The sequence below is a fragment of the Dromiciops gliroides genome, chromosome 6 (assembly GCF_019393635.1).
Source record: "Dromiciops gliroides isolate mDroGli1 chromosome 6, mDroGli1.pri, whole genome shotgun sequence".
NCBI classification, from domain to species: Eukaryota; Metazoa; Chordata; class Mammalia; order Microbiotheria; family Microbiotheriidae; genus Dromiciops; species Dromiciops gliroides.
Window position 1 is genome coordinate 128,877,707 of NC_057866.1, and position 72,089 is coordinate 128,949,795.

Consider the following 72,089-nt stretch of genomic DNA (forward strand, 5'->3'; position numbering starts at 1 on the left):
ATTTTGTCATATAAATGAAGATCATGATAATTTTATTGCATATTCTATGTTATGGAAGTGCTTGTGTTATATCATAAATGCCTTACTTAATGATCATGTCTAGATAATTACATACACATAGTGGTGTATTTTTTAATTTATGATATAACACAAGCATTCTATAACATAGAATTAAAAGATTATTGCACATGAGACTGAATGTCCTATTATTTACATTTTCCTATTCCTTTTAAATATGCAATAAAATTATCATATAATTTCCCCCCTTTTTTCTTCCCCCCTCCCATCCTGGAGATTGCTATCATTAGACACAAATATGTATGTGTATATAAAATCATTCTATAAATACTTCTTCTTATCAGTTCTTTCTCTGGATATAGATGGCATCCTTGTTTGTAGGCTCTGTAGTTAAGGGAAAGAGCCTATGTGCTCTAAAATATTAATAGCACCTCTCTTTGTGGTGGCAAAGAACTGGAAATTGCAGGTATATCCATCATTTGGGGAATGGCTGAACAAGTTGTGGTATGTGATTGTGATGGAATACTACTGTGCTATAAGAAATGATGAGATTGTTGATTGATGAAAAACATGTATAGACATGCACAAAATAATGAAGAACAAAATGAGCAGAACCAAGAGAATGTTGTATACGATAACAGCAATATTTGTTTTTTAGCAATATTGTTTTAAAACAACTTTGAGTGACTAAGCCATTTTGACAATTATTTTCCTCAATTCCTCACTGTAAAATTGAGATACACTGGAAAAAATAACAAATAACGCCAGTATGTTTGCCAAGAAAACAAAGTCTGTGGGGTCATGAAGAATTGGACATGACTGAGTGACTAAACAACAATAACAACAATAGTGTAAGGGAGAACTATAACAGGTAACAGCTAGGACAAAATGACTTCTGAACTCCCCTTCAACTTGCACATTTTTGCTACTACTAGTTTGGTACTCTTGTTAAAGTCTCCTCAATATATGCTTCAGTTGAAATTCAGGAATCACATGGATGGAAAGGAAGATATTGGCAAAAGCAGGTTATTAATGGTCATGCTTAACACTCAAATACTCATAGATTCTCTACATATTGGAAGTTTTTATTGATTTCAAAACCAAAATTAGAGAACATCTAATTAGGAAATACTTTTAAGGTGAGTTCTGCTAAAATTAAAGTTTAATGTTTTGATATTGACTCATCTTTTTTGCAGGGATGTAAATATGTTTATAGAATAGTTCATTCTTTTTTTAACTTCAATTTATGCCTTTAAAAAAAACCACAGTAATTTCCTCTTATGTCCTCCACTCTAATTTGAAATGTCCTCTGTAACACAGGAAAAAAACCAACCAAACAAAACAATGACATAAAACCAATCAGCACAGTTACCATATCTAACAGTGACTATATAATTCTTTCCTCCCACATCACTCCCCTGGGAAGAAAAAAGTATATATGATTATTTATTCAGTGGGGACAGGATTGGTCATTACACTTAGTTTAAATTCTCCTTTAAGTGTCATTTTCCTTTATATTATTGAATGTAATGTGTTCTTGATTCTATTTAATTCTATATCAGTTGATAGAAAGTTTCTAAATTCTTCATTTCCTTTGGCACATTAGGTTTCCATTCGCATATTGTAATTTGTTCAGCCTTTGGCCAGTTGATAGACACTCACTTTCTCTCACCCCATAGAAAAAATGTTACAGTGAATATCTTCATATATGTATTGCACTTTATTTCTTTTTGCTCTTTTCACATGGAGGGAGAAGAGTGGAGGCGGTGGTGGATGGGGGAGGGCTTGATCATCATGGGTAGAGGTGGAGCAAATGGCATACCAGGTAATGCAGATGGGAGCAGCTGTGTGGGAGACAGAGGAGAGTAGGGAACAAACTGGATGGGGGCGGGGAATATGAAGACTTAAGCCCCTTCCAAGAGTTGGGTGAGCAGATCGGAAGGGAGGTGGAGGAGGTGGGGAGTAGGGAGTAAAGGGAAAACTGGGAGGAGAAGAGGGTGTTGTGGCCTGAGCAGTAGGAGCCGAAGACCAGTCCTCAGTAGGAGGCTGAGCACAATGGGCACAGATGGCACCTGAACTCCCTCAGACCAATCAGTCACCTCTGGTTGAGCAGCAGTGAATTCTGGGGCAGGGGCAGTCCACTACCCCGGCCTACATGCCTCTTCACTTCCTGGACCAGGCCCATACTGACTTTTACTGTACCCCTCGAAATCCATAACCAGCAGGAAGCAGTTACAGAAGATGAGACCACCACCCTTTTTCCCTAGATATAAGAAGGGGGGAATGTCATGGGAGGATTATGGGCCCCGGTTACCCCAACAGTTCTCTGGGGTTTTCCCTTGAAATCAAGTAGGCCTCTCCTTGAACTCAATCAAGGACACACACACACACACACACACACTCAAAAGAGATAAGTGGCACCAGATCGAACTGAGCATGCTCCAGGACCACCACCCTACATTCCAGTCCTCCTAAGCACCTGGATGCAGTAATCCAGGAGAAGACCACCTGGAACCACCTATCAGCAGACTGCTTAGACCTATCAGGACAAAGTTGACACCCACCACCAGATCTCTCACCAGGGATTCCTCCTACCCCAATGCTGGAAGACCACCATCCCCTCACCCAGTAAGAGACTCTTACCCACCCCATCTAAACCCTATAAAATGGCGCTCCCTGAGCTAGTCAGGGAGGAAAGCGTTTTGTCCATGCAAAACTTTCCTCCCAGCCAGTTTCTCTTGTACCCCAATAAACCTGTTCTTTTATTCCTAATTAGGTCTTGTGCGAGAGTGTAATTTTTTACAGAGGAATCCTAAGAACCCACGTGCTTTCTCCCCCATATCACTAAGTACCTTTTACTTCAGGAACTTCTACCTCACAAACATTCATCTAAGGAAGAGCAGACAGCTGAGTGGGGGAAACAAATTCATTTTTGGTGGAATTGTGAATAGATCCAACCATTTTGAAGGGTAATCTGAAATTATGCCCCAAAAGTTACTAAAATACTTATACATTTTGACTCAGAAATACCACTACTTGGTCTATTTCCAAAGATAATTAGGGAAAAAGGAAAAGAAACTATATGTTCTAAAATGTTCATAGCAACTTTCTTTGGGGTGGCAAAAAACTGGAAATTGCAGGTATGCCTGTCATCTGGGGAAATGGCTGAACAAGTTGTGGTGTATGATTGGAATGGAATATTACTATGCTATAACAAATGATGAGTTGGATCATTTTAGAAAAACATGGAAAGACTTGCATGGAATAAGGAGGAGTGAAATGAGAAGAATGAAAAGAACATTGTATGCAATAACCACAATATTGTTTCAAGAATGCCTTTGAGCAATTAAGTTATTTTGACTATTATAAATACCCAAATTAACTATAAAGTACCTATGAAGAAAGATGTTATCTGCATTGAGAGAAAGAATTGGTAAGGAGAAGTATGTACAGAGTGATTTTAAATATAAATTTTTGTCTAATGGTAATCTCTGGGGGGGAGGGAAGAAAAAAGGGAAAAGTAAATTTACATGTTAATTTTGTTCTATATTTAATAGAAATAGCAAGTTGTGTATTGTACATTTGCATTTTCATGTGTAATCATCTTTTTTATTGTACTATGTTATGGTAATGCTTGTTTTATTCCATGAATTAAAAATAAAGTAAATTATTTTTAAATGATTGAATAGATAAGTAATTTTGAGTATTATAAATACTTAAATTAACTATATAGGACATATGAAAAATGCTATCTGCATTCAGAGAAAGAAATGATAAATAGAAATATATATAGAATGTTTTATAGAATATATAGAATAATTTAACATATATATTTAAACAGGGAACAGATTTAAAATCTTGGACAACTAGGTGGTTCATTAGATATAACATTGGGTCTGGAGTTTGTAAAACATGGGTTCAAATCTGGCCTCAGATATTAACTAGCTAAGACAAGGCACTTAATGGCTGCCTAAGTTTCCTTATGTGTAAAATGAGGATGATAATAGAACCTACCTTTTAGGATTGTTGTGAGGATATATGAGATAACATTTGTAAAGTGCTTTGCAACCCCTAAAGCATCATATGAAGTCCAGCCATATTGTTGTTTTTGTTCTTGTTATTTCAATAAGCTTTGGCAACATAGAATCCTATTTTTATACTGCTAAATTCTGGAAGACTGTGACAACTAGGTTCATTACAAATCCTGTTACCTCATCTCAACAGAGCTTTCACTGCTGAATGATAATTTCTTAAATTTTTCTTGAGTGTCTCAGTATTCCACTCTTTTTATCAACTGTTCAAACTTTTCTTATCTTAAGCTTCTGATGCCACTCCCAACTCCAAGTAAATATCCTTGCTTTTTCCCATATTGAAAAAATCGAAAGTATTCAGACTGAGCTTCCTCATGTCTGATATTCTACAACTTAAAACTGTTGTTGTTGTTGTTAGATTGTTTCGTTCATATGTTATGGGCCCAGGTCACCCCAGAAGTTCTCTGGGGCACATCAAAGAACCTTCTCCTTGAGAAACTAAATTAAAGGACAGATACACCTAAAGAGATAAGTGGAACCAGATTAGACTGAGCTAGCTTCACGACCTCCACCCTTCATTCTAGTCTCCCTCAACTCTGGGGAGATAAGATTAGGTGTGGCTGATTCCTTTACGTCCCTAGGAGATGGCTTCAGAGATCTGCAGCCACCCCTCACCCAATTCCTCCAGCCACCACCAGTGGGGAATGGTCCTCCCTCACTAAAGGAATTTTCCACAGTCAAATGGTCACCCCCATCAGTCTTCTATAAAAGTACCTTCCAGTCTCCTGCTGAAGGAGATTGGTATCTCAGAGCCACATGCTTTGTGCCATGCCTCTCTCCCCATGAGAAGTCCAAGGACTTTCATTGTTTCCTCTCCCTTCCCTTGCCCCTAAATAAAGTATCATCTTATTCAAACTGCTTTTGTGTGCAAGAGGGTGTAATTCTTTTTTTTTTTTTTTTTGCAGGTCAATGAGGGTTAAGTGACTTTCCCAGGGTCACACAGCTAGTAAGTGTCAAGTGTATGAGGCTGGCTTTGAACTCAGGTCATCCTGAATCCAGGGTGAGTGCTTTATCCACTGCACCATGTAGCTGCCCCTGGGTGTAATCCTTTAAAGAGGAATTCCTAAGGACCCCAAACCCTACCCCTACCCAAACCCTTACCCTATTTTCCCCATGACACATATCAGTCTTCTCATGATCCCTGGAATTATCTTGGCAAAGATACTGAAGTGGTTTGCCATTTCCTTCTTCAACTCATTTTACAGATGAGGATACTGAGACAAACAGGTTTAAGTGACTTGCATGGGAGCACATAGCTAATAAGCATCTGAGACCAGATTTGAACTCAGGAAAATGAATCTTACTGATTCCAGGCTTGGCACTCTATCCATCGTGCCACCTGGCTGCCTAAAACTTCTCTAAATTTGACTCGTCTTTTCCTCTTTTAATCTCTGAGGAAGAGGTATCCTCTTTTCTTGAAAATGGTAGCTCCTATACTTGTTTCTTCAAACAGTCCTCTCCTGTCTCCCATAGGACCCATTTTGAACCTAGGTATAATACTTTCATTTTCCTGATTAAAGTTTATCTTATTAAATTGTGGCCCATAAATCCAACCTTTGAATTTTAGCATTAGAGCGGTTAAATACATCCCCTAACTTTGTATAATCTACAAATTTAATACAAATTCCATTAATTCCTTTCTCCAAATCATTTGTATATAGATATAGATATACATATATGTCTATATCTGTGTATGTATCAATTAATTGTATGCATAATATATGTGTATTGATTCATTATACATATAATGAATCAATACAATATATGTATAGGTATCTATCATCCATCCATCCATCCATCCATCCATCCATCCATCCATCCATCCATCCATTCATCTATCTATCTCTATATCTGTCTCTATGGTTAAGGTTGTCACAGGATAAATATGCAAGTAGCACTTTGGCTTTTTGATACAGGGTACACCAGAGCCAACATACACTTTGGAGAGATGATTTCTGTTAGACAAATGGTCAGTTTCTCTGATGTGCTTCCTTATCTTATCTCTTGATCTTACTGAGGCCTTGCTAATTGCATTAGTTTGTCTGATTTGGACTTCATCTTCTCACTCTGACCAGTGGTTGTCCTTTTCACATTTAAGAGTTTGTCTAAACAGCAATCTGAAATAAAATTTCATTGTGTGGAATATGACAATATTGCCTTAAGTCCTTAAACATAAGGCCACTAGTTGACAATGGCAAAGTTATGTGACATACCAAAAATGCCCAACAGGGGGCTACAACTCCTGCTGAGTTCCATCATTATTATTCTAGGAAACCTTGATTCTGAGGCTTACCTTCCCATATTGGTAACTCCTTCATAGGCTCTATTTTAAGCAGGATGTCCACCATGTTTCCTTTCATTCTGGCTTCTTTTCTCTCTCGACTATACCTCCTTCTTTTTTCCTGCTACCTTACCATCCAGAGAATCACACTCCCCTCTCTCTTTCCCCTTCCCTCTTTCTCATAATTGATTACTACCTCCCCAGGATCACCATTTTCTTTTCTTCTTCTTTTTTTTCAGGACAATGAGGGTTAAGTGACTTGCCCAGGGTCACACAGCTAGTGAGAGTCAAGTGTCTGAGGGCAGATTTGAACTCAGGTCCTCCTGAATCCAGGGCCGGTGCTTTATCCCCTGCTCCAACTAGCTGCCCCCCAGGATCACCATTTTCAAAAATATTCTTCCTCAATTTTGGCCTCACCTCACTCTCTAATTTTCTCCTCACAGTTAGCCCCTTAATCTCCTCAATCTCCTTCCTGCCTTATTTTTAAGTTGTCTTTCCTGATTTAAATATAAATTCCTTTAGAATAGGGACTAATTTGCTTGACTGTATTTGTATCACCAGCACTAAGCATGTTGCAAATGATTAATAAATCCTTTATCTGTTTTCTCTCTTGAGAGTGGCCCACAGTGACTGCTGCCATGGACCTTTTAAGGAACTAGATATTTGGCCACACCAGCAGTTCCCAGTATATGTGAAATCATGGGTCTGAACCAAATATATCACAGTTACAAAGAGTTTTAATGTTCACAAAGTGCTTTGCAGGCATTACATCATTTGGTCTTCTAGACAATCCTTTGACATAGGTACTCCAGCATCCTAAGCCTCCTTTTAAAGAAGAGGAAATCAAGACTCATAGAAGTTGTGACTTGAAAATGGCCACCTAACTAAGAAATGTCACCAGTCGAATTCTAGTCAGTTTTCCCTTCATTCAAAGTCCAGTACTCATTCCTAATGCCTTGAAATTCTGTCTTTCCTAACAGAAGGTATAAGACTGCTAAATGATTTAACTTTATAAGTAGTTCCATTAAAGGCTTAGCATATAAGGAGAGGGAAAATACTCAAAATGAATTTTAAAGATTATGTTGGGATTTCATTTAGTTATCTTTATCTCTTAACCATGTGCTACCCTTTCCTACTGATGCACTTTTCTGGTGACAATTACAGATAGAAATGCAGAGAAGCCATGATCCCACACTATTGTTTTTACCTTATCCTCTTGCCTTATAAAATTCTACCCGCGCCCATGAAGAAGAATTCAAACAGACTGGTTGGAAGTTTACTGCGCTTGTTGACAAATGGTGCTTTAGGCTCATCATTTCAACTTTGGTGTGGTGGATGGAGATGCAGTAAATCAAATATTTATATGCTGTTCACTTTTGACAATGCCTATTCAGGAGGGACAGAAAAAAACACATATTTTATGAGAGGAAAGAGCCTAGATAAAGTCCTAGTCAGATAATTTATTGCAGTTTAGAGTTTACTACTGGTGTTAATGGCTATCCTCTGCTAGATGGGATATTGAGATAGCATTGGACAGGTGACTTGAAGAGAAGGATTTATGAAATCAGCCACAGAGAGATATAATGGAGGTTACACAGAGACATATAAGTCAGAAAAGAGTATAGATGGAAATGATGCTATATAGAAGATAGATCAAGGTCAAACAACTAATATTGTAGGACTGAATGAATCAAGTCACCAGATTCATAACTGTCACAAGTCCTCCAAAGCCTAAAGAAGTGATAGAGCAGAACAAAATGCTCACAAATTATTTTTATTATTGTTACTACTGATGTCAATAAACATATTTATTTAAGGCTGGCTTTTTTGTAGTTGTTTTTGTCTTTTTTGCTGGACGTATGATTTTACCAGTTTAGGTTTTTCTGTGAAGAGATTTCTTATGTGAATGCATATTACATAGTAGCAACTTGCTTATACTTTGGGACACTGAGAAGTTGAATGACTTGCCTAAAGTCCCATAGATAGAAAGTATCACAGGCAAGACTTGTTATCAAATCTTCCTGACCCCCTTACCACTCTGCAAAGCTGTCTCTAAAATTACTCTTATGACCAATACAGTGTCTGATTGGAAGGACTGTTCAAATGGAAAGAGAATATGAGGAAGTAACTTGAAATTCACTTAGATCCATAAGCACTTAGTGAGTACTCACAAGGAGCTTGGGGAATTATTAAATATTTCTCCTCCCCTCCAGTTTATGATCTAATTGGAAGTGTTATATAAAAGCATTTACTTTCAATATTGAATCAAATATGGACAAGAGGAAAGGAATTCTTGGAGTTTGGATGATGATTGCTATTTATAGCAGAAAGTTTCGCTGAAAATATGGAGTGGTATGCATAGTCCATTGCACGTTGTATTACAAGTCTGAAGCATTCTAAAGAAGTTCACTATTTAGGCAAGTTAGTAGGAATTGAAGTTAAAACATCCCCTCATAATTTTTCTGGGTCTCATAAAAAAGTTGTTTTTGTTTTGATAGGACTGATGACTTCATCAGCATAGGTGAATAGCTTAAGGAGTTACTTCCTCTAACAATACACAACTTCTAGTCCCAGTAAGTTGCACAGGGCAATGGGGTCAAACTCAAATACAAAAGCATTCCTTTGCCAGCATGCTGACTTAGAAAATGACAAATTTACAGTGTCTACATTTTATTATATTTTAATTTACTTTGTAAAATGTTTTCCACTCACGTTTTAATCTGGTTTGGGTGGGAATTTTTGTGACTTATCCAGAGTTTCATAGTCAGTATGTGACAGAGGTGGTGCTTGAACCTTGGTCTTCATTACTCCACAATTCATTACTCCAAATTTCTCTCTATTTTGCCATGCTGTCTTTCATCATGAGATAATATGGTAGAATAATATATCATAGTTATATGGGGATTTAAAGTTTTCAAATATATACACACATACATACATACACATACATATATACATATATACATATATACACACATACTAATACATATTAGTGTATGCATATATATCATGTACACATATATGTGTATATATTCATTATTCAATTAACATTAGTTAAGAGCCTATTTTGTCCCTTTTTGTATTTATGTTTAAATCTCAAAATAAATCATTCAAGTAGGTGGTGGGATATTTATGAGATCGGTTTTCAGAAAAGAAAACTTAAGGTCAGAAAAATGTAGTAACTTTCACACATCCAGTCAGAAATGGGATTTGAATCCATGCCTTCCTGACTCAATGTTCAGTACTGTATCAACAAAATTCAGTGTTTATAAGAGAGAAATTCGGGGATTATTTTGGCAGTTCAGGGGAATGATTGATTTTTATAACATAATTACTCCCATTCTGCCTCTTGTTTGAGGAGGAAGATTCCTGGACCTGGAATCAGGAGAGTCTTTTGTTCAGATATTGTCTCTCATACTTAATAGTTTTGTGACCATGGGTAAGCTGCTTATTTTCTCCAAACCTCAGTTTCCTTATATAAAATGAAGATAAGAAGACCTGTCATCTCTAGCTCATATATTTGTTGTAAGGACAAAATGGGATGATATATGCAAAGTGCTTTGCAAACTTTAAAGTTCCATGCATCATTTCTACTTCTACTTTTCCATTGTCTTTGTGCTAGATCAGGGCCTAGTCCTCATTCCCCCAAAGCTGAATTATTGTAACGTCCTCTTATAAGTTGTGGCAACCTTCAGTTTTCCCACACAAATATATATCATATAATGCTATTCAATTAATCTCCCTGAAAATACTCATTATGTCATTTTCCTCCTCAAATTTTATGGTGCTTCCTATAGCATCCTGTGCTTTCTGAACTACTAAGACTAACATTCAAGGCCCCCCTTCAATATTAATTATTACTTTTTCATCATTATGTCTTATTGTTTACAACCTATTTTAAAATATTATTCTCTAGGGGGAAGCTAGATGGCACAGTGGTAAAGCACTGGCCCTGGATTCAGGAGGACCTGAGTTCAAATCTGGCCTCAGACACTTGACACTTACTAGCTATATGATGCTGGGCAAGTCACTTAACCCTCATTGCCCTGCAAAAAAAAAAAATGTTATTCTTTACAAATATAATGTTTATTCCCAGCAAGTAACCCACTTCCTCTCTTCCTTGGTACTATAAATGAGTGAAGTACTCACTGTGTAACTGAGGAACTGGCTTTAACCTGCTCTTCTTTAACATGCCTGTAGTTTGGATTTCTGCTGACCCTGTTAGCCACAAATGCCTCAAACATTAAGGATATCTTGGAGAGCGAATTAAGATACTACGTCATAAATTTAGAACTTGAAGGTTGTCTAGACCAATATAATTGTGCAGATGTGGAAACTGAGACCTAAAGAGGTTAGATAAATTGCTCAAGATAGAGATAAGTGGCAGATGTAGAACTTAGAAATGTGGCCAAACCAGTGCTCATTCTAGTACAGAGCAATCGGGAAGTTCCCTGAAGACCAAAGAACAATTTACCTTCTAAATAGAATATATTTTAAAAATGAACTTGTTTAGAATGTTGTATTAGAAAAAAAATTAAAATTCAGTATGAATACTGACAGATAAGGACTATTAAAATATTCATAGTAATGAAAGGTCTCAAGATAGATGGGCTGGAATGCTATTTCTTAAACTTTTAATTCCTTCTCATTTAGCATAGGTGTAATGACATTTATGAAGCTATCATATAAAAATGAATGAAAATAGTACCATGTACCTTATACTTCAAGAGCTGCACCTTTCCCTCACCCTGAATCATCTCCTGGTAATATATTCAGTCTTTGGGTGGAATGTTTTAAACCTTCTAAGGTAGTAATGGACCTTTTCATTTTTAAGGCATAAACTGATGTATTCCTCAAGGACTAAAAAGGATTTGTCAGTTTACGTGTTGTTAAAGCAAATGAAGTGAACATTAATTCATTTGTTAACACACTCTCCTGATCACACAACCTGTTGAAGGGAGGCTTTGAATGTTAGGTTAAGTGGTTCACATTAGAAAGTGAATCAGGCAATGAGGTTGACCCACCTATGAAATGATAAAAGGTGTAAACTATGATTCTCTTTTAAAAAATGTTTAATTTGAATATGCTAGTTTTTAATTTCACTTAATGGGAGTAGGATTTTTATAAAAAGCCAATTTTGTAGAACTACAGAATGTTCCAAAAGACTTAGGGCAGTTTTATTATTTAATAGCTTTAAGCTGTCCTAAAAGTTTTGGGACATCCTGAATTATTAATCCTATGATATTACATTCCCATTAAAATATTGTCAGCTGGAGAATATTGACAACAGAAACATATTTCCTCCCATTGTTTTTCCCTTTCTAGTATGAAGGATGAAAATGTTTTTAGATTGTAGTTTGTGAGACAATGTTGGCAAGTGTCCTGCATCCTGAGAGATGAGAAAAAATCTTTTGGGGAAGAAGTAACAACCAATGGAAATTTGGTCAGCTTGAAGTTTGTTGGCAAGTCATTTTTTTTATTTGCATGAACTTCTAACACAATGAATAAGCTAAGTACAGATAATGTCTGTTATATGGCCTTTGATTAGTGATATAAGAGAGGAAAAGAATTACTAAGGGACATTGTTTTTGCATTGACCTCTGGGAATGCTCTTTTCAGAATATGAAAAATTGCACTATCAGAATCTAGAAAGGAGAGGTAGAACAATGCTCTCATCAATATCATTAGAGGAGATGTAGTCACTTATTGCTTTCTCTTGTTTCAGGAAACATTAAACTCATAAATAATAGGTTGTATTGGCCTTAATATATGCTAGGCTTTTGCAAGTGATAGGAAAGAAAATGTCTACCAATATTTGTCATTTCAGATGTGGCACAAAAAATTTATAAGATATTAGATAATGATGTAGTGAGGCACTGTTTCTTTGTTAGGAAGGTGATATTGTATTGGGGAAAGAATATGGAATTGGGAGTTAGAAGATGTGTTGGAATCCTGTTTCTTCCATTTACAAGACATATAATAATAGTGGTGGTGGTGGTGATTGTGGTAGCTGCAGCAGCAGCAACACTAGTAGTGATAATAAATAGTAGGGGCAGAAGCTCACATTTATATTGTGCTTACTCTGTGCCAAATATTGTACTAGGTGCTTTACAATTATTATCTCATTAGATTTTCATAACAACTCTGGGAGGTAGGTGCTATTATTATTCCCATTTTACAGATGAGAAAACAGGCAAATAAAGATTAACTAACTTCCCCAAGGTTGCACAGCTAGTCAATATCTGAGACTGGATTTGAACTTGAGTCTTCCTGACTTTAGGCCTGGTGCTTTATCCACTGCATCACCTAGATGCTCCTTAGGGACATTAGTGAGAGCATAAATCCTTTGGAATGCAGGAGAACTATCAAGCCCACAAGGTTTTTGTGAGGAAAATAATTTGTAACTAGTAAAGCATTATCATCATTGCAACTATTACGTTATTATTTTTATTAAAAATGGTCTCATCTTCGTTGGTGGACTTCTGAGTGAAAAATTCTTGCACAAATTCCTATACCGATATTAATTGGTAACATTTAATAGTCAACAGAATATTTTATAAGTGAATAAAATAAGTTTTTTTCTATTAAAGTACTTGAATGTAAGATTATATCCACTGATGCCTCCTGAGGACAATGCCAGTAGTAAATAAGATGACAGGAAATGTGCCTTACCTGGAGAAAGCTAAAATATTTGCAATTATTCCCTTCCTCCATTGGGGCAATTAGACTTTCAGATTGATTCTTTAGCCTCTATTAATTCCTTGGTGCACATTTAGAAATTTACACTTATCGGATTCAAATTACATCTTAATATAATTGAGGACAGTTTCTTCAAGATGAAATATATACAAACTAGACTTTTGAGAGTAGTCAAATAATTTAATGTAATCCATGTACATAAAGTGATCGATATAATATTTTGGTAAGTCTCTATCTTTAACATACAAGTCATCCTGAGTTCTAGTCATTACTGATAATAATGGATTTAAGGTTAGGCAGATCCACAACAGGTTTAAAATGCATCCTTGGTACATGACACCTTTTGTGACAATTCTTCAGGACATTCATTATTATGCTATTTTAAATAGAAGTTAGTGTTTGATGTGGGCATCAAATGCTGTAGCCTTTACACTATGCTTAGTTTAATTTTGTAGATTTGCATGGATAAATTGTAGGGATAAAGCAATAGTATAGGAAATCAACATAAATGTCACAGAATTTTTGGATGGCTTCATTTATAATCCCCAGACTGTTGATAAGTGGCTGTGTTTCTGTGAAGTGTCTGAACCCCACATTGAGGATTTTATCTGACCCAACCACTGCCCACCTTTTCAGTGAAGCTACAATTTATGTCACCTTCTTTGATGTAACCATTCTGCTATTCCTTAGGTTAATGATACACAAATTTTCTATTCCACATTTAGTCTGGTGTACTGTAATGGGGGAAATGGGGTATGGGTTGGGTTAGGGGTTGGGGTTCTTAGAAATTCCTCTTTAAAGAATTATACCCTCTTGCACACAAAAGTAGTTAGAATAAGGTGGCAGTTTATTTAGGGGCAAGGGAAGGGAAGGAGGGGGAAGGGAAACCATGACAGAAATCCATGGATTTCTCATGGCGAGATAGGCACAAAGCACGTGGCTCAGAGGTACCAATCTCCTCTAACAGGAGACTGGCAGGGTACTTTTATAGAAGACTGATGGTGGTGGACCATCTGCTTGTGGAAGGTTCCTTTAGTCAGGGAGGACCATCCCCCACTGGCAGAGACTGGAGGAATTGGGTGAGGGGTGGCTACAGATCCCTCTTCAGGACACAAAGGCCTCAGCCACACCCAAATTTATCTCTCCAGGGTTAAGCAAGACCAGAATGAAGGGTGGGAATCCAAAGCTAGCTCAGTCTGATTTGGTTCTGCTTGTCTCTCTAGGTATATCTGTCCTCTGGTTTAGCCTCTCAAGGATAAGATTCCTAGGTGTGCCCCAGAGAACTTCTGGGGTGCTCTACACCCCATGACAGTACATTCATTTGTATTGGATTTCTTTTGACAATACAGACAACTGAAATTTTTTTATATCCTCCTCCTTCAGTATTATTGCTCTCATAATTTCTTATTTTTTTAAACCTGCCCAATATACTTTTTAGTTGATATGAATTGTTTTGTTCCTTACATCGCTTTTATTCCTCATGTTAGCCTAACCTATTGATTTTTGTTTTGATTTATTGATTGAACTATTTCTGATATGTTTTGTTTTCTAGATCTGATTGCATTTTATGATTTTTTAATCTTTAATTAGATTATGTTGTTCAATTCTTTTCCTGTATGTACAATCTAGGAATTGATATAATTTTCCAGTGCTGTCCCTCAAGCCTGTAATTGTTTTCTTAAACCACTTTTGTCATGTTAGCATTCAACACCTCTTCTAGATGCAAAGATACTGGATTGGTTTGCCATTTCCTTCTCCTGTTCATTTTACAAATGAGAGAACTGAGAGGAAAAGAGTTAAGTGACTTACCCAGGGCCACAAAGCTAGTAAATTTGAAGTCAGGATGAGGAGTCTTCATGACTCCAGGCCTATCACTCTATCCACTGCACCACCCATAGATATTTTTATATATCTATATCTCTCTTTGTGTGTGTGTGTGTTTACATATACAAACTTAAACACATATACTGCGTCCCATCCATTTCCAATGTACAGGAGAGGATGTCCATGAATTCTATATATTTTTGTTTTAGTTGTTGTTTGTCCTTCCTTTTCAAAGACCAAAGAAATAATGACCGAGTTATGTCTTGACTTGTATGTAAATTGTGAATTAGATTTAAGTGAGGCAGAGTTATGCAATCAGCCTCATTCTCTCTTCTAGAGTCATCAAAGTCCATTTGCAACACAAAAATCAGGACAACTAGACAGCCAAGGGTGCAGTCTTGGCATCTTCATTGTGTTAACAAGCTCTAAGCAGCCTCAGCACTTGCTTTTGCTAGCCTTCATGGCTGTTGGATCAAATTGTTCTCATCTACCTATTCCACTGGGAGAAGTCTTGATATGCTTGGGTTACACATCCCCCCTAACTTGCCAATAGGGTTAAAGCCTGTTGGTTTCCCCCAACCTGGTTTAACTCTTTTGCCAAGACAGTATATTGCCATGTGGCTGCTGGACATGCTAAAGCTTCTTGAAGCCACAGGTGAGAGTTGGGTGACAAGTGGACACCAAAGGTAGATGAGCAGCCCTGAAAAGAGCTGTTAACCTGGAAATTAAGGAAACAATCAATATAGGAGAAATAAGGTCTTTAATTGGGGCAGAGGAACTATAGCTCATGGTATCACAAAGCTCAGAAGCTAGGAATACCCAAAGATGGGAAACAAGGACAGGGTTTTTATGAGGTAACAGAATAGAGGGAGCTATGAAACTACCCTTGGGAAAGGTATGTTTCTCACAAAAGAAACTATTTAATGTAAATGAATCTTTTTACATGATAACTTAAAGTCCAGGAAGTAAGTTTGGGAATCTTTGGGAGGGGATAGTTTGTTTGGGGGAGATCCATAAGCATCAAGAGTCTGGAAATGACAAGAGTCTGGACATGACAGAGACTGGTCAGCCCAAGGCTATTCATTTGTCTGGGAAAAAGGGGACTGGGTGGGGAATCAGTTCTCAGTAAATTTTACAGTTCTCAGAGCTTGGCGAGCCATCACACCAGAGGTCCTAGTGCTCCTTTAACACACCCACACCATTATACATATATGTATATACACATATTATTATATGTTTTGCATATATTATATATGAAAACATGATATATAATATTATTATATATTTTTGCATACCAGATGCATCATGCATATAACATGTGTTTATCATATATATGTATAATGCACATTATATATACATAAATTTATGCACACACACACACTGTTTCACCTTGGAGGAGTGGTACTTCTTTCTCAGAAGACTGATGTCAGAGACTGGAAGATAGCATCAAGTGGTTTTGAGGGACAGAATAAGGGATACTGGTAAACTCATGACAAATAGCCTCTGCTTTTCAGTAAAGTGTCAGATGAGAAGAAGAGGTGAGAAGGTGGTGTGGAAAAAACTGTGAAAAGTATGATAAAGAGGAAATAAGAAATTAGGAAGGAAAATTAGGAAAGAATAAGTGGCAGGGAGGTTTAAGTTAATGTTAACCATGACCTTGAGGCTTGGTTAGCATAGCTGTGTGACTTCCTCCAGCATTATTTGACAGCACATGCCTATGGACAGAGTCAGAGCGTAGTGGGTTCATTCAGAGTTGGTGTTTTACATGGCATGACCTTCAGCTGGACAAGAGGTCAAGGAAGTTGAGAATAGAAGCCAATGCAATGTTGAATTTATTAGGTCATGATTAAGAAGGGAGAAAATTAAAGCCAGAGGAGGGAAGATAGTGTTGGGAGGTGTGGGGACTGAATGTCACAGTGATAATGAAGACTTGATTAGGAAGAGTAGGGCACAGGGAGAGATAAAATGATTGGAGGTACAGAAAGGGAAAGTGATTCCATTGCTCATGTTTCTATTGGACATTGTGACGGTTAACTCATTTGGTTGGAGAATTACGGCAATTCGAATAGCTCACCAGTTTTAGACTTGTACCTATCTGGAGCCTGAAGCAAGAACAACAATTAGGAAACTATTGCAATTTTCCAGTCAAGTAGTGATAAAAGCCTCAACTATAGAGTGGCAAGTATGTGACTGGAAAGACAGAGGAAAATGAAACTGACTGCCTCCCTGATTTGGATGGGTTTCTTGGCTATAGACTGTATTACTTTTTAACCAGCCACTCTGGTATATTCATGTCATGGATCCAAAGAGGAAACAAAGAAAGGGTTGTGGACTGATGAGCACAAACTCAACACTTAGTATAACAGGTCTGCATTCAGGGAGTTTTCTAAGAGTGGTTCAGTTATGCTGTCTTTTGTCCTTGAAGGACAGCAGGTTATCAGGCACTGCAACATCAGATTTCTCAAACTTGGGGAAGTAGCTACCAGGTCTCTTTATCCTTGAAGAATCTTGGTAAAGCTTTCCTCAAACATGCTGGCAGGAGAGAAGAAAAGGCTTCAGATTGCAAAGGGAAATGGGGATTAACAGCTTCAGATCCTAATCTTGTAACCATCTACTGGTAAAGTGATAAATGCCAGTTCCAAATCTTGATTTAGCAAGTTTTGTTAGGGATTAGAGGTCCAAGTGACAAAATTGGGACTTTGGCCTTTGTCCTGAAAGTACAGAACTCAATGTCAACATTTTCACAATATAGGTTCTGGGACCTCAAGGGACTATTCCTTCCTTATATACTTCATGATCATCTTAAATTGTTTGGCAGTCTTAGTCGATTTTGTGGATAATAATTTTTAAAAGGGCAAAACCATCATGCATTTTCTTTTATATTTTCTTTACTTTCAAATCTGGTAAATAGATTTGATAGACAATTAAAAATTGTTTATACAGTTCCAAAAGCTGCTATCATTTTAGAGTAGTCTCCTTGGTATTGACTAAATTAGTGTCCTGCATATGAACAAAATTGAGCTCTGAATTTAAACAACACAGAACACTGATTTCAAGTCCAACCAGACAATAAGTGATTTAAGGTTGTTGCTCTTTTGATAATGAAAGTCATTTCTTTTGCAAGATTTTTCTTTTCTTCTTCTTACAATTGTGCTTGTTTAAACAAAAGGGTAGTTATTTTGCTTTTTTGTACAATGTTAGTTAGATGATAACTCCTAGTCAGTGCAGAATTACTGATATAGGAGAGTTGTGAAATGACATTTGATTTACTTAATCGAATAAAATTGTCTTTTAATGTGTGGGAAGGGGTGGAAAGTACCATTGCTTAGTTATGCCAGCTACATCAAAGTGGTCATGGTACATATATTTTGGATGTATACTGGCCCTATTTTTTATGAAGACTTCCAAGTACTTAATGCCAGCAGCCACACAGAAAACAGGCCTTGAAAATGGGAATTGGAAATAGAAACTAAAGGCGATGACTTAGAGATGTTTAAATATTCTTGCAACAATTACCTTCTTTTTGAAAGAAATACATTTTACTGATATTCAATTTAAGAGGTATTCAAATACAAATGCTGTATATAAATACCTCATCAAAAGGACTATCTTTGCTAAATTGACAAATGAAGTATAGGACTTCAAATTAAAATAATTTTGCTGTAACATTTCATTTATTCAGAGAAATGAAATGTTTCACATATATATTTTCTGGATAGTTGGAGCTCATCACCTAAAGTACCAATATAAAAAATGTAACCATTTGAGGTAAAGCTTTTCTAGAACTAATATGTATTTCACCATCTTCTTAGAATATGTTTAACCTTTTATTTTACTTAGGGTAGTCATGGTGCACATCATTTATTATTATACTGCACTCTGACTAGAGGAAGAATATCAGCACAATCACTGAGATATACAGGATTAGTTATTTATACGTTAGCAGGTAATGATTTTTTTATTGGTTACTCTGCCTGCTTTTTATATTATCTAATTTATACTTTGTTGTCATTTCTTGCTGTTATCAATGTTCCTACCCATAGGATCCCCTTTATAACCAGGGTGGTTAAAACTGTGTACCAAATAGGCAAATAGGTTTTAAGTGATAGTATGAAGAGTGTTCCAAAGAATAAAGGGTATGAGCCTTGTGGACCTTATGACATCTATTTTGACTACTCAAAGGCATTTTCTTTTGATTACTGCTAGGTTGTGGGTGATGGTCTAAAGAGTTAAGGTGGCCACATAGGCAGCCTCCAAATAAGTGAGTTATTACTGTATCCACATCAGGAAATTGATGTTAGAATGGACTGTTGACCAGTATGTGGAAATATCCTCATTACATAGAAGTGGACTTCATAATGGTATTCTATAAATTGAGATTCTATGTGCCCATAAAGTTTGTCAGATGATGTTGGACTTCTACCAAGAGGAACTTCTTAATGCTTTCTCTGCTGGTTTATCTTCCTTGGGAGCACTACTAGGGTAAGTTCATAAGCTGCTGCAGCTGGTCTTAGAGTGTCAGATGTAGGTGTGTGGTTGGGAGAAAAGGCTGGGGAAGAAGTTGAGGCTTGAGCTTAACTTGAACTGCTGTAGATGATCTAGCTGTAGAAGTGGTAGCAGGATTTGATATTTGAGTTGTGGCTGGTAATGATGCAGAAGTGGCTGTTTCTTTGGGTTTTGTGACCATAACCATTGCAAAATTCTTCTCATCCGTTTTGTGTTCTTTGAGCATTATATCATTGAGGACTTTGCTTGTATGAATTACATTTTGCCTTGCTACCAAAAAGGCATACTTTCCCTTTTCAGATTCAATCTTCTCTTTCAGTGAGTGCCTTAATCCTCTTCTCAGGGTTGACTGGAGGGTCTTCAGAGTGTTCATTGTATGCCTCTACCGGGAGTGCTAGTGCTACTGTGGATTTAGTCAGCCTCTTGGGACCACTGGGAAAAAGGTCAACATTACTGTTTGGGTTGGTCTTATTCACTGTAGGGTGGTTTCTTCCTCAGGTCTGGGCCACTGCTGCTCCAGTATTGCCTTCTCTCCAAGGCTGAGACCAGAGGGGAGTCTGTCCTAGTTGCAGTTTCCACAGTCAATAAGCACGTTGTTTAAAGACCCAAGATAGAACTTAATTGAGCAATTCATTGGGTGCTACTAAATATTAATTGCTCAGATATGAGCAAACTAGAAAAGACTGCAAGAAAGGAGAAGACAATACGAATAAGTGGGAAATAATATGAAATAATAAGAAGACCTTTAAGAAATATAATAAGAGGCCCCACTATATTTGAAATCTGAAAGGAAGCAAATATAAGGAGAAATGATGATGATCATCATTATCCTTCTTGAGAATCCTTACTTAGGACCTTTCCTCCAATAAACATATGGAAAACTAGGGCACTGTTGTTCCAGAACAAAATTCAAGGTTTGTCTATGTTAGTCATCTTAACTAGGTTAAGATGTTAGGATAACATGCTAGGTTAACTTGGCATATATGTGAAAGTTACATTTGAATGAATCCCTTTTCTGCTCTGTGACCATGCTCTTCTGATTGGTGACTGATTGCCTTTTTAGGTAGCGAGGGGAGGTAGTGAGTAGAGCACTGGACTTAAACTGAATTTGAATCTAGCCTCAGATGCTCACTGGATGTATGACCCTGGGCAAGTCACCTAACCTTTGCCTTCCTTAGTTTCCTCATTTGTAAGATGGTAGAATAATAGCAATTGCTTATTGTGAGGATAAAGTAATATAGTATGTATAAAGTGCTTTACCCAACTTATATAAATGTTAGCTCTTATTATTAGGAACACATTCAAAATTGACTTTGTGTGCTTCACTTCACTCTCTTCTCTTCAGTCACTTGAATTATACACTCCTTTCCAATTACTCTGCTGTCCACATCAGAGTCCATGGCCCCCCCAAAACTTTTTATCCTACTGTCATGCCTTCCTGAGTGGTGATCCTTTCCTTCCTCTCAGTCCTTTAATAACAAACTATAATCAAATAAATTCTGCCATTGTTCCTGGATGGGGTGTATTAATCTATTACCCTGTAGTCTCATTTAGGATGCAGACATTTTTCTTAACCAAAGTGCCCCTTCATGGCCACCATCCCACTTTGTACACTGTCTTTTCTATTAGAATGTAAACTTCTTGTGTGCATGGACTATCTTTGCTTTTATGTTTTTATTCCAAGGTTTAGCACAGTGCTTTGGGGCAGCTAGATGGCTCAGTGGGGCTAGGTGGTACAGTGGGTAGAGTGCTGAACATCAAGTCAGTAAGACTCATCTTCCTCACTTCAAATCTTGCCTCAGATACTTATTAGCTAGGCAAGTCATTTAACCCTGTTTGTCTGTTTCCTCATCTGTAAACTCAACTAATGAAAGAAATGGCAAACTACTCCAATATCTTTGTCAAGAAAATCCCATATGGGGTTACAGATTGAGACATGACTAACCAATAACAACACAGTGCTTGGCATGTAATAATTCCATAGTAATTGCATTTTCATTTATTCATTCATCCATTTTAAATAAAAGGACAAAGGATTTAATGATTGCTTAACTACATAATGGTTTATTAAAATGGATGAAAAAATCCTAAGTAATATAGAACAAATAAGCCATTAAGAAAACCAAGAAAAAATATTTGTTGTAGACAAAGGGAAATAAAATAAGTGGCAAGAGATAGATGATTAGAAGAATGCATCAAAGAGAAGGGCTGGAGGGAAGGGAAATAAACTAAGAAATAATCATTAACTCCTATATTGGACTATAGACTCCTTGAAAGCAGGGACTGTCTTTCTTTCTTTCTTTCTTTCTTTCTTTCTTTCTTTCTTTCTTTCTTTCTTTCTTTCTTTCTTTCTTTCTTTCTTTCTTTTTTAGTGAGGCAATTGGGGTTAAGTGACTTGCCCAGGGTCACATAGCTAGTAAGCGTTAAGCATCTGAGTCCAGATTTGAACTCAGGTACTCCTGACTCCAGGGCCAGTGCTCTATCAACTGCACCATCTAGCTTCCCCGTCTTTCTTTCTTTGAATGCCCACATTCTAGACAATAAATACTAGTCTACTGACTGACTAGCTGGATCTAAGCAAGAGACATAAGGCTTCTCTGAGTGAGAGTACATAGATCTTCTGAGAAAGAGGCAACATTTTTCCATAACAAAAAAGAAAATATAGATTTTTGCCTCTGTGAACAGCACAGAAATTCTATAATTATGTGCAATCTCCCATCTTCTTCCTCCTCTTCTTCCTATCTCCTCTTCCTCTTCCCCTTTTCCTTCCCTCTTTCTCCTCCTGCCCCTCCCTCATTGTTTTGCTCTAGACCTCTGGTTTTGTTGGTATAGGAAACTCCCATAAAGCAATTCCCTTTTCCATTGCAGATCAACAACTGTTCTTCATCTTGCAGTCTTAAAGTGTTGGCTGGGGCACTGAGAAATCAAAGGACTTATTCGTTATCACACAGCTAGTTTGTGTTGGAGCAAAAACTTTAGAACAGACCTTGTTGTCTCTAAGGCCAACTCTCTGTCCTCTATGCCATGCTGCTTCTCAATAATGAGAATGAAACTACTGATGATAGCTGACATCTATAGAGTAAAAATAACTTCTAGTGCTTTCTATAGCATATATTTTGATCTTCACAATAACACTGTGAGGCAGGTACCATATTTATTGTCACTGCTACCGAGAAGAAAACTGAGGCACAGAGATATTACATGACTCCCCCTTGGTTTTGGGGCTAGTATGACTCAAAGGCTAGATTGGAGCCTATGTTTCTTTTCTAAATCATGGTCACATGGTCACTCTTTTGCTACAGTCTGTAGGCATGTTGTGTTCCTGAAATGGGCATATAGGATATGATGGACAGCTTGCTGAGATTTATCCATTAACACCAATAATGTTTAAGAAAACAATATTGCCATTAAATTTATTTCAAAAGCTTTTCTAATTAGTATGAAATATTGGGGACAAAAATGGAGGCATGTAGACTTGGATTTCTTTTAAAAATCTCTTCCTTTTTAAAAATGAAAGTTTGAGGCTTTCAGGGAGAAAGGAGAATATGGGCAGAAGTTACCTAAGTAAATGCCACTGAACAACAGGATGTTTAATATACTATATTGATAGGGTTGGGAAGATGGATAATACATCACAAGAGGACAGAGAAGAATGTTTTTGGCCTGAGACTTCCAATCTGATCAACAGCTTTCTCCTGAAAATAGAGAAAGGGAGAAAAACGCCCAGAAATAAACTGAAAAAGACACTGGTGGGAGGGTGGGGGAAGCAAAATGAAGGGGGAAGATTAAGAATGACTATTAATAGGGGCAGCTAGGTTGTCTGGTGGATAAAGCACCAGCCCTGGATTCAGAAGTATCTGAGTTCAAATCTGGCCTCAGACAATTGAAATTTACTAGCTGTGTGACCCTGGGCAAGTCACTTAACCCTCACTGCCCTGTAAAAAAAAAGAAGGAGGAGAAGGAGAAGGAGAAGAAGAAAAATGACTATTACTATGGCTAAGAAAGCAGGCCTATTGGTCTATTGGTTGGGGCAGCAGGTCATTAGAATATACACTTTCTGATAGAGTGGACTACTTTATTTTTGCCGTTCTTTGTATCCCTGATGCTTGGCATAGTGCCTGACTCTTAGTATGCTCTTAATAAATGCTGCTTGAATAATTGTCTATTAAAGCATCCCTGGTAAAAGCACTAGCCAAACAGACAGACACCACCACCACCACCTAGTCTACTGACTGACTAGCTGGATCTAAGCAAGAGACATAAGGCTTCTCTGAGTGAGAGTACATAGATCTTCTGAGAAAGAGGCAACATTTTTCCATAACAAAAAAGAAAATATAGATAGCCCAGGACTGATGTTTCTGAATGAATGAATGAATGAATATAAAAAGCATTTATCAGGAAGTTATTATGTTGCTTTTCCTTTCAAAAAACCAAACCAAACCGAGGATACTACTATAAAAGGGAGACAGTCCTTGACCTCAAGGAGCTTCCAATCAAATCAAGAAAAAATAGCACCACATATAGGGGAGTTGGAGCAGGGAAGGTAGATTGCATTACACTGCACTAACTATATTGTCAGGAGGAAGAACAAAAGAGCTGGGTGAGAACCACTGTGAAGATGCAGTCTAGCTCTGAAAAATATGTCTATTTGGATGACTAATCAGCACTCTTCTCTGCCTCTAGCTCTGGCTCCCTTGTACTAGAGAAAAAAGAAGGGAAAAGGCATTCCTATAGTGCCTACTATGTACCAGGCAGAGTTAGCATTCTTCTTTTTTTTTAAACAAGTACTATCTAGTTTGATCTTCAGAATAAGTCTGTGAGGAAATGCTATTGTTGATTTTGAGTCATTCTCTCTCAGTGATTCCCTGTCACCCCATGGACCATAGTATATCAGATGCTTCTATTCTCTACTATCTACCATGATCTGTTCAAGTTCATGCTTATTGCTTCCATGATACTATCTATCCATCTCATCTTCTGTTGTCTCCTTTTGCCTTAAGTCTTTCCCCATATCCAGGTCCTTTCCAATGAGTCCCAGCTTTTCATTATGTGCTCAAAGTATTTAAGCTTCACCTTCAGTATTTGTCCTTCCTGTGAATACTTTGAATTTATTACTTTAAGTATTGACCAATTTGATCTAAGGGACTCTCAAAAGTCTTCAGTACCGTACTTCAAAAGCATCAGTTCTGTAGGGTTCGGCTTTCCTTATAGTACAGCTCCCAACCACATTTTGTTACTGGAAAAACTATAACTTTGACTATATGAATCATTGTCAGCAAGGTAATATCTATCTCTGCTTTTTTAGTATGCTGTCCAGATTTGCCATAACTGTCTAGGAGCAAGCAGTTTTTAATTTCATGGCTGTTGTTGCCATCTGCAGTAATCTTTTAACCCAAGAATATGAAATCTGTACTTGTTTCTATTTCTTCTTCCTCTTTTATTACTCACATTTTAGAGTTGAGGAAACTGAGAAAAATAGAGATTAAATGATATTGTTATTATTAAATAGAGATTTTGACTGTCCTAGGGTCATATAGCTAGTAAATGTCTGAGGCTTGATTTGAAATCTAGTCTTCCTGACATGAGGCCCAGTGCTCCATCCCTTGTACCACTAGCTTTCTGTAGCTTTGCTAATATTTTTCAAGCATCAGAATGCTGTGATGGGGATAGGTTCAATCAACTGTTTCTTTTCTCCTCATCCAACCTATAATTGGCAAACATCTAGTTCCCATTCCTCTAATTTCTGTTATTAGGAGATTTAAACTTTTGCCATAAAATATGGTTCATCCTACTGGGCTCTATCCCTGCCTTGCCTTCTTTTGATTTTACAGTTCCACTATGACCTCTGGAACTTCTGCTTATTGTTAAAATACTTCCCTCTAGGATATATACACACACATACACATACACATATGTATATGTTTTCCAATTTCTGCCATCAGAAGATACTCAAGGAATTTTGCTCATTCTGGAAGACACTGAATCTCTATTTAATTAAGGTTTCTTTTTCATTCTTCCTTTCTTCATTCATGCTAGTCCCAAAAGAAGACTGGTCCAACTCCTCTATTTGTCTCTTTTTTCCCAATCTCTTCATTTCCTTTTGGGAGTTTGTTACATTGATCATTCCATATAACTATGTTTGGGTCTAGTTTTATTATCCTTAAAATATGCAAAAAAAAAAAACAACCCTGTAATTGGATGCTACAATTTCATTGAGTCCTATATTTCTCCTTTTCAAAATCAAATTTTTAAAAACTGAAGTCCACATTTGTCACCTCTCCTTACTCACTAACCACCTATTTTTCAACCCCTAATAAACAGATTTCTGAACTCAACACTCCAATGAAAGCATGTGTCCAAGGTTATCTTAAAGACCACTTAGGTGAATTATTGTGGTTGAATGAATAGTGGGAAAAGTATGTAAATGAAAGTTTCACAAGTAAAGGTACAAAGTTATATCCTGCTCAATATTTTTAACAGTGGATTGGATAGAGATACAGATATCATTGTGGAAATTTATTTTGATTTGGGGACCCTACCTTTAGGCTGAGATTAGAAAGCCTTAGGCCCTCAGGGTCTCTCCCCCTCCTCCTCAGCTTCAGCTGAGCGAAAAAGCCCTGTGGGCTATACAAGACGCCAGGTCAGACAGCTGGGGGGAAAAAAAAGCCCCCAGCTCCCTCTGACCTGAGCGGAGCTATCCTGTGCTGAGGCACGTGAAACTTGGAGCGCACCCCCTCTCTCCACCAGCCGCAGCTCTGGCTAGCGGATTAGCTTGGTCTGTGGGGGGGGGCGAAGGAAGCCCCGAGATTTGAGTGGAGAGAAGAAAAGGCATATATAGACCTGGGAGTCAGACTAGGAGGAGAAAAAAGGCTGACTAGGGGAGACGGACTTGAAAAGAAGGAGCCAGGACAGACTAGATGGAGAGACAAGATTAGGGAGATGGACTAAAAGAAGGGCTGAGGATGGACTAGGTGGATTAGAGAAGGACCGACTAGGAGAGAGGCTGACTAGAGGGGAGCACGGACAAGGACAGAGGAGAGTTCGGTTAGGAAAAGGACAGGGCTGACAAGGGTACAGGCCTTAATACAAACCAGGGAAAGTGTAACGTGCCCTGAGGCCGGAGGCGGCTAAAGCCCTTATTGTATTCAAGAAGTTCAAGGCGCAGCAGGTGGGAAAGAGAAGAAGTGGAAAGAGACTGAAGGAAAGCAGTCAGGTTGTACACTTTATTTCCCTGTATTCCTCATTTGAAATAGTATCTCATAAATAAACTATGCTTTGATTACTTAGTTAAGAGCCTTCTTAATCTTTACTATCAGTTTGGGAGCAGTGTGGTGGAACTTTATAAACGGCCCATATTAAATTAAGCGCAGTCAGATAGCCAAATAGTCAAAAGTCCCCAGATTAGTCCTCCAGTCAGATTAGCCCCCCAAATTAGCCCTAGTCATCAAAAATATTTTTACATCATGCTGAACACTCTGTGGCTAGCCAATATGTTGGATGGCATATTCAAGATCCAAAAACAGCTTGAAAGCCCATAACAATGAACCAGAACTAATAAGAAGTAAGTGAAAAACCTTCCCCTGTAGATAATGTGATAAACTAGAAGTAATACAGGCTCCAGAGTCAGAAGACTCCATTTTGAATCAGACATCAAACATTTAAAAGAGGAGTGACCACGGTCAATTACTTCACTTTTGTGAGCCTATTTCCTTTTCTGCAAAATGGATATTATCCCCTCTTAGGCTTTAGCTAGGTAACTTAGTGGCTTGACTTGTCAGGAATATATGAGGTAGAATATGGCCCCAGACACATGCTTAGAAGTGTGACCATGGGCAGGTCACTTACCTTCTGTCTGCCTCAGTTTATTTTTTGTCTGTAAAATGAGGATAATAATAGCACCTACCTCCTAGAGTTATGAGGATAAAATGAATTTGCAAATTTTAAACTTTAACTGTAAAAGTACTATATATTATTATTATTATTATGTAGGTGAGAAACAAGCTTTATAAAACTTAAATATCATTATCAAAATCAACTATTTAAGTATGAAGGAGGTGTGGCTTGATTAAAATTTATACCAAAAGACTTGTCACCTTACCAGGACTCAATGTTTCGATGCTAATTTAGGTTGAATTAGCATGTTTAGTATCAATAATCAGCGGAGGTGGGGTGTTGTCTTCTCTACTGTATTCTTGCCATAGTCAAGCCACCTCTAGAGCATTGTGTCTGATATGGAGCATCATATTTTAATATAGAAATCAGTGCAATTACACATGTCCTCTGATAGACAGTTATACAAAAGAGATGCTTCAATGATGTTTATCCTGGCCAAAAAAAAATTACTTGGAGTGGGACATGTTCGCTCTTCCAGTATTTGGAGGACTTCTATTTGACACAAGGGATTAGACTTATTCTGTGTCCCCCGTGATCAGAATTTGGATCAGTAATTTTGGAGTTTTGCTAAAGATATGGAAGATCTTTATAACAATCAAAATGTCTAAAATAGACTGTGTTACCTTATGAGGTAAGTAGGGGTGGGACTATGAAATAGAACATTGCAAAATGTTTTTTTCCATTAAGTGCATGATTGGATTACATGATGGATAAACCCCAAACTTAAGAGTTTATGATTCTGTGAATATAATGAACCTTGTTGGTCAAAGGAAGGATAAGGACAAGGATATTATTCTCTCCATCTCTCTCTCTCTCTGTCTCTCTCTTTCTCTCTATCTCTCTCTGTCTTTGTCTCTCTGTGTTTCTGTCTATCTCTGTCTGTCTCTGTCTCTCTATCTCTCCCTCTCTCTCTAAATCTTGCCTTGATATTCATGAATAACTTGCTTATTCATCTTTGCATTATAAGAAATGTGGACTGTGTTCACAGTTTCATTGCATCATATTGGGCTGTGGTATTTCTATTACAAGCAGCACTAATGGCAATCGATAGTGAAGAAGATTGATATTGGGTGACAGAGACTGTTAGCTTTAAATCACTGCTTCAGAATGAACCTGACTTGCTAATGACTGCCATCTCATAACTATTCTGTTCTATTTCATAAGAAATAAGTAGGAATTCCTAAGGGACAAGCTCCTACAAGAGGTATATAATAATAAATAGAAGTCAGTATCAGGGAGGCACTGGAGAGAATGGACTAGAAACCTGAACTCTGTGATTACCCCTAGAAGTGTTCCCATCTGTTCTGTATTATATTTACTGTGCTATAGGGAAAAATCTTGCATTCCTTTATCTGCTGATAGCACTACTGTACAGGTTATGCTTTCCTTATTGAATATATCCTGTAAGAGAGAGGGCCCTGGGCAAGAAATAGGAATCATGGATTCTGTCATGTGTTTTTGTTTGCCATCCAAAAGAATGTACCACTCATTCTGTTTTCTCCATGGGAACCTGACTCCTAAAAATTGGCATAATACTTCAGAATCAGTGAACCAGTTAGATATTGTGAGCAGTGACAAGGCAAATAGGAGAAAGACTCTATCTTCTGAATAATATGACCATATGGGGCTGCTAGTAGATAATTAATCTATGGTTGTCAAGGTTGATTCAGAAATATTGTTTATTTTTATCTTCCAAAGGAATTAGGGGGATTTAACTAATTAAATGATTGGACTCAAAGCAGAGACATTAATAGTTTACTAGAAAGTGAGGAGCCCTAAAATGATCCTTCAGGGATAAGTATTTGCTCCTATATATAATGTTAATATTTTTTCTTTCTTTTTTTTTTTTTTTTTAGTGGGGCAATTGGGGTTAAGTGACTTGCCCAGGGTCACACAGCTGGTAAGTGTTAAGTGTCTGAGGCCAGATTTGAACTCAGGTACTCCTGACTCCAGGGCCGTTGCTCTATCCACTGCACCATCTAGCTGCCCCATTGTTAATATTTTTATCAATGAATAAAGATATAAATTAAATATCTGTCAAAATTCTGGATGAAACAAATTTTAGGATGGAAAGCTAAAATGTTGGATGACATTATCTAGGATCAAAAGAGTTGACTGAAAGGTTTGGACCTAATTAAATTAAAATAAAAATCAATAAGGGTAAATGCCAATTCTTTTACTTTTTGAAACAAAAATGTCTTCAGAAGTAGAAAAAGAGGGGATATGAGGCTAGATAGCAATTATTATGGGAAAGAAGAATTTTTAGTAGATTCTGATCTGAATGTTAAATAGAAATATATTTCTACAAAAATAATGTAATGTTAGGCTACATTCAAAGAGGTATAGTGAGCACTATGGAAGTAATAGTCTTTCTGTACTATAGCCTCACTTCTTGAGTATTATGATCAGTTCTGGACAACACATTTTAGGAAAGACATTTATAAGCTGAAGAACATCTGTAGAGATAAAAAGAATAGTGAACACCTCAGGCTCATGCCATATTGAAGGAAATATAAATATTTAGCCTGTAGAAGACTCAGCAGAGACATGATAGGCATCTTCTATATATAGAATGGACTGACTTGAGAAGTAGGCAACTTCTACTGGGTGACTTTAGATAAAGACTCAGAGGAATCAAACTTGTGGGCCATAGGCTTCACGTAGCTCACAAAACCCTCTGGTGAGACATGAAACAGATTATAATGTAATTGGGAAATATTTAACAAATAAATAAAAACATATGTTTTTATTTGAGTTTGATAAAACTGGATTAGATGACTCATTGGGAATGTTATTGAGAGGATTTCTCTTTAGTTATGGATTAGGCCAGGCAGTCTCTGGAATCCTGTCTAGTTTTGAGATTTTGTGAACACATCCCATATTTTGTGAGCACAACTATTTTCTGATGTCCTTAGTTATTTATAATTCATTCACCTTGAAGTTACTTTTATATACTTTGCATATGCTCACCTGTGTATAGCTAGGATTCCTTCAGTAGAATATAATTGTCTTAACTTATTTTTTTAAATCTTTTATTATTTTTCAAATTACATGTAAAAGAAATTTTTATCATTATTTTTAAAAATTGAGTTCCAAAATCTCTCCCTTCTTTTCGTTCTCTATCATTCAATAATTTGATGTCATACATTTTATTATTATAAATTATTTCCATATTTGTCAAGTTGTGAAAGAAAAAACTGACCAAAAAACTTCCTGACAAAAAAAGAAAGTAAAAAGCATCATGTGATGCTTTGCATTCAGACTTCATAAATTGTTTCTCTGGGGGTGGATAGCATTTTTATTCATAAGTCCTTAAGAATTATCTTAATATTATCAATGTATTGCTTCATCATTCACAGTTGATCGCTGTACAATATTGCTTTAACTAAGAACAATATTTTCTTGGTTCTGTTCACTTCACTTTGTATCAGTTGATGTAAGGTTTTTAGGCCTTTTTGAAAGCATCCTGCTCATCATTTCTTATAGCAGAGTAGCATTTCATCATATACCACAACTTGTTCAGACCTAGAATGTAAATAGTCTTGTGGAAAACCAAACCAAACCAAGCCATATTTTTTTCCTTCCTGATACATAATATAGCACCTTCAACAAAGTAAGCACTTGACACCTTTTTTATAAATTGGTAAATTGAATTTTATTAGGCCTAAAAAATCTAATTATATTTAAAATAATTTATCTCAAGTCTCCTTATAAGCACAAATTCTCATGAAAACTTTATATTTTGTCATTGTAATGGAAAGTAAGAGTTTAGTCTCATAGGCTTTTTGTCTGATTTAATTTCATTTACACATACTACTTTTTGAAGTTGACATGCTAGTAGCAATTATGATTTTTTCTATTTCTCTTAATACGAAGGGTAGAACAACACTTATTAATTAGTTAATTGGTCAATCAATCAATTACTTAGTTTTATCCTTTGTGGCATAAACATACACTTCAGCCATTAGTTACTATCTTAAGTCACATTTTAAAGGCCTACTATTTTGTTAAGTTTGCTCCATTCAAAAAGTACTTTGCCTAACACTTTGAGTCAAAATGAATTATACTACTTCTTCCTAAGGATAAGGTTGTTCTATTGCTATCATTATTTCCCTGTCATCAGTAATTATGTTCCCTTGTTTTAGTGACTCCTTTATCATGTTCCTCTTATTGTTCTATCCACAGATAGTTTTAAAAAGAGATCCTTGCATATCTTTCTATCACCACTTCTACACAAGTAACCAGTTCAGTGCAATTATGTTGTGATGAGCTAGGACTTGGAAGTATAGTTCAGAGGATAGAGTACCAGCAGTTGAAATCTTGTTTTTCCCTTTTATTACCAGTATGACTGTTACTTAATCTCTGTAGGGTCCCATGTTGTATACCTTTAAAATTAGGGAGGCTCCATGGATGCTGAGTCCTTTCTTGTCCAAGATCTATGAGCCTATGATCCAATGTATGTTGCACTGAAGTTATAACACTAGATATCTAATAGGGCCCAAGTGGTTTGATATGAAATTTATAGTTTAGGTATAAGTCTCATGGTTGCAGAGGAAGTTGGGAAGCAATAGCTTTTTTAAAAGACTTTCTATTTTATATTTACTCTGTTGTCATGGTAACACTGCAATCAGTATGTCATTTATGTAAAAAATGCTTAGTATGGTAACCAGTCTACATTTTGAATCTTAGCCATAAGAAACTGGTTTTGTTTGAGAGAAAAGGCTAAGGAGGAGGACAAAAAGGAAGAAGAACAACAAGAAGTGGGAGAAGAAAAAGAGAAAGGAGGGGTGACAAAAGAGGGAAAGAAGAATAAGAGAAAGGAGGAAAGATGATGGGTTCAGAATATGTTCTGCTGGCTTCCCAGGGCTATCATACCTTTTGAAATCATGAATTTTGGTTCTAAGTTTTCATTATTTCATAAATCTCCCTTATCACTGAACAGAAAACATAAGGCACTGTACCTGTTACCCTCTCTTGATCTCAGAGCCTATTTAGCTATTTGAGAACAGAGGTCATTTTTACCCAATCCTTATTTACTTTCCTTCCTTTCATCTTCTACTGCCACTATGACTGGATGACTTAAGTTGGCATTTTTTTTCCTTTGCAATAGTTGGGCCTGACTCAAGCTAATAGCCTATTAGTTTAGGTTTGGTGTTGAAAAAAAGGAGGCACTTGGGTGTCATTTAACAGCTAACAAAAATAGATTTACTTAGGGATGGCATAGAAAGGATATTCAATAAAGATATCTTGGATCAATGTAACCTCACTCCCCTAATGAAATGGAAGTACATCTGGACATGGCAAATCACATGGTATTAGATCATGGTGCCATGTTGGTGGGACATTTTTATGTCCTTATGTAATCAAGAAGCTTCAATCAAGTTCCAGGGAAAGCTTTAGCCTAGACAATGTTGCAGAAGAAGAAGAAAACCATGGTAGCTAGAAGTCCCAATATACCCCCATTTCTCTTTTAACTCTAGTCTGTTCCAGACTCCTGACAGGAAGAGTTTGCTTATAAGGAAAAAGACAGTATCCAAATGCTTGGTGAGGGAAAAGGGGAAAAGCTCCAGAGCATAGTACTGTAATTAGATGTACGCATTAAAACCAACAAATACACAAAGGAACAACCATAAAGTCCCAGAATGAAGAGGACCTAATATTACTAATCCAAACTTTAATGGAGCTCTCCCAAGCCTATATTTGTCTTTATGATCTTTCTTTGTGGCAACAGGAGGTAGAGGTCACTTAAACCGCATAACACCACTTTGTCAATTTTAGTATTCACATAACTGGATGCTAAGACCACTGAGTCATAGCCTCTCCTCTACACAATTAGTACAGTGTCTAACACATTTTTAATTGTATTATAGGCTTTTGATACTTTATCTACTTTCTGATATATTTGCTCAATTAACTAGATATTTACCCTCTCTCAATTCAAAGGGAGGAAGAAGCTACAAAGAACTATGCCACAGTACTAAGGTTTGTGTTTTCACTTCAGAAAAAAAAGCACATCTCTGGAAACATAGGCGCACTAGCCTTGCTACTGTAATAAAGGAAGACTAGCAGGAAGCATAGGAAATAGAAGGAGTAGAAACTCTAATATAACTAATACACTCTTGTTAGCATAGGAGATGCTAAAGTACAAAAGTAAAAGAGAAGATAATACTTATTTCACCTAATAAAAAGGTTCATTTAAAAAAAAAGGTTGAAGGGGTTCATTACATTTCTGATCTACTTATCCCATTAAAGAAATTATTAAAGATTGCTTCGGGATGTGGCCAAAGTAATGAGGTACTTGGCTGAATGTCTTGTAAATGCCATTCATACAAATAATGGCTTCCGAGTAGCCATGTTAAATATTAAAACACTCAGAGCATCTTTTCCTGTACATTCATACTGCCTCATTTGGGGAAAGGGAAAATCTTTATTTAGTCATCTCTGTATGTATGTGCCTATAGATGTGTATGTCAGTGAATGAAACATAAATACATCACCTGCCATCCAAGGCACTTTTCTATTCAGCTTGGCTATAACATTGTCTTTAAATTTTCAATAATAGGAATCTGTCTGCTGCTATATATGTGATGTTATCAGTAGGGATCCATTCAGATGTAGACAATTTAAAGGAAGCTAGAGGATAGATCAGTTTGACAATCAATCAGATGTAAAAACATGCACATGAACACCCATGGAGAAATTGAGTGCTACAAGTTGTGAGACTGTGCAGAATTAGATCTCCCTCTGTTTCCCTTTAACCCTTTAGTATGATCTCAAGAATGAGAAGTGGATAGAATCAGAGGACCTGGGTTTGAATCCCAGCACTGATACTTACTGCCTCTCTGACCTTGGGCAAACCATTTGCCTAATCTTGGTCTGTTTTTTTTTTTTCATTTATTAAATGAGGGAATTAGAAAAGATAATTTATATTTCCCATTCCAGCTCTAATTTCTTTGATCTGGTGATATATCTCTTTGTTCCATTTGATCTTGGTACTGATGTGGGTTCTAATCAAAACAACCTTCTGCTGCTCACTTAAAAACCTTATTTTTGTATTTACCTAGCAATGTAATATGACTCTGTGTGAGCAATTCAGTGGCCCTGTATCCTTCCTGAGTGGGAGTCATATTTCTTCTTTCTTTTTTTTGTCAAGGATTTTCAAGGAGGAGAGCTACACTCTTCAAATAAACTCCTCTTCTGATGTGGCATGAGGATGACTGTTTTTTTTAATGTAACTGGAAGTTCCAGTAGATCCACTCAAGTTGAAAAGGCTTTGTATATCAGGTGACATTGTAGTGTGAATCTGTGTGAATTTGAAGGACTGTGTATGAGAGGCAGTTAAGGAACACTGTTGTCTGAAGAAGTGAATTTGAGAACTGTCCAAAGAAAAATGAAGAGGCATATGGTATGAGTGATCAGGTTGTTCACATTCTTTCAAAAGAGTTATACATCCATGGTAAAACAATGATGTAAAACAAATAGAAACAGATCCTTGTGGGATACACATTAACATAGAAAACCACAAATCAGCATTAAAATATTTTATTATATTTTTTATTTATTTTATCAAACATTTCCCAGTTGCACTTTATTCTGCTTCTGACCACACTCAGTTGTTTTTGTTTTTTTTTTTTTTTAGTGAGGAAAGTGGGGTTAAGTGACTTGCCCAGGGTCACACAGCTAGTAAGTGTTAAGTGTCTGAGGCCGGATTTGAACTCAGGTACTCCTGACTCCAGGGCCGGTGCTCTATCCACTGTGCCACCTAGCCGCCCCACACTCAGTAGTTTTAAGTGCTGCAAGTTTGATACCTCTAATATAAAAGATGCCATCAATTATATGTATGACTGAAAAATATGATCTTGTCATGGAGATATGGTAAAGCATAACCAAAGAACAGCATGTTATCTCAATTGATATTCTTGTGATGCCAAGAGAATTTAGAGATGGTCCCCAGAAATTTGTGTGCATGTTCCTTTTCAGCCATAAGAGAAGATGGACAAGAAGGATACTGGGCAATCAGGTGATCTTTATTGGAGACTGTTCTTACATTAATTATATCCCAGAACTGTTAGAATCATAGAATTCCAGGATCATTCAAATCAAATACAAAGAGGTTCATTGATTGAATTTTGCCCGTTTAGATATTTAGATACTGATATTTATTTAGATAATTACAACTTTTAAAGGCCTTCTCTTAAAGTACAGAGGGAAATTTCAATTTACATCAGTGGTGGGAATACTTTTTTTGTGGTATTTGGGCATAGTAGTTTCTACTTACTTGTGACATCTAATTCTCGACTTTGTGAAACAGTAGAGAAACACAATCGTATAGTTGAGGAACTCACTAATACTAATAGTGATTTGTACCAATTCATTCCTGGAGAGGAAATGGCAATAGTGAGTTATGTGAGAAATGTTATAGACATTATTAGGATCTTTTCATGACTAGGGAAAATCCTTCTATGAGGTTTCTCTGGTGTCCACTTCCTGTGTATAATTAGCATAATTGTTTGTGTTTGTGTCATATAATTAACATCAGCTCACTAGACTGAGGAATGACCAGCTCTCATGAGTCAATTATGCAAATACAATCCTCAATGTTGGCTTTCCAGAAGCTACATTCCGGGGAACCAAGATGGACATATCACCCTGTTTCATGTCATTTGCACAAATCTCTGTGTAATATATATTTTATAAGTGGATTTGAATTATATATATATTATATATGTACATATATATGTATAATTAATTTGTATAACAGTTTAAAATTTACAAAATTCCTTAAAACATCACATTTTATCCTCACAACAACTGTGTGAGATGTGCTATTTTACAGAAAGGGAAACTGATGCAGGTTGAATTTGATGACTTGTCCAGGGTTATATAGCTCTTAACTGTCTAAGGCCACATTTGAGCTCAGGTCTTCCCAACTCCATGTCCATCCAGCATGCCATCTACTGTGTCACCTATCTGCACTTAAAAATTTTAAAAATAAGATCTCTACCTATTGCACACATATTGTATCTACCCCAGGCTCTCTCACAAGGATTTAAAACTTATTTATAGCTTTTGTTTAAGCAGAAAAATTACACAGGCCCTTTCAGAACAGCCCATAACAAGCATCTCTTATACAATATGTAAAGCCAAGAAAAGTTTTCCTTGCAATAAAGTACATATTAGTAGTCCTCCACCAGTCCCGGATGACCATGGATCAGTGCCTTGAAGGGCCACAGGCCACAGTGTGGCTGTGTAGTCCAATATGGGAGCCGCAGCTCCTGAGTGACTTATAACTGGTAACTGTCGCATCCCATGGTTGTATCTACCCCATGAGGAGTAGCTGGAGTATCCTCTCCAGGGCGCTGGCCTGGGCAAATCAATATGGAAAACAAGCTGTTGCCCGTGCAGCAGGTTTTCCCTCTCTGTGACATTGGTGGATCCAAAGGAGAGGCAGAGCCAATACAGTTTGGCACCAGTGCTGCCATAGGAGTTGCAAGAGGGACGTGATGTCCAACATCCAACTGCCTAAGGAACTCCAACTCCTGATTTTTCCTCGGGGTTAACTCCCAAAGCCTTTCCCATATATGGGTATAGCTGCAAGGCAGTGGAGGTTTAAAATTAGGGTTCCTTCCCCTAGTCAGGTTGTCTGCCAAGGCTAACGAGCCCCACCTGCCAAAGCGGGTGGTTTTTAAGGTGCCATTGACTCGACTTTGCCCCTTCTCCTGTTAGTAGAAACAGTTCCACCATGAGACGACCAGGAGTTGGGCTTTGGTTGTCAGAGGCTATTTGAGATGCATGCCATTGGAGCATTTTATAGCATGACAAACCTTTGGAACCAAAGTACATATTAGAAATATGAAATTATATGATAGTAAGTAGGATAAGATGTCAATTAACCACTTAATGAATTTAATAAAAGCTTGATCTAATTTTTATTTGGACAAGGTGGAAAATAAAGAACTCTGAGCTTTCATGTCGGCTATTAATTTTTCACTTAATAAATATCCTTTTGCCAATATTGCTAGGGCTGTTTATTTTTTTTTCATCCCCAATTCCCCCAAATTATTATTACAGTCTGGGGCTTGCCTTTTAAAGGAAAAATGTGCTTAATATAATTAAACTATGCATTAGTTAAAATCATATTGAAAAAAGACTGACATGAACTATTTGTTTTTCAGTTGTTGCAGTTATGTCCGACTCGTCCCCTCATTTTTTTTTTTTTGACAAAGATATTGAAGTGGTTTGCTATTTTCTTCTACAACTCATTTTACAGATGAGGAACTGAGGCAAACAGGGATAAGAGACTCCTTCAGGGTCACACAACTTCTAAGTGTCTGAGGCAAGATGGGAACTTAAGAATATGAGTCTTCCTGACTCCAGAACTGACACCTTTATCCACTGCACAACCTAGATGCTCATTATATGAACCATAATCATTCTTTTAGGGACTAATATTAAGTTTAAAACTGAATTCTCAGTATTACATAGAATTAGACTTGAGGAAAATTAAAAATTCTCTTCCCTCTGTGCCTTTGAAATGTCTCATATAATATACCATTTAGTATAATTTAGGATTTTAAAGGCTAGTTTGAAATAAAATGCAACTCATGTCCTCAGTGAAGAGGAAAGAAATCTCCTACAGTTTAATATCAGAATACTCTTTTCTTTCTTTCTTTCTTTTCTTTCTTTTTCTTTTTCTTTTCTTTTCTTTTTTAATGCAGGGCAATGAGGTTTAAATGACTTGCACAGGGTCACAGACCTAGTAAGCATCAAGTGTCTGAAGCCCAATTAGAACTCAGGTCCTCCTTAATCCAGGGACAGTGCTTTATCCATTGTGCCAACTAGATGCCCCCAGAATACTCTTAAGAATGTAATTGAATGCATATACAATCTATTGTGGAGAAGAGAATATGTTTTCTATATAGTATCCCATGATGAAAGAAAATGAGGGCTTGTACCTCAATATATTTGTACTTGTATATAATTTTCTGGCTAATTTAATGGTAGATGCTTTGATATGTCAGAGAAAAAGACAGATATAGGATTTATGCTGTGATCCATTGACTTGGTCTTTCAAATTACAAAATGAAATATGGAATTTATTGCTGGCCCTTTGGTCATCTTTGGTACTCTTCGTATATTGCACAAAGCTAATTTCTTCAATAGAAGAATGCTTGGGTTGTCTTCTTACTAATCAAATTTTATATAAAGTCCTCAAACTATTTTTCATATTTAAAGAAACTGATTTTATTCCTTACTGTCTGAAGTAGAGAGTAACTTAATCAACAAATTTTTAAAATAAGTTTGTGACAATGTCCTTGTGGAAGAGATGAATTATACAATTACAGAATTGGGCATTTGAATGATAGGATGCAAAATATAGTGATCAGTTGTTCTGCAAACCAGAAAAACAGCTTCTAAATGGTACATCACAGGACTCCATTTTCCACAGATTTCTTTGTCAACATTTTTATCAGTGATGAAAATTTAAGTGACCAGTTTGTCAAATTTGGATAATAAAAATTTGCAAAATAAAAATATATAAGTAAGTGGTCTTGGTAGTATTCTTTTTTTTTTTTTTAGTGAGGCAATTGGGGTTAAGTGACTTGCCTAGGGTCACACAGCTAGTAAGTGTTAAGTGTCTGAGGTCAGATTTGAACTCAGGTACTCCTAAATCCAGGGCTGGTGCTCTATTCACTGCGCCATCTAGCTGCTCCCTTGGTAGTATTCTTAATGATATGGAGTTGTTGTATGAAAGGAAATTTAGACTTCTGTTTGAATATAGAAAGAATAACTAGAAAGTGGGAAAAATCACAGACAGACAAGTACAGCAAAAAGAAACATTTTCCAAATATGAGACTTCCAATAGTGGAAGTGGTCTTGTTACTGGAAGTTTATAAGGGGAGGATAGACCACTACTTGTCAGAAATTCTCTGTTAGGGATTACTGTTCAAAAATTGGTTGGGTTAGTGACTTTGGAGGATATTTTCCTTTTATAGATAACATAATTCTATGAATGACATGAAACAGCCTAAGTGACTCCACAGCGGGATAATTTTGTATGTTCCTACTTGCTTAGGATGTTTTCATGATAGTAAAAGATGAATATGCACAGCTATGGCTCTCCTGTTTTGAATTACAGACTCCAGTGAAACTATGAAAAAAAAATGGGGTTTTAAAGCTTGAATAGGACCTAGAAATCATTCAGTTGAAATGATTCAGTTAATAAATGAAAGGCAAAATAGATCCATGGACTAAGCAATAATGGCAAATTTGAGCAGGTTTCTTGTTTAAATAGATATTTCATTGTATATTTATGAGAAGGACTAATTTCCTCATCTGTTTGTGCCTTATGCAAGAGATGTCCTATACGTCTTAACCAAATTGATATAACTAACAAGATATTTTATAGGCTGCCACTTTTATCTGGTGATAATGCCTCTTTCATTGAGCTATAGAAAGAAGAAATCAATCAAAGCTATAAACTATATGTGGACAATGAATCTATCATTGAAAGGTTTAAATTTGGTTCAAGTTGAAAGAAAGCAGATGCCACCACACAGGAAATGTCTTGTGGTTGGTTGAAGAGAATCTGTCACACCCTGTGGGGCTTGGATAAAACAGCAAGCCAGTTTGGAATCTGACATTCTAATAGCTGGCCAACAATATGGTGGAGCTGCTCCAGCTAAGCCCCTGAGAAGTAAGCACTTGAGTAGGAATGAGAGGGAGTCTCACTCTACCTCTTCCCCTTGACAGCATCTTTGTGAACTTCAAAAGATTAGAAAGATTTAGATATTTCATTGAAATTAATACCAGTTTTTTCATAAGAGTAGAGGCCGAGAACATCATTGGTATCAGGAAATGTGGCCAAACTAGAAACAAAAGAAAGTAAGCTTCAGTATCTTAGAAGGCATTAATCCTCAGAGCCTAGCAGAAAGCTATAGACACCAAATGAGAAGTTCATGGGAATTCCACAAAGAGAAAAAAGGGACTTATAGACTCCAGGATCTGTGAGTTAGTCCTTTATTACATCTTTTCTCTAAGCATGAACCGACTCTCCTTAGGGACCTTTTATATGCAAGGGGAAATTGTGCTATAGATGTGTGGGGGGAGGGACTGGTCCCAAATGTTCTTACTATTCCAGCTAAGGAAATGCCCCTTTGGAAAAGCTAATTAAATTTGGCTGGTTGATGTTCAATGGAAAGTATATCTTATCAGATCTCATGAGCAATAGCACTTGAAAATCATTCACATTCAGGGTTACCTCTGCAACCTTAAGGGGAGAAGTTTGGTCATTCAGTCATACTGTTTCATAGGTTGATTTATCTTATGTCTTGAGAAATTCTGATCAGACTTTCTGTATCTTGCAAGGAATGACCATAGATATGATTAGGGAACATTCTTGCAAAATAATTTGGAACTTCTCAGTTACAAAAGAAAAAAAAATGAGTCAAATATATTAAGAGGCATAATTGTATAATAGCAAAGAGAATTGTGGAACTGAGTTCAGATTTTATCTTCAACATTCAACTAGCTATGTGAGCTTAGTCAAATTAATCCATTTTCTTAGGTCTTAGTTTCCTCATCTGTAAAAAGAAAAGTAAAAAAATAAAAGGCTGGTTTAAATGACCTCTGAATTCCTGTTCGTCCTTAGTATATTATCCTGCAAAATTACATTATTGGACATACATTTGAGGTTCTGCACCTGGCTTTTAAATGTCAAAGATACAAGTACAAGATGGACTGTCTCCCCTGACCCACTCAAGGCTGGACTTGCGTAAACAGTAGTTCTTTTGAAAAAGACATAGTATGACGTAGTTACCATTCTCCTCTCCCAAATATAGTGTAATGCAGTGGTGATCAAAGCATAATGCCTAAAATGAAGGAGGTGGTAGCACCACTATATCTTGGCCTCATAATGCCATATTTGGAGTACTATATTCAATTCTATGTGTCTCATTTTTAGAGAGACTTTGGCCAGATGGATCAGGATGGTGAGAAGATTTGAAATGATGCCATTTGAAAAATGTTACATGTGAGTCAAGTATTTGTGATCAATTTGAGTCTAAATTCTAAATCCATATGGATAGGCTCCAGGGAGCATGAGGGATCAAAATGTGGGAAGAAATATCTCAGCATTTCCACTTTGAAAATGTTTCAAAATTGTGCAGAATTAGACAGAAGGATATTATTGGAATGGAGAGGAATCTTAAGTGCTTTGATTCTGAGAAAGATCACTACTTTTCTAGGTATCCTGTATTGGAAGAAAAATTTTCTGTGCTTCTTGTTGTTGTTATTGTTTTTAAAATAGGAAGCTGATTTTATTGGGAAACTTTTAATAACAGAGAAAGATTTGGTGGGATTTTTAGCAAAAACAACTTTTCAAGTCAGATATTTTTAGATTATATCTGAGCTGGGGTTTAGATAGATAATATACATTTTAAGTAGATTTCTCATTAGCCCAGGTTGTAGAGTTATTAGAAAAGAGCCCACAAACTCTCCTATGCCATATCATTAACTCCTTCCTCCATCTTCTCATTAATTTTGTCAAACATTGTTTAAAACTCCCCAAACTCCTCCCTGACTTTTCAGCTATCTTGAGAATGGACAGAGCTGTCTAATTCAAAGCATTAAATAGACTTTTGCTGAAAGGATAGGCTTTGGTTTCCTTGCCCACAAATTGCCATGGGAACATAAGTGCTGCTGAGCAATTACATTTTTCATCTGAAACATTTCAGGCAATTTGGCGCATCTCAAACAATGACATTCAGAATCTGCCAAGCATGAAGGACCAGAATGGTAAAAATGAGATGGCCAGGCTACTTTCACAGCTTTGCCACATATCACTTTTTTTTCCCAGAAGTCCCCATTTCACAAAGCACTTCCTTAACAGAAATTGCATTTGAATCAATGATGTTTTCTAAAAGTCTAATTGGCACAGAAAAGGAATGGTATAGGCAAAATATTCTCACTTAAAATCCAAGGAATAGGGCACCATTTCTGAATTCTATCAATCTCAGAGTGAGAAAAAAGGTCTTTGTCCATTACTTGTGTCTATTTGGTAAAAGTTAGCATGTTCTGCTATGAAGCAATAAAATCCCATGATCAGGAATAAAATGCTAGTGACAACACATACAATTGACTCATCCCACAGCAAAGTCTTTCTCTTCTTGATAAAATGTCAGAAAAATCTTAAAGAATCATGTTGACTCTTATGAAATTTTATGGCAATTTGAAATGTGAAAAATTATTCTTTGCCATATTACAACTCTTTGTCTTCGTGTGTGCATGCATGTGTGTAAATGCATGCATGCAAATATATTTAACAAATGAGAGACAAGGTGAAATGAATCTGCTATTTCCTTCTCTAGCTATTGGACGCCACTCCTGTGTTTTATCTGAGTTTAATGCCACACTGCCAAACACTTCTGTTTTTCAGGCTGTTCAGTGATGCTCATTGAGCTTTGGACCATGGTGCATTATGTTTTATGAGTTGCAGTGTGTCTGTGTTCATTCTTCACTTTGAGGTCCCCACTGTTGGAAGCTATTTCAGTCTAGATGGAGTGATGGGGAGAATGGCTTTCAGTTTCAAAACCAATCTGTTCCCACTGAAATAAAATGATATTTTCTTGTATCACCTCCCCTTAATCACCTAATCTCTTTCAAGGGACTAGTTTGAATATACCTTAAGAATTTTGAAGAAACATTTTTTTTTGTAATTCTAATTTTTCTCCTAAGCAAATAAAGACTTCTTATTTTACATTTCTTTATGTTAATGTTTCTATTCATTTCAGGACATTTCATTTTCTTCCTAAGAAATTAAGCAAAACATCACCTAGCACAACTGCATCATAATAATGAAAATTTGTGTTTGCATGTGTATGTGTATGTGCCTGTGTAAACAAGACAAAGTGATTCAGGGGAAAGAGAAGTGAATTTAAAGGTAGAAGAGATATTAGTTGACTCCTCCAGCAGAGAGAACCTATTGATTCTGTGAACATGAGGAAGTCACAGCCTCTAGAAGCCTTCAGATCCTGATCTATGAAATGGAGGATATTTGTAATAGCAAACTAAGTTGTTAAAGGGATTAAATGAGATAATATATAATGCACTTTTTAAAATCATAAGCTTCACAAATATCAGCTTTTAGCATTCTATGTTCATGCCTTAAAGATGGTCAGCTTTTCAAGAACAGAGACAATATCCTACTTCTCTCATATGCAGTTTGTGGCCTTATATGATAATAAGGTCATAGTAGACAAAAGACAGCTAACTAGCATAGTGAATAAAGTGCTGGACTTTGGAATTAAGTTGTTAATTCAAATCCCGCTTTAGATATTTCCTAGTGTTGTTATACAGTGCAAATGATTTTTACCTCCTCTATGTCTCAATTTTCTCATTTATAACAACATGTGGATAACAAAAGCACCTAGTTCACAGGGTCATTTTGCCAAGTGAAGATTATATATATGCATGCATGTGTATGTATGCATGCATGTATACATATAATCATATATTTACATGTATACATATATTTAGAAACACATATACAGTGTTTTGCAAACTTTAACATGCTTTTAAAAAATTAGCTGTTATTATTTAATAAATATTTCTTCAACTAACCAATCAGAAAGTGCCCCTTTGATTATTCTGTTATGTTCTTTGAAATACTTCCAGTCCCTCTTTTTTTTATCTTTTTAAAGGAGCAATGACAAAAATTTATACAATTTCAGGCATATACAACATAGGGAAAATATTCAGAAAATGTATCATCTAATATATTTTAAAATATTTTTACTAAGCATGTAGTGAAAATAAGGATTTATTTATTTCTTTAGCAACTGATAATACATAAAATAATCTTTATCAAGTAGCACTTCTTTCAGAATAGATTTTCTACTTGATTATACAGCCTAACATGCTACTATAAAGATGAAAAGATTTTCTCTTTTCTTTTCATGAAAGAGCTGGATCTAAAGAGAATTTAAAACTATTTCCACTTTAGTCTTATAATTTATTTAAAAAATGAAACAGCAGATATAGTTAGTAGGTTAATTGATTTAATAGTGTTCCTACAAATGAATTTATATTCTCTAATTTGAATTGCTTCCTCATTTGCCTAGTCACTTACAAAATAACTCAATAAAACTCACAAGAATATGACTGAGATAATTCAGCCTTAAATTTTCTATTAATTTATCCGTTGTGAAAAAGAAGAAATGATATTATTTTGTCTTCTAAAAAAAGACAACTCTTATTATTTATAATAGACTACCCAATTCATTTTAAATAAAGACATTGAAGTACAGAATTGCAAAAATATTCCTGAGGAGTGTTTTTATTTATTTGAGTATTTTTTAAAAACAGTCACCATGAAATCACATTTCAAGAATTTGTAAAATGGAAGCAATTTTGGTTTAATGAAGGTGGACTTCAAGGAAGCTTCAGTTAATTGAGGGAATGTGAGGATGAAAGGTAGGGAAGATAGGTTACAATACTAGTTGTTTCAGACCAAATGATCAATTGGTTGAAGAGTGCTACTTAAATTTTACATTATTTCTTGGACTTGTACTGTCACTGGCATCTGAGTTGGGATAGAATCATAGAATCTCAGATTTTACAGAAACATGACCAAGAATTTCTTGATTCAAATGGTTTTATACTTGTTAAAATGATTTTGGTTAACATTTTCTGAAATATGTCCATATATACAATTCAATTAAAAACACTCATTAAGTAAATGAGTTCATAAAAGGAAAACAGATTAGGTTGAGGAAACAAAGATAATTATAAGGAAGACCTTGATGTCATGGTCTTTAAAATCTTCCAGAAGGAAGAAGATGCGTTTATAAATAGTTATTACAGGGAAAAAAACTGTGGATAAAGCCAGTAAAGAACTATGAAAAAATTATGGAAGGAGAGATATCCTTTTTCTGGGAAGGAGAAGAGTAGTGAGAGATTTTTTCATTGAAGAAAGGATCGCTAATTTAGAAGGTAGGATTTGGATTTAAAGAAGTTAAAGTAATATGAGAAGATTTGATTTTATGCATGGAAATGAAAAAAAGGGAAACCAAGGCCACAGAGATTTAAGAGTTTGGTAGTTGAATGAGTAATGGAATATAATATCAAATATCTGGAATGAGTGGTACATTCAGAGTTGTGTGAGTTAAGACTCAATTGTGGATTGGTTAAACTGACTTTATACTTCCTTTATTGGAACTGTAGAGTTACTGAAGTTGTTATTGTTTTGGGTTTGTTTTTTTTTTTTTTTTTGAGTAGTGGTATTGTATAATTAACAAGTAATCAGATTACTTAGGTAAAATGTGAAGAGTGAATTTCAGAGCAAATAGACTAGAACCAGAAAAAAAAATAAAACACTTAGAAGGCTAGTATAATAATCCAGGTAGAAGAAATGAAGACCTGGAAGAGGATGATTGTAAAAATTGAGAGGGGGATAAATGTGAAAGATGTGGAGGTATAATCATAAGATGACATATAACATTAGGGAAACAGTCAAAGATAGCTTTAAGGTTGCAAGCCTCTTTGAGAAATAAGTGATGTCTTCAAAAGAAATAGAGACATTAGAGGCTTTGATGTACTCATTTTGAGGCATACTGCATTGGAGGTGTTGGCGGAACATTCAGAAGAAAATATCCAAAAGTCTTCTAGAAATATAGAACATTGGAAACAGGTGATTGGTGATGCTTAGGAATCATCTGTATATGGGTTATAAATTCATGGCAATGGGTATAATCACTAAGGAAGAGTACAGAGATGAAAAGGATCGAGGGCATAAATCTGGGGGTGTAATCACATTTAAGTAGTTGAGTCAGAAAGACAACTAGTCCAATAGTTAAGAATGATCAGATAACTAGAAGAAAATGAGGAGGATAGAGTATCACTGAAGCCTGAAAAGAAGGATTAGAGGAGATTTTACTCTAAACTGCTACCCACTATTTTTAGCATTTACCCATGGCCCCTAATACTTGGATTATTATTGTAAAGAATTAATTGTTATTTGAGGTTTTTATGCCTCAGTGTGCACTGGCCTGGGGCTCCGCAAACCACATGGTGCTCCACTCACTGGTTGTAACCGTTGCCATGGTGCTGGCACCTCAAGTCATCACCACTTGCCGATGCCTACATGGGCCTGACAAAATTATAATGATTGGAAGCCTAGTGAGCACAGTCATGTGACTGTCAGAGTGGCCAGACAATTGGTTGGGGGTTGTGTGGGGTTTTGGGAAATGGGGAGAAGTGGCCATTCTAGCTGGAAACTGGAAGGCAACACGACCTCTGCTGTGTATTCTCAGCTGATTCCTGGGTGGTGGTATTCCTTCAGGTTGTATAATTTCCCTTTCCCCATTTTATTTCCTTTCCCTTGATCCTACTGATCCTGTTTGTGTGTGTGTGTTTTTAAGTTCATTCTTGTTAAAATAAATCCTGTTCTGTTTTGAGGGAGGCTGCCGGTATCCTTCCTTGACCCAATATTGCGGCGAGCCACTTAGCTAGCACTCCCCAATTAAAAATTGGTCCCCACATTATGTAAGAGTTTTGTGTTGTCAAATGATGCTATGATAGTTAAGCCATGATAGTGATCTAGACAACCATTAAGGCCAACTCATCTGGATTATTTCAATAATCCTATGTCTATTATTATCCTCATCCTTTTCCCTCTCTAATGGAAAAACTCCTGCTGACAACAAAGACCCAACCCATCTAAGACAGTAGACAAGTACTATGGTGTTGCCCAAGGTAATAAATCAGTTGACAAATATGGGATTTAAACCCAGATCCTCATTGCCCCAAAGTCAGTACTAAATGATGTATATATGTTGCCTCTATTCTTATGCAGCTAATATGCAATATTCTTTATTATATTATTTGTGTATATGCCTCATTTTCTCTGTCTGTCATACATGACATGAAGTATAAATCCGAGTGTTCTTTCCTAATGTAGGATATTTAGTTTCATTGATAAAGGTCAAAGGAATTGACAAACTGCATATTTGACGTTCCAGTCCATGTCCCAAGCTCCCAAGTTAAAGTCAACAACCATTTATTGAATACATAGGGTCATAGATCTAGAGCTGAAAAGTACTCTAGGAAATCACTTAATCTGAACTCTCATTTTATAAATCAGAAACCAGAGGCTTTCTCTGAAGTTAATAGAAGTTAATTAACTTGCCCAATATCACATATGTAGCAAGTTTTTTTAAAAAAATTTTCAATCTTTAGAGTATTTTATTTTTTTCCAGATACATGTAAAGATAGTTTTCAATATTTGTTTTATAAGATTTCAAGTTCCAAAATTTTCTCCCTCCCTCCCTTCCCTTCCTTCTCCCCGAGACAGAAAGCAATCTGATATAGTTTATATATGTACAATCAGATTAAACATATTTCTTCATTAGTCGTATTATGAGAGAAAAATCAGAACAAAAAGGAAAAATCTCAAAAAAAAACCCACCAAAAGTAAAAATGGTATAGTTCAATCTGCATTCAGATTCCACAGTTCTTTTTTCTGAATGCAGAGAGCATTTTCCATTATGAATCCTTTGGAATTGTCTTGGATCATTGTATTGCTAAGAAGAGCTAAGTGTATCACTGTTGCTGTTACTGTGTACAATGTTCTCCTGGTTCTGCTCACTTCAGTCAGCATCAGTCCACTTAAGCATTTCTAGGTTTTTCTGAAATCTGCCTGCTCATCATTTCTTTTAGCACAATAGTATTGCATTACCTTCATATATATTCCACACCTTGTTCAGCCATTCCCTCAATTTCCAATTCTTTGCTACCATAGAAATTCTCAATGGTAAGGGTCCTTTTCTGTTTATTACTCATATTTTAGTCTATTTTTTTACTTTTAAAATTGAGATTTGCTCTTGGGATACAGGGACCAATGTAGCAAGCTTCTTGGTCTGGGGGATAGGGGCCTTGACACTGGCTTTCTGCTTTGAGGCCTCTGTGGCTTTTGAATCCCTCAAAACCCTGAGCTTCCTCCCTGTGCTGGGATTTGGAAATGATGAGCAGGGAGATTTCAGAAAAACCTGGAAATGTTTAAGTTGTCTGATGATGACTGAAGTGAACAGAACCAGGAGAACATTGTACACAGTAACAGCAACAGTGAACACTTAGCTCTTCTTAGCAATACAATGTTCCAAGACAATTCCAAAGGACTCATAATGGAAAATGCTCTCTGCATTCAGAAAAAAGAACTGTGGAATATGAAAGCAGATTGAACCATACCATTGTTACTTTTTTTTTAATTTTCCCTTTTGTTCTGATTCTTTTTTCATATGACTAATGAAGAAATATGTTTAATTTGATTGTACTTGGCCTAATTGCACCTCTCCTGTGGTGGTTCTCCAGCTGGCAGTTTGTCCTTTCAGCCAGGGCTGGTGGGTCTCAAAACTGGACTGCTGTGACACCAGCCTGTTGAGCCAGGACCAAGGGGCCTCAACTGCTAATCTGTACTGTAGCCAAGAGCCTCCTGCTGACTTGGCTGGACATCCTCCAAGCTTCCCTGTGTTTTACTATGCTCCCCTTTCACCCAAGTGAGACCAACCTTTCCTGAAGTCTTCTAAATTATCTCAAGTTGGAAGAATGTATCTCTCTGTCTTTTTGTAGGTTGCATAGTTCCATAATCCTTTTAGAAGCTTGATTTTACATTTCTTCTGAGGGAAACTCAGGAGAACTCAGGCAACTTCCTGGCTTCTCTTTGCCATCGTAGCTCTGCCCAGGTAGCAAGTTATATAGTAAATATTTACAATGTTCCAAACATGCTAGATGCTATGTATACAAGCAAATAAATATGTAAACAACCCCCCCCACCACAAAAGCCCCCAACAAATCAAGACAGTGCCAGCCATATTGAATTAGGAAAATGCTTAAGGAGGAATTCAAACCCAGGTCTTTTGTCTCCATTTCCAATGCCTTATTCATTACATCTTGGTGCTTTTCTAGATGTTCACTATAATACTTAAAGAAGGCCTAGGGTATACTCAATTTACTTCAAAAACAAGATGAAAGGCCAAGACTTGACTGTTGTCAAGACAAGTGTTTATTGTTCAGCTAAGGCCATGACTAGAGAACTCCCAGATCAATCTCTAACAGCTCCAGAGGGAGGTTCCCAGAAAAGACAATTTATGCAACATCATAATACCATTCTCACTTGAATATCATAATACTAGATCACTGAGTAAAAGCTAGCATTTAGAAACTATCGTTTTTATTTGAAAAAAATTATTGTTCCTGGATAATACATAAATATCAACTTGATATCATCATGAGCAAACTTTTGGTTTCCCTTTTTAAATTAACAAAACCAATCCATTAATTCTGTGATGTAAAAATCCTGTAATAAAAATGAATTTTATGTCTTGAGAAGAGTGTGTCACCTGCTCATTTATATAACTATTTCATTGTTAATCAGGACTTTGACTCAAATGTTTTTTTTTTTTCATGGTGACAGAACAAAAGAATGGTTAGAAATTGACCTTGGCAATTGCGTTCAGAAAACGAAAGATTTCAGTAGTGACAGGATGACAGACTTGAACAATTAGTAAAGTAATAGCAGAACTCCTGTGAACTTGACACACTTGAAATTGACTCCTTCATAGGCATGTCATTTTACCTCTAAATAAATATTGTTGTTAGATATCGGTAGGAGAACAGATGACTTTTTGAGACTATGTAAACTTTTTTTTTTGCTTGACAAAAAACCAAAACAAAAATAAAACCAAAACAAAAAACCTGGTGAAATTTTGCATGTTTTATTGTTGGTGGGAGAGGATGAGGTCAGGTGAATACAGGAAACATAACTATATTAGCTTGTTGTGAAATAAATCCCAGGATTCAGAACCATGGACAGAAGGATTTTTCTCAGAATCAGAGGGACTGTGCAGACAGAAATCAAATAGAAAGCGGAATTATACATCCTTAACATTTTGCAGTCATCTTAGTTTTATTCTTTTTGTCATTCAAATAATAGATACTTTGAGTTACACATTGTGGCAATCTGTTTATTACCCAAAGTGTATTACCACACTAAAATAAAGAAATCACTTCTAACCCTGAGGATTAACCATTTTAAGTCACATTCCCTGACATTTTAACCACTAGGTTGTCTTAGAAACTCCATGCAGTAGTGGGCTGGAATCTCATTCTATGAAAATCTATCTGGGAATAAGTGTTATAAGTTTGCTATTCAATTGTCAGATCCAAAAACACTGGGGAGTCCCTGGTATAACTTTTTGATCTTGCCACCTGTCCTTGTTTTTGTCAGAACAGTCACTTCTCTTTCCTCACTTGATCCAACCCATAGCCCTTGGGAGAATCTGAAAAGAGCCAACTAGCCAGTCCTAAAATCTTTTCATGTGGTCAGAAGTATGCCCTGACAAATTTTAATTTTGAGCAATCTATGCATGTTTTCTTACTCTGTGTAATTTTTCCCACATTTTACCATAAACCCTCTATATTTGAGATTATCAATATGCTGAAGGTTGTCCTTTGTATCTTTAAAAAAATTGTGAATAGGGGCAGCTAGATGGCCCAGTGGATAGAACACCGGCCCTGGAGTCAAGAGTACCTGAGTTCAAATCCGGCCTCAGACACTTAACACTTAGTAGCTGTGTGACCCTGGGCAAGTCACTTAACCCCAATTGCCTCACTAAAAAAAAAATTGTGAATAGCAGCACTTTACTGTATTAAGTTGAAAATTCATTGATTTAAAACAAACTCAGTTTCTAAATATAGAATCCTATGCATATAAAGGTTTCTAAGAATCATAGGATTTTATAGCCAGAAAAGGCTTTAGAGATCATACAGTCCAGCCTTCTCATTTTACAGATGAAGAAGCAGAGGCTCAGGGGATTAATTAACTAGCTGAAGATTTCACACCTAGTTAGTAACTTAGCTTACTGATTCCATGTCCAGGGCTCTTTCCAATAAACCAAACTGATACTGTATGTAAGCTATGAGGGAAAAAAAGAATTTATAGTAATTGACAGAGAAGAGATAGATAGAGGAAAATAATTACCTATTAATTAAAGCATGTGATCAAAGAACAAACATTAATCATGAGATTATAGAATTAAAGTTGGAATGACAACACATATACCCCTTCTAAGAATGGAGCCAGAGGTTGTTTTGGAGAGGGGGGGATACTTTTCCAGTCATTGTTAGATGCAGTCACTCTATCGGTTGTTTTTGCTTAATTGTTTTTCTTTGTTGCATGGAGGTTTCGGTTGTTGGCAGGGGTGAGGAGGGTTAAAAAACTTCAATAAAACTTTAATTTTTTAAGGAGCTAGAAGAATTTTTAGAGTCCATCTTGAACATATCCCTCATATTCCAGAGAAAACATAGGAAAATAAAAAAAAGACAACTTGATTTCAAAATATTCTATGCTGCTTCAATTCTTAGCATGAATGAGGACAAAATATTTAGTGTAATTGGATAATAGGGTAATTTACAAATTATGATCTGAAAGGGATCTCTAGTTCCTTTCTAGTGACTAGAAGACTCTGGTTATGTCCATTTATAGGTAAAAATTCTAATGTTCAGGAAAGTTATGATTTGCTCAAAGTGAATATTTAAGGATCACATTATTAAAATTTTTAATATTTTATATAGTACAATATAGCACAGTATAATACAATATAGCATAATATAGTATAATGTGATATGATGTGATATGATATTATATAATAAATATAAAAATATATTATAACAATGCAATATAAAAATAAAGTTATAAAAGTTTTGAATTCTATATTAGAATCAAAATAAAATCAGTGGTTCTTTATACCACTCAGAGAAAAATATTCTTAGAGCTTCCTTTTAATGGCCATCATCATCATCATCATCCTCTTTATTCCCATCATCCTCCTCATCATTCTATGCATATCTGTTACAAGGAATTTCTTCTTCTCCCTTTAATTCAGTTGTGTGAGAAGAAAAGAAAATAGATTTATCTTTATTGGAATTATTAAAATTTTATTACTCATTTGGGATGCTATAGTTGTGGAATGTTTCACGCACTGTCCACTGCATTCTTTGCTTTGCTTAATTGTTATAAGGGATTTCTCAAGAAGTGTGGTTTGTCCATAGATACTTATAAAATAAAAACAAAACTGTTTTTAAAAATAAAAAAAATATGTGCTGTTTTCATCCTCATTTTATAAACAATGAACATGAGGCAGAAAACTTGTTTTCTACAGTGAACTGAGTGGAGTCAGAAAGAAATATCATGGGGAAAGGAGTAGGATGGAGGGAAACAGTTAACCATAGTAACTCTGAAAAAAATTTTGAAGCAGAGGCAAGAGTAAGACATCATTAGTAAGACAATGATGGTGATAATAATGATGATGATGATGACTGACTATGATTGGATGAAGATGGGAATTGATTGCTGATAATTAGAATGGATTGGTGATGATGAGAATCAATTAATGATGATAAAATGTATTGTACTTTGCTGGGTTATTATGAAGAAAATTCTGTCAGGTATAAGGTATTATATAAATGTTATCCTTTACTGTTATTGCAAGAATCAACCTCATATGTTGTAAGGAAATCTCTCTTTAAAGTATTATATAAGTGTAGTTTACTATAAAAAATGATGAACAGGATGATATCAGAAAAACCCAGAAAGACCTACATGAGCTGATACAATGTGAAATGTACTGTATACAAAATAGCAGCAGTACTATAAGATGATCTGCTGTGAATGACTTCCTTATTTTCAGCAATGCAATGATCCAAAATAACTCTGAAGGTTCTATGAAAAATGCCGTCCTTCCACAGAGAGAGAACTGATAGTGTCTGAATACAGATTGAAGCATATTTTTTGTTAGTTCCTTTATCTGAAGTTTTGTTTTTGTCTATTTTCTTTCACAACCTGGCTAATGTGGAAATGTTTTGCATGATTGCTCATGTATAGCTTATATTGAATTGCTTGAATTCTTGGGGGGGGGGGAGGAAGTGAAGAAGTGTATTTGGAACACAAAGTTTAAAAAAAATTGGTGTCAAAACTTGTATTTACATGGAATTTGGGCAAATAAAACTTGATGGAAGAAAAAAGAAAAAAAAGAATTTATTTGTTTTCAAGAACCTAAGTCATTTTTGAGGCGTGGTTCAAGGGTAATCTTGTTTCATTATAGATTGGATTAGATGGTTTCTAGGGTCCTTTTTATCTCTGGATTATTGTGTCTTTCTCTAGAGTGTATCCAGCTTCTCCCAAACTCTTCTTTTATATATATAAAGGAAAGTCTTTACCCTGTGAAACAGAACTCCTCTCTGATGTTCACAAACACTTTGGACTATTTATCATTATAGTTAGATTTGGGGTCCATTGATTTCTCCAAGAATGCTCTTATGTAGAGATGATTGATGCCTCAGAGCTGTGTAATCAAAATCTCATAGCTTTCAGCACTGGGTCTTCCTTGACCTTAAATATTAACTTTGCTAAAGAGAAAAATCAGCATTATTCTCCAAAGACCTAAGACATTTCTAGAGCTCCTCATTTAGAAACAGGCTTCAAGGACCAGTTCATAATTCAAAACTCAATCACTCTGAAATGAAAAGTAGTTCAGAGGTTCCAGGCTCAGATAGTCTCCCTTGCTTATTCTCATTCCCAAAATTCTATTTCATCTCTGTTATTTCCCCATTTCAACCTTGTATTCTACTTTACCTACTCAGTAACCATTTCATCCTCTGTGACAAACACATTTAGGTTCTATATCTTCCATTCCTATAATAGATAATGATTATATGTCCACAGAACTGCTCAGAGTTATGTGTGTATGTATGTATGTGTGTGTGTAAAGGTTGCCTACCATTTTTGCCTAGTCCAATTTGATTCATTCAGCTTTTTTGAGGGTCTATTAATAAATGGCTTACTATATGACATGTACTGGGCTAGTCCCTGACAAAAAAAAATGAACAAAAATTAATTTCTACCCTAAAAGATCTTACATTCAGAAAACCTAGTCTTCCCAGAATTGTTGCATGCCTTTCTTAAGAATTCTAAATCTTATACCATGGACCCCTTGATGGGGAGTTCAAAGCCATTTTCTGTTGTTATAAATTTGTTAACAATAAAGAACTCTTTTTCGTGTTAATGACCTTCATATATTTAAACACTTCCATTGTTAGTCACCCTCCAACTGTCTCTTACCAAGCCTAAATAGTCATCTTGCTACTTCCTTCTGAGTACTGGAGGATTTTGTTGCTTTGGGGAATGATTCTCAACCTATATAATACAACAGAATTTAATCACTCATTGTGAGAACACCAAGTTTTTAAGGGTGCCACAAATTCCAGAATCTATACCTTATTGTAAAGCCATTTAAAGAGTATGTCATAGAATACAAGTTATTGTGTTTTCTACTTTGTTAAACTAGCTATTCTAAATAATGCAGTATAAATTACCAGGATGATCTATTCTGTTTATCAAAAAGAGATGTGAATACATGTAGAGCATGAACCCAAGGCACCCTTTTGAGAATCAAAAGCACCCAAATTCCCAGTGTAACTGAATGGCCTATTTGTGGAGGGAAGTACTACATTTATATTGACATGAGGTTTACTTCTAGTTGATAAGTCACATGTTTCTAGATAGAAATCATTTTATTCTTGCTATACTTTTCAATGTATCCAATCAAACTCCCTGCAAATTATGGTACTAAAGGTCTAGAAATTATGTTTTAGCACTCTACCAGGTTGAAATGCAGATAAGCGCCACTTTATTTCCTCCTAAGGACCTGAAGAACTACAGGGTACATGAGTTGTTCAGAAAGTCACCAATAAAATATTGAAAAGATAATTAATTGAAAGTCTTTTTTTTCTTTTTCTTTTGGTTACTAGGGGACAGTAAATGGATCAGAGGTCTGGAGTGGCCTTGGTGCAGAAAGATAAAGTAAACTAATGCATCTTCCTGTACTTGCAGTACAAGTGCACTCTGTGAAAGGATGTTCTCCTGTTCAGTAATACATCACCTGTGCTCAGCACATGAGTGGTGGTACCTTACATACTTTACTGTGCACTTTGTGCATTCAGTTATCTGCTCCATATTTCTCTGTTATTGTTGAAATTTTATATTATCTTCAAAAGGGAATGGAACATTTAAATAAATCCCATTGATTCATTGTCTCTCTTTCAATGTCTCTAGCTCATTTCAATACTGTAACTTTGAAAAGGTTTTGTAGCCATGGACTTTTTAATGTGAGAACTATTTCTTCCATTTTTTGTATAGCTCTTTATTTTCAAATTTTAAAATGCCTGCTGATTGATTGATCTGTTTGCAAAAGAAAACATATGATTAGATATTTAGAGGAACTGTTCGTATTCAAACACTGACCCTTTTGAGCCAGAGCTTTGTGAGACCTTGAGGAAGTCATTTCATATGCATAAGCCTCAGTTTCCTCCATCTATAAAAGAGATCGGGGAAGATAATTTCTCTAGATGCTTTCACTTCTAAATTTAATGATTTTTGAAAGCAGATAGATGGTACAGTATTATAGGTTTCTGCTTCTGGATTTAGGAAGAACTGAATTTAAAACTTGACTCAGATATTTACTAACTCTGTAACCCTGAGCAAGGCACTTCATCTCAGTTTCCAATAACAGCACCTAACTTGCAGGGTTGTTGTGATGATCAATTGAAAAAAAAAATTTGTAAGGGGTTTACCACAGTGCCTAGCACACAACAAGCACAATATAAATGTTTATTCCTTTGCTTCCCTCTCCTCCTTCCCTTCCCCACAAATGATTAGTGATACTATTGGTCTCTGCAAACTGGAAACCTTTGAGTTTCTTCTCTGTTTAATAGAGGAAATGGACAAAACCCATGAGTGGAAGGTAAAATTTCCATCTTTTTGTAAAGATAGGTTCATCACACTGAGTTAAACTTCAGATAAACCACTGAATTTGGACATGCTTTATTAGGTACCATCTTGTTTCTTAGGTAATAACTATGCTGGATCTAACCTTGGTTAAGAACTCATTGGGAGCTACTCACTTGACCTTGTTGTCTCAATAGTGTGATGAGGTTTTCATTCTAAGGGTCACTTCACAGTGTCATATCTAAGTTTTTCTTTGCATTTCTAGGCCCATGAACATTCTGAAGGCATTTTTCATTCTTTGTAGATAGACACAAATATTTTGAGCTTATCTTTTTCTGCTTTGCCTTGGAGGATAATATTGATTTTTCAACAAAGGTCACATAAACTGTCTATAGACACAGGCTGGTTTGAAGAAGACAGGGATAAAAGGGGGAGGGATTCAGTCCACAAAGGTATTGAATAAACTTGCTAAAACCAGTCATTTGAATTCATTCAACTGGCCATTTTTAAAGTGTCTCAGTGTTTGAGTTCAACTATTTTTTCCTTCAGTTTTCTAACCATGTGTGTGTATGTGTATGTAGCATGCTGGATAAAGTTGGCTTAGGAATCAGTAAGACCTAGATTTAAGTCCTGGGCACATCAGTTAATCCTTAGATTTTGGGGCACCTCTCTAAGAACTAAGTTGGCAAAGAAGGTACCGACTTGATGGTAGATGGAGTCTCCTCATTCATCTCAGATTAAACTATAGCAAAGAAATGACAGTATAATTTTCTATAATTAGCCTATATGAAATAAAATTATAGTAAATGCAGTAAACTTCAATGAAATATAAACTAGTCCATGGAAAAGTTTAAGATTTTTTTAAAAGAATAAACACATATCAGACTCATTTTTAAAACCATCAATAAAATGTGGTTTGGAATCATAGAAGAGTATAGGATTTAGAGATCTAGTCCAAACTTTTTATCTCCCAATTGAGGAAAATGAGGCCCAGACAAATGTCTTTTCCAAAGTGGTATGGATAAATAAGTAGCAGAGCTGGGATGTCTTGTAGGGAGTCCACATTCAGTCCAATCTTTTATTGTTTTTACTTTTTGTTTGTTTGTTTTGTGGGGCAATGAGGGTTAAGTGACTTGCCCACAGTCACACAACTAGTAAGTCTCAAGTGTCTGAGGCTGGATTTGAACTCAGGTCCTCCTGAATCCAGGGCCAGTGCTTTACCCACTGTGCCACCTAGCTGCCCCCGATAACATACTTTTAATGGCACTTCTGCATTATTTCTGAGTTATAATGAATAGCCTCTCTGCTAGCCTTCAGTTAATCCTCAATTTCAAATATGTTAAGTATATGCTAAACAGGAAATAAAATTATCCACAACATCCTATCCCCAGAGCTTTAGGATTAAACAAGTTTTTAGGCAGCTTGTTGCCTGACATAACACTGTCACTGCCAGAGATAGTACACTTATTAGATGTCCTCTTAACAATTTACCATCCTCATTTGCTTTATGCCAAAACATTGGCTACAGTCAAAATATTATGAAGGGATAAAGGAAGAAGGTTTCCGATCTGCTGGTTAACTGTGTTTGTACCTATAAAATAAGCAGAACTTTCCATATGGTGGTGAAATTATTGATTGTTATGGGAAGATGTATTGATACACAGCGAAAATCTTTCTCTAAGTTCACACAAAAGCAATTTTACTATTCTGCTACATTAAGTCAGTTTTATGCTCACTTATCAGTGAGGAAGACAGACAATGATGTAGCAGCTCTTTTGATTTTTAATTGAAAGGTATCATTCTTGCTATTCTTTGTAGATACCTTTCTCATAACTGCAGATATCTAGAAAAAACCTTAATTCTTCAATTTAGCTGCTCAAAGTACTATTTTTCCTATCTTTTTTTAGAAGCTAAGAAAAATAAGAAAGTTACAAATACACTAATTCTCTCTTCAGAATCCTTTTTGGATACCAAAGCATAGTATACCAGAAATAACACTGGACTGGGAAATTTGGCATCTGAATTTGTGCTCTTGTCCCACAGCTAATAAGGGGTATTTAAAACACACACACACACACACACACACACACACACACACACACACACACATGCACACACACACACACACCAATTCAACCAACTTCCTTATTTCTGAGTTGCTTTATCCATAAGATTGACAAGTTATATCATACGCTTTTTAAGATTTCTTACAATGTTAAATTCTATGAGCATTGTGGTTACCTGCAATCTACACAAAATCTCCAAATGTGTGATAGAGCAACTCCATATGCAGCTATTCAGTTTTCTGTGATCTGGCTCCAATTAAACTTATCAGCCTTATCTCTTACTACTCCATTGTCCCTCCTTCCATTTTTGTTCCAGCAAAATTATACTATGCTTCATCCTAGCTTCTATCTTTGTTAATGTTGACCCCCATACCTAGAATTCACTCATCAACTATCTATATCTGTTTTTCTCCAATCCAATAATATGCTGCTCTTTCCATGGATCTATCTCTCATTTTCCCCATCCACAGGTAAAAGTTTCACTTTGCTTAGCATCTTTTTTTTTTTTTTGTGAGGGACAATGGGGGTTAAGTGACTTGCCCAGGGTCACACAGCTAGAACATGTCAAGTGCCTGAGGCTGGATTTGAACTCAGGTTCTCCTGAATCCCAGGCTGGTGTTTTATCCACTGCACCACCTAGCCGCCCTCTGCTTAGCATCTTAATATATTTGTGCATTCCCTCCCTATCCAGCTCTCTACCAATAGGGTCCTTGAGGACAGAAACTATTTCATTTTGAAAATCCTTTGATTATAAAGTCTTATATATAAAATTTGTTGAATTGCTGAATTGAGAAGAGTCTGTCATCCATATCTTTACACTTCTATGATAGGTGACCTTCAGAAACTATCTTGGAGTTTCCTCTGAGATTCATTTACATCTCAGGTTAATTTTTTTTTTGAGTCAATTGGGGTTAAGTTACTTGCCCAGGGTCACACAGCTAGTAAGTGTCAAGTGTCTGAGGCTGGATTTGAACTCATGTCCTCCTGAATCCAGGGCCAGTGCTCTATCCACTGCACTACCTTCCTGCCCCTCAGGTTAACTTTTGAGTCCTAATGTATTAGAATACATTAGAATTGCATTTATTATAATATATATATATATATACACATATACATACATACATATACATGTATACATACATACATACATACATACATACATACATATATATATATGTGTATATATATATATATATATATATATATATATATATATATATATATATATATATATATATATATATATATAAACTTGAGGTAAGGGATAGGTAGGTTTTCTTTTTATTCCCTTTTTTGCATAGGTAGGTTTTCTAATTGCTGCTGCTGCTGCTGCTGCTGATGATGATGAGAGTGAGAGAGAGTGCATCTAGGTGTTTGGACTGAGTTTGACTAAGAAGTTGTAATAGTGTTAAAAGTAATGATATTGAGGCTAATGGTATTAAATATTAATGAGTTAAGGACAGCTAGGTGGCAAAGTGGATAGAGCATCAGCCCTGAATTCAGGAAGACCTGAGTTCAAATCCGGCCATAGACACATAACACTTACTAGTTATGTGACCCTGGGCAAGTCACTTAACCCCAATTGCCTTGAAAAGAAAATATTAATGAGTTAAAATTGTTAAACACTTAATATGGACCAGGTACTATGATAAGTGCTGGGAATAAAAATATATTAAAGAGACAGTCCCTTACATTAAGAAACCTGCAATCTAATGTAAGACAATAAAACTAGGAAAATGGTGGTCAGGGAAGGGAGTTTCATTTGAGGACTTACAATGATGTTGAATTAATTTATAAAGAGTTGATTTACACACTCTTTTTATAAGCAATAATCGTATTGATTTTAATACTGTGTCCAAAATAAGAGGTGGAAAGTAGGAGAATGTGGGGGAAGTCCTTAGGGTCATGTAAAATGTTAGGACTTGCTGACTAGATGAGATGTGAAACATAATCTGGGGCCAACCTTATACAGTGGGTTAAAAGAGTTTTAATCATCCATTCACTCAACAATCAATGTATCACAGCTCCAGGGTGGGAGATTGAAAACTGAGTATATTAATTTCCCTTGAGTCCACCAGGTATCTCCCCTCCTGTGCCTTGTCAACACATGAAGATTTTCCTCAATATTTAGAGAATTGTGAATTCATGACTATGGGTTCTCTGTCCACTGCTCTTCTGAGAGATCAAAACTAATTTATGCTGTAGTAAAGAGTCTTTATGAGATACCATAGGCAAAACTATTATTTCCTAGTGGCATAATCTCTGATGAAATGTTTCTCTCTAATAAGAAGGCATCCTCAAATGCTAGACAGACAGACTTTGCCTCCAGTCTCTCCATACCCTTGACCTGGGGATTTTAACTTTCTTTGTCTCAGTCTCTCCCTCCCCGACCCCCCAAGTGTGTGTGTGTGTGAAAGAGAGAGAGAGAGAGAGTTTGATTGATTCCAGGTTTAGAACACTGATACAGATTGTCTAAAGCTCAAACAATTATACACATTGTCGCCATTTTTTAAAAAGTGCAGTTGCACTTTTAAGTTTTAAGTTGCACTTTTAAGACGGTCACATCCCCTCTTAGATTTAAAATGAAAGACCATAAGTTACTCCGAAATGACACTAAATTAAGTTGATCTTCCTTACTTAGCCTTTCATTAGCCTTTCTCTAAAATCTGCCATGTCTCCTTGCTCTGCTCATGCAAGAATCTACTACCTTAATTGCTGAAAGCTCACACTTCATTGGCCCTGCTCCTTTTATCATGGCATCTCCTAATATTGGAAGAGGATCTCTATCTTCACTTTCTCCGAACTCCATCTTGAAAAATTTCTACTCTTCAAAAACCTGATCAGTTCCACCTTCTTTTATCAATCCTTCCATGATCCATAGACCAGAAGTATTTTCTTACACTCCTAGAAAATCTCTTTGCATTTTGTATCCCATCTTTCAATTCATATTCATGCACTGGCATGGGGTACCTTCAAATTCACCCCCTCATTTTTCAACTCTCTTTTATGTGTTATTTTCCCCCATTAGAATGTAAGATCTTCAAAGCCCAGGACTATTTTTCTTTCGGCTTGTCTCTGCATTCCTAGCATTTAGCACAATGCTGAGCCAATAGTAAGGACTTATAAATGTTGATTGAGGAACTGTTGCCTAAAAGACTACCTCTTCATAGAGGTCTTTATATGCACCTTGTGGAGATTCTACCACGCAGGCAAAACCAATAAATGCTTGATTTATTTAAGCATGTATCTACAAATGGACTATATTTTAAACATTTGACTAAAATGATATTATATTTTTGCACGATCTATATTCTTATTTATATATGGACAGGTATGTATATATATGGACATATATATGTATATATATTTACATGCTGGGCATATATTATACACTATATATTTGTGTTAAGGGATTGTAGGTATTTGGTATTTCTTTCAATGAAATCTTTGTAATTAAATATTGCAGAATAATGGGGAGGGGGTGACAAGTGTAGTGGAGGGTCCTAGGTTTTTAGTACTTAAATAACAATGGTCATCATCATCATAACTATGCAAATACTGATATATATCACAATATGATTTCCAAAGAGCTTTTGCTAATGCCAAATTCACAAACTACTTCACAAAGAAAAAATATTCACAATATAGTCAAATTTTGGCCATTTGTTACTTTAACAAATGAACACCTAAGGGGGTCCAATGGTAGATTTTAGGTGGTTAATGATCTTGGAAAGGAAAAAAAGTCATTATTTTAATTTTTAAATTTTTAATTAAATTTTAAATTTTCTTCAGTTATTTAAAAACATTATTCTGAGGAGTTCATGGGCTTCACTAGCTCACCAAAATGGTGCATGAAAAACACACATACACATTCATTGAGGGCAAGGTTTATCTTTTTCCTCTTTTTGTATCCTCAGTGATTAGCATAGTGCCTGATGAATAGTAGCTGCATACTAAATGATAATTGGCTAATTGACAACATGTAAAAGATAATGCCTCATTATACAAAGAAAAAGGAAATCACTTATGGTGGAGTCTATGCTTCATTGTTGTTCAGTCATTCAGTCATATCCAACTCTTCATGACCCCATGGACCATAGCATGCCATACCCTTCTACCTTGCACTATCTCTAAAAGTCTGTCCAAGTTCATGTTTGTTATTTTCATGACAGTATCTTACCATGTCATCCCCTTTTTCTTTTCCTCAATCTTTTGCAACATGTGGTTCTTTTTAAATGAATGCTGACTTCTTATGTGACCAGAATATTTAAGTTTCAACTATGGTATTTGACCTTCCAGTAAATAGCCTAATTAAGTTCTTTAAGCATGGACTGATTTGACCTCCTTACTCTCCAAGCAACTCAAAAGTCTTCTCCAGCACAATTCAAAAGCATAGATTCTGTAGCATTCAGTTTTCCTTATAGTCCAACAGCCACACATGGCTACTGGAAAAAAGGATAGCTTTGATTATATAGATCTTTGACATCAAGGCAATGTCTCTGCATTTTAGTATGCTATTCAGATTTACCATAATTTTCCTTAAAAGGAACAAGCATTTTTTTAACCTCACTCACTCTACATGGCACAGCAGCTGAAAGTTTCACTGGCCCTCCGTCATGACAAGTCAGTGATGGGGTGGGGGTGGGGGCTATTCTTCCTTAAGTATCCCTTTTGATCTTCATTTTAAAACATCAATATATTTTAAATTGCTAAACATGCAAAATTATAATACTCATATTCAATTATTTTAATTTTTAAATAACAACATGATATAATTGAAAGCTTTCCATATGAGAAAATTATTATAGTTATCTCTCACAAAGAATATATGCTATGAGACCTACCTGTTCTCATTTTGAACCCTACAAAGTCAGTTCCAAACTAAAAAAGCCCAAACTCTGAAGTATTTAATGAGAACAAAAGACATTTTAAAATATAATAGCCAACAGCTGGGGTAAAAAAAGAAAGAAAGAAAGTGCTTTTACTATCCTCCTATACCAATGTTTCTCTTTTGAAGCAGAGGGGCCTAGTGGGAATAGGTATAAACAATGAAAAATTGACCAGAAGGTGAAACAGGACTCTACTCACCCCCTCTCTATTGACTATTTCATCAAGATTGACATTATCCGTGGTAGACCCATCTTTGCTTGGTACCACACACTTGTATTTCTTCCATCATTATTTAATATTACAAATCCTTTATGGGCTTATGAAGTTGAGATGAAAAATAATGCCATTCATTCATTGTAAAACCAAGTCTTATGTTTAGGTCTTAGAAATTAGGAGAGATGTGCTGGCCCTCTAAAAATGAATATATTTTAAATGATTTTGAATTTTTGAAAGGATTAGAAACAATGAATTTTATAGCTAAGGTATTAAAATATTTGACTGTATAATCCTTATGTACAAGTAACCTTTAGCAAGAAAGAGTATTTGGAGATGGGAAATGGCAGTAGAATACTGCTCAACAATTATGGCCAGTATTGTAATTAACTCCTGACACCAAGATGTCTTCTAACTGATCAAAAATAGATGAATGTCATATTTATTTATCTATTCTTTAGCTTAGTAAAGGCAAGAGAATAGTGCATGCTATTTGGGTAAAGGAAACAGCGTCCTCTTAATAGGGCAGAATTCTTTCCTCTACATTTGAAATCGACTCACTTCTTGGAAAAAAGGTTATGGAAAGAGGTGGGTATCAATACCATTGAATATTTGGCTTTTGAATGGAGAAAGTACCATAATATTTTGCCTCCAACCTTCATTGGGTAGGGTGCAGTAGCAGACTTAGAACCCTACCAAGAAAAGATTTGACAAGAAAAATATGACCTGATTAGAATGGATATAGTGGGTGATCAATTAGGTGAAGAATTTGTGAAACATAAAAATGCTGATGCAGAAACATGATAGAGTAGTTAGGGAGACTTCAAATGTCTGTACATCTGCTGGAAGTCTCTCTCTGCCAGAAACAGAGCAGCCAACAAATTCTTGGCTTGCCTTAATGATAACTTCATTCTTTGAAGAGGGGGAAGAAATGTTCATTGGAACTAATATTGTAACCATGATTCTGATAAACATAAAATAACTGCTAATAGAGAGATAATGGGGACCTTAGGACCAGCTTACATAAGTCAGTGTTAGAATTTATAAGAAAATAGAGGAAAGTTAGGCATAGGCTGGTACACATTCTACTTTTGGGGATTTAATATTTATCAAGGAGTAGACAGAAAATATAATTATAATCCATTATCTGAAAATGCTATAGAGGTCAGTGTAATGGGGATGGCCTACTATTAAACATTAAATTATGCTAGCACAAATATAAATTATTGTGATAAAGAGATAAAGGAGGAAAAGGCCAGAAGAATTCAATGTGTGCACAAAGAGATCATCAACAAATAATTTTTTAAAAACTTAAAAATATGCATTATTGTATTTAGTTCTTGGTGTCACATTTTAATAAGGGGATTGGTAAACTATAGTACATGTAGAAGAGGGTTCTAGCTTCTAGACCTCCTCTCACATTTTCTTTAAATAATCATGATATAACTCTCTCAGAAGCCCATGTTTAATAAGTGAAATGCCTGTGTGGAGGTACAGCCAAGAGTTAGAGCTGTACTGTACTTGCACAAATGCTATTTAAGTTTTGCCAGTCCTCACAGCGGAAATATTCCCAGAGCACTCCAGTTCTCTCTTTTGCTACTATCACATTCCATCTTTTAATGTACCCATTTGTGTGTATATCTCCAAATTAATGTAAACTCCATAAATACATAGACTCTAGCATTAAAAAAACATTTTATGCCCATCACCTAGAAGAATTGAACATTATTCAATACTTCCACTGAAATAATTCAAAATGTACAATATTTTCATAACACATTGACTGTGAACTAATCAGTGTCATTCTCAATCCATTCATGTTTTCTTATCTTTCACATTTTAATAATTTGATATGGTTTATGAATCAGACTCCATAATTAGATGCAGATTCACCTTATTCACCCAAATATAATATACAATAGTGAAGGAAATAGAAGAATAGTGAAGTGTCCTATAATTTCATTTTGTCTCTGTCACTAATGAGTTGTATGACTCAGGTAAGTCACCTGACTTTTCCTGGATTGAATATCCTTATCTATAAAATCTATGATCTCTAAAATATTGTGATTCTATAGATACACCTTCATTTTACAGTATTTGGCTAGATAGAAAATCATGTTTACCAATGTGGGAGTCATTTTTGAATCAGTTATCTCTCTGTAGTCAGGACGTTGACTCATTATGATAAAAGTAAAACAATACCAAATTAGGGAAAAAAGAATACAAATAAAAAGGCTACATGTACTTATAATCACTCTACCCCCACTTATTAAGAAGACCATTGATGCTTGTAAAGTGGAAATGTATAAATGAAAAAGCATTAATGTGGACTTATCATTTTTATGGAAATTTAACTAATTTGAATTAATTGACTCATTGAGGATAGCAAAAAACCCAAACAAAACAAAACAAAATGAAAAAAAAATACCCTAGAAAAAAACTATCTAAAAATGCAAACATTTTATTTCCTTTTCAAGGAGGGAGAAATATAAGGCAAATACCAGTGATGGTTTCAAATTTAAATTCATTTTTTTTTGGAAGCTGACAGTAAAATACTAGCAAAAATGGCAAAGAATAGTGGAGAGAATAATAAACATACAGAAATCTTTCTATAATATCCATTTAAGTCAGATTATGCCACAAATATTTGTAGGTATAACAAGAGTAAGTATAATAACTGAACAAAGTTATTAACTTTACAAGCTTGCTTAGCTGAACATCCCAACAATTATATGAAATTAAATACTGCAGGTAAACTAGATAGAGCAACAAATAGATGAAACATGCAATAGATTTATTATCATTTTTGTAACAAGACATTTTCATCGGTGATAAAAACCAAACCACTAAGGCTTCTAATATGTTAGCCCTTGATATAAAGGAATTAATTTTCAAATATAACAAAGAGGGAAGGATATTGAATGATTGGAAAACAAACCCAATTAGACTACATCATTGCCTTTTTTTGAGCACAGAGTAATTGAGCTACATCAATAACTACTTACCCTACTTTGCCATCTCTATAAAATCTTTACTAGAATGATTTATACACATGTCAAATATATTAAATAGAAACATAGGAAAGTAATATATTTGATAGTTCTCCCAAAGACTTTTATACATAAGACTACATCTTTAAAATCACAGAATAGAGATTCCAACTGTATTTGTTGACTAGAAAGTAAACATTGCCAGTTGAATTGATAGAGCCAGATGTAGTCAGAAAGACTGCTAAAGGAAAAGTTTTATCATCCACATGTAAAGGTGAAATATGATTATATGAGAGATATTCCCATAGAGTAACTTTGCTAAGTACTCAATGATTAAAAATATTGAGAGTTATAGAAAAAGACATATCATGTTAGTCAATCTCATGGAAAGTGTCTTGTTTACAGTCCAAATATAAGAGATATCTCACCTAAATGGTAAAGCATTTGAGATACTTGTTTTCAATTGGGATTTTTCTGATTTTCTGGAGTCCAAGAATAACATAGAGCACTCTCCCTTTTTTTCTCTGTTTATAATTTTATTTTCCAAATTACATGTAAAAACAAATTTTGACAACACTTTTCAAAAATTTTGTGTTCTAATTTCTCTTCCTCCCTCCCTTCCCACCCCCCACCCATAGGAACTTAAGCAATTCAATATAAGTTATACATGAGTAGTCATGGAAAACATCTCTACATTAGCTAGGTTGTGAGAGCAAACAGATAAAAAGAAAACTTCAGATTAAGGAATTGTCCAAAAAAAAATGTGTTTCAATTTGTTTTTAGATACTATTAGTTCTTTCTCTGGAGATGGGTTGCAATTTTCCTAAGTCATTTAGAATTATATTGGATCATTGCCTTGCTGAAAATAACGACATGCTTCCCAGCAGATCATCTTACACTATTGCTGTTATTTTGTATACAATACATTTCACTCTGCTTCAGTTCATATAGGTCTTTCCAGGTTTTTCTGATGGCATCCTGTTCATCATAACTTTTATATAGTACCTCCAACTTGACAAAGAATTTTCTTCAAAACAACCCAGCATAGTAGGTACCATATGTTTTGCCATTATAGCCAATCATCATAACTATATCCCTCCATCCTTTTCCTTTCCTATGATATTTACTCTATTTTCTATCTTCTTTTACACTATTCCTCCTCAAAAGTGTTTTACTGTTGACTGCTCCCTCCCCCTCTCTGCCTGCCCTTCTTTCACCCTTCCCTCCTTAGCCTCTTTCCCTCTAATTTTCCTGTAGGGTTAAATAGATTATTCCTCCAAATTGGGTGTATATGTTATTCCCTCCTTCAGCCCACTGTGGTGAGAATAAGGTCTTTGAGCTGATTCTGTTGTCTAATTTTTTTCTTCCTCCCTCCCTCCTTAACCATCCCTAAGAAATCAAGCAATTTAATATGTAATATATGGTGTGAGGACCAAATCTAATATATGGAAATTTAATTGGGTGACTTGCCAAACTACTGGAGTCCCGGAAATAATGAGGGACCTCTAGGTTCAAAGCTACCTCCCCTCTGAACTGCCCTCTTAGATATTTCTCCAAGGCCAATAAGAAAGAAGCCTTACAGCTTCTTTTCCAGAAAAGGATCAGATTTTATTACTTGGGAACTAATTAAAGAACAAAGGTGAAATTAATAAAAATCAAAGATAATGAAGTAGGGAAAAAGAAATACAGATAAATTCTCCTAGCTCTAACTTAAGTCTATACAATCCCTAGCTCATTTCCTATTAAGCTAATTCAAAGGAATTGTGTTCACCCACCACAGCTGGGATGTCTGCAGTTGCTCTCACCATCAGAAAGGCAGAAGAGAGAGAGCTAGAATTCCGGGAATGTGCTTCCACCTCCCCTCAGGGAGTGTTCAATCTTCTTCCCCCCAAAAAGGAAGTCCTTCAAAAACTGCCTATGGAAGAGTTTCTCCTTCTGATCTCAGTAGCATACATAACTTCAGGGTGGGACAGGTGTGGCCCCTCCCAAATGAGTCAGCTAAAACTCCAATAATTTTTACCACAAATAATTTTTACCACAATGTGCAGTTATGCAGAACATCACCTTGCTTAAAAGTGCTTTGCTTTTTACTGCTCTCTCCCCCAATCTGCACTTCCCTTCTTCCCCTCTTTGCCCCTCCCCCTTATATCTATCCCCTCCCACTTTTCCTCAGGGCAAAAATATATTACTATACCCACTTGAGTATGTATGTTATTTGCTCTTTGAGCCAGTTCTGAGGATAGTAAGGTTCACTCATTTTCCCATTCTTTACCCCTCTGCCCATCCCCATCCATAAGCTTTTTCTTGTTTCCTTCATGTGAGCTACCTCTCCCCAGTCCACCTCTGCCCTTCCCCCTTCCACAGTGCATTCCTCCAAACCCACATCCCTGTTTTAAAGATGTCATAATGGGTTAGCTAGGGGGCACAGTGGAAAAAGCACCAGCCCTGGACCCAGGAGGCTGCAAGCCCAAATCCAGCCCCAGACATAAGCCAACCCACCCTGCCTGCCCCACAAAGAACAAGGAAAAACAAAAAAACAAATCCCTTACAGATATCATCCCTTCATATTCAATTTAGACTTGTGTTTTCTAAGTATATTCCTTTCAGCTACCCTAATACTGAGAAAGTTCTTATGAGTTCAAAGTACTATCTTCCCATATAGGAATGAAAAGAGTTTGATCTTTTAATATCCCTCATGATTTCTTTTTGTTGTTTACCTTTTTATGCTTCTCTGGGGTCTCTGTATTTCTATTCAATTCATGTCTTTTCATCACAAATGCCTGAAAGTCCTCTTTTTCATTGAAGTCCCTTTTTTTCCTCTGAAAGATTATACACAATTTTGCTGGGTAGGTGATTCTTGGCTGTAGACCCAGTTCCTTTGCCTCCTGAAATATCATATTCCATGCCATCCTGTCTTTTAATGTAGATGCTGCTAGATCTTGTTTTGTCCTTATTATAGCTCCACAATATTTTAATTCCTTTTTTTCTAGTGGCTTGCAACATTTTCTCCTTGACCTGGGAGCTCTGCAATTTGGCTATAATATTCCAGGAGGTAATAGGAGGATTCTTTCGATTTCTAATGTACCTTCTGCTTCTAGAATATCAGGGCAATTTTCCCTGATAGTTTCTTGGAAAATACTGTCTAAACTATTATTTTGTTCAGAGTTTTCAGGTAGTCCAGTGATTTTCAAATTATCTCTCCTGGATCTATTTTCTAGGTCAGCTGTTTTTTCCAAGGAGATATTTCATATTGCCCTCTATTTTTTCTTTTTATTCATTTGGATTTGTTTTACTGTGTCTTGGTTTCTTATAAAGTCACTAGCTTCCATTTATTCAATTCTAATTCTTAAGCAATTATTTTCTTCTGAGAGATTTTGTATCTCTTTTTCCATTTGACTTTTCAAGCTGTTGACTTTTTTCTCATCACTCTCTTGCATAGCTCTCATTTCTTTTTCCATTCTTTCCTCCACCTCTCTAAATCTTCCTTCTATCTCTCCTACTTTCTCTTCAAAGTCCCTTTTGAGTGTTTCCATGGCCTGAGACCAATTCATATTTTTCTTGGGAGCTGTGGATGTAGGCACCCTGAGGTTATTATCCTCTTCTGAGGGTGCACCTCAATCTTCCTTGTTGCTAAAGAAACTTTTTATAGTTCTGAACTTTCTTTGCTTGCTCCTCTTGCTGTCTATTAATTGATTTTTATTTCCCTCATACAGCGGTGCCCTACTTCCAAGCTACACTGCCCCAAGTTTCAGAGGGTCCCAGGTGTTTTGGTTTGAGGGGAGGGGCAGGTTTTTCTCTTGTTTGGCCTGCTTTCTTGCCTGAAGATAACCTCAAGCTAACTTGCTAATTAACCAGCCAGCAGAACTATGTGTGCTGTGGTTCTTAGCTAGAATGAGCCTGTGCTCCCCCACCACCTGGGCCTTGTGTCGCTCGTGATTTCTTCCTGGTACCCCACTGGTGTGTGATAGCCTAATTCCTCCTTAGGTCTTGGAGACACTCCTATATTCCTGCCACCCTCCCCAGCCAGCTGTTCAAACCTTTCACCTGACCATAAGCTCAATTCCAGAAATCATTTTTGCTGAAGCTGATTTGGGGGATTGGGGGTAAGTTCCTCTGGCACATCGTGCCTGAGGTCTTTGTTGGCATAATCCTGGGGTTGGACTCTTCTCACAGTCTAGCATGGCCCACTTTATTCTGTCTTTGGCTGGAAAAATAATCTCAGCCTGTCTTTTTTCTGGGTTTTGCTACTCTGGGGGTTGTTTTATTGCTGTTCTGGGGGTAAATTGTGTCAGGAACTCTGTGTGTTTAATGACTTTCCTCCACATTCTTGGCCCTGCCCCCACACTAGAGCATTATCAATGGGCAATCCACAATCAGTTAAAAAGAGATTGATACACCTAGAAAAAATAAAATGGATGAAGACTGCCCAGTTAGATGGAGGACCTATTGAGTTGGAGCATATATATGTGTATTTGTGCTGTTTTATATATGTGATTTACACACATGCCCACATGCATACATGAATAAACACATGCACACATACATACATGCATACATATAGTCTGGTATAGGATATGCAGATAGAAAATAAAGTGGAACCATAACTACATTAGGAAAAAATAGATTGCACAATGCTTTCAATAATTCCAAATTGTTCTCTGAAACAAATCTCAACTTTTAACACCATTATTCCTAAACTCATATTATATAAATATACATTATAGAAAATCAAAAAATTCAAAATTGTGAATTATACAAAAGTAATAAATTTATGTATTTTTAATGTCATTATGCTACAACTTAATAGTTAATAATGCAATTATTTGCACTTAATGATTATTACAAAATATATCATCCAGAAAATCTATGATTGAAAATGTTAAAGGACTACTCATAAAAGAATAAGAAATTAACAATAAAAACAAATAGACTGCTTTACTGGTACCCACAAAATATTTATAGACCTGGAGAAAAGCTAGTAGTACATTAGAGATTTCCTAGAAAAGATGAATAAGAATCATAGTTAGGGTATGGTACTTTTGGAGAGAATACTGCAAATGATGGGATACTAGATAGAGTAAAATATTAAATAGTTACTTATATTTTATAACAATGTTCTTACAGATCTCTAAAGAGGAAGAACAAATCTTTAAGATGTCATTAGAATGGAATACATTAAAAGAGAGAGGGGGTTTTATGTGAATTATTTGACAGTACTGTGGAATAATCAGTGTTAGAGTATAAAATTCAGTGACTTTTTTTTACTAATTATCTTCAAGCTTGAAAATAGCAGAAGAAGAAAGATAATGATGTACTCTCTATGTATACAAAGACAAATCTCCTGAAGATTATAGAATCATGGATAGTGTAAATAGCACTTTTAACCAACAGAGTTATTTTATGTTTAATTGATGCCATTTCCTTAACTGTTCTAGGCAACATTTTCCCCTTGAAATACAACTAACTAGCAATGACAAAAATGATAACAGAATTTTTTAGTATCATAATATAACATGGTGTCTCCATATGTTCATAGAATTGGAAAGTGGTGGTTATGAAGTTATTAATTTGGTTTTTAATATTGAGTGTCTTTTAACCACTGAATCACCAATGCTATTGTGTTTTACAATTCAGTCTTTGAGGGACTGGTCATATAGGCACAACCTTAGTCATTAATACATGGAACATTCTAAGAAGACAAGTTTAAGCTGACCATATGTATAATTTCAATATAAGTGAGTGAAAAACAGGTGTATATGAAAAAAGAGAGAAAATTGAATT